Raw genomic sequence first — 72,089 nt, forward strand, 5'->3', positions numbered from 1 at the left:
GGAATCATGTTAAACAAGTCATATTAATATATGAGTATATAAATATATAAGAACAATTGTTGGCAGATCGACAAATGCACAAGACCGAAAAGAGATGCATCATAGATAAAGGTGTATAACGGAACCAAACCCAAAAAACTATAACTGTGAATACTAAGAAGTAAAACTAAAGGCAAGAGTACCAGCATTCAGGGGGGTTTAAAGTTGTCAGAGGAAAGGGGGGTGTAGCTTCTTTTGGCAGATTGATCTAAAAACAAGGTAAGGGGTAACCAATAAAGTTCAACATTGCGAGAAGGCTTACAGGAGGACGCAAAGGCCACATCAAGTCTATGGAAGTTACACAGTAAGTTCCACCAACATTGGCTGGAAAGTTTAGTAAGGCCCCTCCAATTAGAGGCAATGTGCTGAAACGCAAGGGCCAACATAAGGTCAAAGAGACCAAGTGAGTGTGGGGGGAGATTCAAAGAGTCCGACAGACTCCCCAAAAACACAAGGGAGTTGGAGTAAGGTACAGAGAGTGCAAAAATACGTGAAATGTAAGACCAAGCCTGCTTCCAAAAAGTGGCTACAGAAGGACAGAGAAAAAGAAGATAAAGGAGATCAGCATCAGGTGCGCTACATGTCCAGCAGTTAGAGTTGGAAGAAGAAAGAAAGCGAGAGAGAGAAAGGGGAGAGAGATAAAGTTTATGATAGAGGAAAAATAAGGATTGAGTGAGGGAAGCAGAACGAGAAGTCTTCAGGGATTTAGACCATAATTTGTCCCAGAGAAGAACAGACCAGGAACAACCAAGATCTGACTCCCAAGAGAGATCCAATTTAGTCTTGGACCGTGCCGGATCGGGGGCTGAAAAGAAGCGATAAATGAGAGAAGCTTTAGGAAGAGTGGTAAGGATGGTGAGGAGAGGTGAAGAGGGAAGAGGCGATTCAGAAGATGGGAGAGAGTAATAACGGTCGAGGACAATTTCCATAAGCATATAATACTTCTGCGCAAACGAACGAGGGCAATGAAATTGTGTCTGAAATTGAGGGAAAGAGCAAGGTGACGAACCATCAAAAAGCTGCTGGACCCAGATAATTGCCTTTCGACCGCCATGAAGACCAAGCGATTGGCCTATTCTTTATTAAAATAAGGGAGTTATACCAAATGGGCAAGAGTAGGAAGGATTCCCGGGAGACAGTAGATGGGGAAAGCAAGGGTTTCAAAAGAGAGGAAGTATGCTTAAATAGTGGAGGAACAGTATAAGGGGATTTAGAAGTAAAGCGGAGTACATCTTGAAATGAAAAAGGTAATAATAAAGAACGTTCAATATGGAGCCAAAGGGGGGAAAAGGGCGACAACTCTGGCGATAACCAGCGAGAGGCTTGACGCAAAGAAAAGGATTTATGATAGAGACGAAAGTCAGGAAAATTGACCCCTCCATTTGATTTGGCCCTGCGCAGGGCTGAGAAGGATATCCGAGCTTTTTTCTGTTTCCAAAGAAATTTGGATAAAACAGAGTCAATACGATTAAAATAAAGAGCTGGAATATGAACGGGGAGCATGGAGAGTAAATAAATCAAAATAGGAGCAATCATCATCTTGACAGAATCAAGACGACCCCACCAAGAAAGGAATAGAGGATTCCAGGAAGAACACAAATGTTCAATTCTAGAAATAACTGCATTCATGTTAAGTCTGATAGAAGACGAAATAGAGTTAGAGAATAGAACACCAAGATATTTTATTTTAGTGTTATTCCAAGTAAAACCAGTGGACGTGAAAAAGTGCGGGAGACAAAACTTAGTTAACGGGAGAATCTCTGTTTTATCAGAATTAATCTTATAACCTGAGACTAGAGAAAACTTCTTGAATTCTGCTTACAATACGGGAACAGAGGAGACTGGATCTGAGATAAATAAAAGAATATCGTCAGCATAAGCAGATAGTTTGAGTTGCTGTTCTCCGTATGGAAAACCAGAAATAGAGGAGTTATTGCAAATAGAGGAAAGGAAAGGTTCAAGAGCTAATACGAAAAGAAGAGGGGAGAGGGGACACCCCTGACGAACTCCACGCTGGAGCGTGAAAGAGGAGGTGAGTTGACCATTGACAAGATCTGAAGCTTTGGGCATGGTATATATCAAAGAAATAAAGGAAATAAACTTAGGGCCAAAACCATGCCATTTCAGGGAGGCAAGCAAAAAAGACCAATCCACCCGATCAAAAGCTTTTTCAGCGTCTACTGAAATAGCCGCTAGGGGAATAGAAAGAGAAGCAGCTTTGTTTAGAACATTGAGGAACAGTCTAGAATTGTCTGAGGTAAGGCGACCCTTAACAAAACCACATTGCTCTTTCCCAATAAGATGTGACATGAAAGGATCGAGACGTAGTGCGAGCAATTTAGCAAAGAGTTTATAGTCGACATTAACTAAGGATATTGGTCGGTAATTTTTACAATACTTGGGGTCGCGACCTTCTTTGGGAATTAGGCACATGGTAGCGTCTTGAAAAGAACCCTGAGCAAGACAAGAAGAACAAAATGATTGGAAAAGACAAAGAAGTTTAGGTAAAAGGAGGTCAGAGAAATTCAAATAAAATTCTACCGGAAATCCATCAGGACCTGGTGTTTTGCCTTTTGTAAGGGAGGACAAAGCAGTAAAAAGTTCATGAAGGGAAAAATCCGTTTCGATGTCTGAGAGATGAAGTTGAGATGTATCAGGCTTTGGTAAACTATCAAGGTAGGACTGGAGAAGAGCAGGAGTAGGGGGTGCTTCTGAAGTGTATAAAGATTGATAAAAGGCTTGAAATCGATCTAGAATATCTTTATCTGTATGTAGGAGAGTATTCGTGGGGGAATAGATAGATTCGATAAAGGTACGTTCTTTACGAGATTTAAGGTAATTAGCAAGTAGTTTGCCCGATCTGTTACGACCACCGTAGTAGCGCGCACTACTTCGAAGGAGAAAGGAGGAGGCCGAGTCAGTGGAAAGTTTGTTGAAGGCAAGTTTGGCTCGAAGAAGCTCCGGGGACATGTGATTGGAGGAAGAGGTATAGAAGCGATGTTCCAAGATTTTGATATGGGATAAGGCAACCTTCAGCTTTTGAAGAAACTGTTTCTTCTTCTTAGAAACGAAATCTATAATGAAACCTCGAGCTGTGGCCTTGAAAGAATCCCAAAGGATATGGGGGGAAATGTGAGGATCAGAGTTGAGATGGAAGAACTCATTAGTGAAAGAACGGAAGGAAGAGGAAAAATTGGGATCAGTAAGCAGGGAGGAATTGAATCGCCAACGAGAGGATTTAGGGAGAGGAGGAAGCAAGTCAAAATTTGTAATATTAGGAGCATGGTCTGAAATTACAATAGGTTCAATAGAGGAGGAGAAAAGATTTTGAGATAAGGAAGAGGATAGAAAGATGTAATATAGACGAGAAAAAGAAGCATGGGGAGGAGAGAAGAAAGAAAAGTCTAAAGTGTCTGGGTGAGTGAGTCTCCAAGAATCTACAAGGTGTGTTTGGGAGATAGTGTCCAAAAACTGCTTATGGGGTTTATGGGGAACAAAGCGGGCAGAGGACTTGCGATCTAAAAAAAGGGTCAACTATCTGATTGCAGTCTCCGCCTAGAAGAAAATAGTCATCTTTATATTGAATGCATTTGGAAGTGATTGACGGCCAAAAGGAAGGATCAAAATTGGTGGGACCATAAACATTAAACACAGTAATTGGGATTGCATTAATAAATAATTTAGCTAAAACCCAACGACCTTCGGTATCTTTTTCTTCTAATACAATCTTACATTTAAGTCTTTTATGAATTAAAACAGCAACCCCATTCTTTTTATGAGGCGCCAGAGGAAAAAAAACAGTACCAACCCAATTCCTTTTCAACTTCAGGGATTCAAGTTCAGAGAGGTGGGTTTCTTGGAGAAGGGCAACATCGGGATTATAAGAAGACAGATGGGAAAGTACTCTCTGCCGCTTAATGGGGTTATTAAAACCTTTCACATTCCATGAAACAACTCTAAATATTAAAACTGGGTATACATGTTAAATTCAGAAAGTGCAAACAATACTTCAATAATAACGAACACAGCATTAAAAGGCTAGAAAAGAAGAAAGATGGAAGATGAATGAAAAAGGGGAAAGGGGAGAGACGGGATAAAGGAAAGGAAATCGAACTAGCGAGGGAAATGAGAGGAAAAAGCCAAAGAAGACAGTACAAATCCATCAGGACGACTGCAAGGAACATACCTGAAAGGGGAGTACACAAGGAAGATGGGGAAGTGGTGACGCGTAACAAGACGAGTCAGGCCAGGAGCAGAGACACAACCGCACCGGGCTCCCACAGAACCACAGACAGGAATGGTACAGGATGATGGGAACAAGGAATACATACCTACAAGAGGGAATAAAGAGGACGGTTAGGTACAATAAAACGATACATTATACAGCGTACGAACTAAAAACACACAATAACAAAATATTAAAGAAAGGTGAGTAGAAATGCAACAACAGGAGCTATTGAAAAAAATAATGCAACAGGAACTAATGAAAGATAATGGGAGCATATAAAGATAAAACAAACACAAGGATTAAAAGAGCATCCAAAACTGAAATCAAGATTTCTTCAAGTTCGGTCAGCCACTAGTAGAAAGGGAAGTTTCCATTCCTCTGTTATTTTGCAAGAGGATGAAGTTTCGTAGTTCATCAAGATTGTGAAATGTCCAAGTCTTGTTCTGGTGGGTGACTCTAAAAGTACAGGGGATGAACAAGCCATAACGTGCTCCAAGGGAGTGCAAGGAGGGACGAAGAGCTAGGAATTCCTTTCGTCTAGAGGCAGTAGCATTAGAGACATCCTGGGTCAGGAATACACGTTGACCAAGCCAGGAAAGTTGACGCTTGGCTCTAGCTGCCGTAAGTATGGAGAGAAGGTCCGTGAATTTCAAAAAGAGGATGATGACACCACGAGGTTTCGTCGAGGTAGTTGTGCGTGGACCCAATCTGTGGGCTCTTTGGATGCTGATGGACGTAGATGGCGGCATGTCCAAAAGTTTGGGGAGAAATGATGTGAAGAAGGTGACTGGATCGTCGCCCTCAAGTGATTCAGGAAGGCCATAAATACGGAGGTTGTTCCTCCTGTTGCGATTTTCCAAGTCCTCCGTATATTGTTGAAGAGATAGAACAGTTTTTTCCAAAGAAGCAATACGTTGTGAATTGGCTTGTACGTCAGGAATTTGCTGTTAGAGTGAGGAGATTCGGACGTCCATGGTCGACCATTTATCCTTTAGGAGTTGCATGTCTTTACTCGTTTCCTCAATAAACGGCCGCAATGCGCGGATTTCTTCCAAAATCAAGTCAATGGAGGTTGGAGAAGGAGACTTATCTGGTGAAAGAGGATCCTGCTTTAGTCGCTTGGAAGAGGACGCAGGAGGTGAAGATTTGCTTGAAGTGGACTGCACAGTAGAGGAAAGATGCTGAGCAGAGGTCGCCATTGTGACAACTTGTGAGGGTGCGTCCAGCCTAGTAGAAGGACTTTGAAGAACACTCGTAGAGGGAGTAAAAACAAATTTTGGTTTGCGGAGTCTGACCATGAGTGAGAAACCAATTCAGTGATGGAACAAGAATTAGAAGTGTGGAAGTGACACTTCGTCCAGGAAAAACCAGTCCAAATTAGCCGCTATAAGCTCAAACTACCACAGAAGAGACAGCTGTCCGAGGATAATGATGGGGCCCTTAAGAAAGTCCAGCCAGAAACAGAGCACAACATATGACGTTGAGGTGTAGAAGAGAGCAGCAGTGCGAAGCGTAAAGAAGAGTCATAAAATGGGGGAGGCACGGACCACCATGAGAGGAACAAAACGCCAACACTGTAGATCTCCGTCACTTTGAGAGGCTGGGGGCCACCACACAAAGAAACAGCCCTCACAAATGGAAAAATGCTGCCATTCCACCAAGGCGCTGTGACAATATTGAGGATGCGTCATGAACTCATTGAAAAATATAATTGAGGGTTATAGAAGGGCCCAACAAACCATCACAAGTTAAGTACATGAAAGTCTCTGGAATTACTGTTGAAGAAACCTAGTGTAGGATGGCAGAAGAGGTATTTGTTAAAATACTGCACAGTTTGTGAAGAAAGAAAGGCTCACCATAATAGGGTGCAATGGGGATAGGCGTTGCAGGTCATATTCACCTCATAGGTCGAGGTATTACCTTGGGAGAGCCACAGGGAGCGCCGTTGGTGCGGAGGATCAACCTTTGAGGAGGCGCCGATATGCCTGTGAGGAAGCCGCGGCTCTGTAATCAGCCGCGGCACATCATGAAATGGCGGCCGTCCGATGCGCGACGTTCGCGTCACGAATTTCTGCACAGGGAGACTTGAGAAGGGCTGCAAAGATCACCCCTCGGCTCTCCGTGATGTCCGACGCCTAAAAACGGCAAACCGCATGAGAATCGGTTCCCGTTACATGCGGGAATCTGTGAGGAGGTCCGATGGTGCGGCGGAGCTCCGCAGCTAGCCGGCCATCTTGCTCGGCGTCCACACCACGCCCCCCACATGTCTGTTTGTTGAAAAATAGAATATTTACAACTAAGTTATAATGAGCAACAAGAAGTCTGGTGATGGATCACAACAACAATGCTTTGCACAAGCAACGGGGACAATACTGTAAATCAGAAATTCTTTTCACACCATTCCTCAACCCAATACCTGAGATTTAACAACACATGTGGGACTGATGCAATATATACTGTTTCATCAAGTCATGCCCCTTAGACTGCTGCCAACATTTGAACATGCTGCGCACCCAAGGGTATTCGGTTGTACTGTTGAGCAGCGTTTCCCAAACTGTGGGTTGCGAGCCAATTTTTCGTGGGTCAGAATGTCCAAGCGATATATAAAGATGCCCTAAGCTTTGGGTTTATCTTGTCACATTTGCCAACTCCAGGTTAGTGTTCAAATGTCAGGCTATGCCTTCTGAGAAATTGCTGCTTATTCTTTTCACTAGGGGATTGGTGTTTACTTTTCGTTCTCTGACTGCAAAGTGAGAGGAGTTTTTAAAGGGAATTATGACAGGGAGTGTGACAGGAAAGGCTGTAGGATGTTCAATAAACAACAAAATGTAAATACATGCAAATGAATGTATGCATTCACCAATTAGGAAAGCAATAATAAAGCAAATTGTTTTGTAATTTTTAAGTGTGCTGGAAATAGAGACTTTAATAGGATCATAAACAAATCGAAACACTTGGTGATGCATAAACAATAAAAATACATAGAAACCTCATTTCCACACATTATCATGTAGGTTTATCAATAAAACGAGAAAGTTTGTAGTGCTAAAAATTGTGTCATGGTTCTAAAATGTTTGGGAAGCACTGTTACGGAGTATACATTCTTTGAAGCCTTCCCTTGCGTCACCTCATACTCTACACAATTATGGGTGCCTCTTTAGTTTGGGCTTATTCAGCCCCTTCCCCCAGCTGACAATACCTAAGCAGATCGTGGCCTCTCTGCACAAGTTACTTTGTGTCTGAAAAGTGTATGCTAGTGTCAACCCTAGCACTGGTATTTCAATAGAACCAGTGGTGCCCTGAAGTTAAGTGACATGTCCATAAAAATATTTATTAGGGAATTCTGTTGTGGAAGTTTGTCATATGAGAGAATTCCTCATCTGTACAAACTATAAACCAGAGGATAGCAGATATTAAGAAATTCATGTCACGTTTGGCGAGTGTTGGACCCGGTCCTTTGGGCAGGTTCATCCCATGACTTTTTGCTTTTTCCTAGCCTGTTTTTGGAACCTGGATTGGTGATATTAGGCCTCTGCGCACTTTTTCACTGTGGTACAGTGTAAAGTGCGTGTGCTCTCTGTGTATGGATGGTGAGCGCCCTGCCCTCCCATAGGAATGAATGGGGAATATGTATGCCCATGGTAGATTCCTGATGCGTGGGGAGTGCAGGGGCGAGTTTGATATGTGTGAACTCGTGAGACTGAATGCTGTATAATGGTATATGCGGCATGGCTGTATCTAGTCCAGAAGCGCCACTTTTAGAAGTTGGCATAATTGTGTAGTGAGTCTGCTAGCACGTGATTGGCTGATGGGCCTGGCCCAGGCATGCCTGGGCCTGCTGGTGGATGGACTGTCTGGTGAGTAGGACGGGGTCTTCAGGGCCCCGGAGGAGGGGGTCTGAGTCAGCCGTAGATGAAAGGCCCCCATCTGCTGTTAGGGAGGGGAGGAAAGAGCGTCTGGTGGAACCAGGCTGTGCCTGGCGGCCCACCCCTGATGGCTCTCCCTCCTGATAATCCACTGTCACCTCTGACCTGAGGCTGACAGGAGAGGGAAACCAGATACACCCAGGGCTTAGGGCTCGCTTACACAAAGACTTCAAAAGACTTCAAAGCCTTTTCTGTGTATAAGAAGGGGCTGTGTTCCCTTCCAATTTGTTCTTGTTTTCTGACTTGAATCTGCCAGGGGCGTGCTGCTGCTTGGGCTCAGGGAATCCCGGAGTCCTGCCCAGCCCCTGGACTCCTGATGGACTTGCCTGGATTCCTGGGGGACCCCTCTGCCCTGCCTGGGCTGAGGGGGGGACTTGGCTTTGCCCCCCTGGGAGGCTCTGGGGCTTTGGCAGCGTGGAGGAGCTGCATTGCCCTGTGGATAGCGCTGGAACTGTATTTCTAGCGCCTGGAGGCGCTGAGCTTCCTCCCGAGCGCCTGGGAGCGCTTTGCCGGTTGTCTAGCGCTTTGGAGCGCGTCATTTTCCCCAAGCGCTTGAGGGCGCTTTATCTGAACTTTACCTAGCGCTTAGGAGCGCTTTATGTCCGCTTATAGCGCTGGGCGCGCTAAGGCATCTGGCCCGTAGGAGGAATCAGCCCCCGCCTGCCTGCCTAAGGATCGGGCCGCCGCACTGCCCGCGGTGACCCGGAAGTGACTGACCGGCCGGCCAATCCTGTCGCGGCCGGCCGGAAGTCCCACCCCACAGTCGGCGGGGAGAAGAAAGGAGAAGGCGCGGAAGATGGCGGCCGTTCGCGGGGCTTCTCTCGGCTGAGGGAGCCCCGAGGAGAAGCGGCGGCCGGTTGGCAGGGCTCCCGTGTGCCGAGGGAGCCCTGCAGAGAGGGAGAAGTCCGGCGCGGGAGTAGCGAGGCTCCCATGTGGTCGGGAGAGCCCCGCCTTCACCCCCGTGAGAAGGGACTGCTGCCGGGAGCCTTGCTGGCTCCACCCTGAGTCCCGGTCCCGAGACGGGGGACCGGGCAAAGCGAGGAGAGTCTGCGTGGAGCAGGAGCTCCGCAGATGCCGCCGAAGCCCGCCCCCGCCGCACAGAAGCCCCGGTGAGTGAAGGGCTGCGGGGGGAGATAGCTCCGTGTGGTGCCGGCCGAGGCACTGAGGAGAAGGGCGGCCCCGAATGGCAGTGGGTCGCCCCACCGTGATTACAGGGCCCGCGAGGGGTTCTTGAGGGCCCGCACTGCTGCATGTTGGTGCCGCTTCGAGGCACTGAGAAAGGGCGGCCCGAATGGCAGTGGGTCGCCCCACCGTGGGTGCAGAGCCTGTGTGGCTACATGTGGGGCATGTGATGCCCAGAGTCTGTGTGGCTCCAACGTTGGGCACGAGTAATGCCAGAGCCTGTGTGGCTCCAACGTCTGTGTAGTGTTGCCCAGAGCCTGTGTGGCCCCTACAGTTTGGCGCAGTTTTGTCTCCTAAGGGCTAGCGAGAGCCCTGTCGCAGTTTTCCTCCAGCTACCCAGCAATTAGTGGGCAGCTGCACCGTTTAGGCGCAATTTCAGGAGAGAGTCCCTGTGTGGGACAGCGAGGGCACAGTGGTGCCCGGCCTTCACAGCTGCGCAGCACTTAGTGCCAGCTGCAACGTTTAGGCCCTTGTGAGTGTTCCCGGGGGCCCAGCAAGTAGTGGGCCCCTGCATCGTTTAGGCCCCTGACATTGAGACTCAGGGCGTTCTAGCCCCAACAAGGCCAGTTGGCCTAGGGACTGCCACGGGTGGTGGCTTATGTAGGTTTTGCGCAATTGTATGGTTATTGCACCTCGGAATGTATTTCCTTGCATCATGTTTTATTCCTGCACCTCTGAATGTTTTTAGACATCATGTGACCCTTGCGCTACTGTATTATTATGGTACCTCTGAATGTATTTTCATTGCATCATGTGCTTTATTCTTAACACCGCTGAATGTGTAGGTTTATACATTATGTGTTTCTCTTTACTACTCCTCTGAATGTATATCTATGCATCATGGGTAATGTGTTCTCTCTTAGACCCCTAAATGCTGTGTGATACTTAGGTGGTTTTCCTTTACTACTCCTCTGAATGTGTTTCATACATCATGGGTAATGTGTTCTTTCTTAGACCCCTAAATGCTGTGTGATACTTAGGTGGTTGTTCTTTTTAGTACAGGTGGTCCTAGTGAGGTCCTGGTCCCCTGCGTGACAGTCTCCTAAGGGTTTAGGGTTGCGTAGGTGGTACTTACCTGTTCCCAGTAGTTACTGGATGTGATCTATAACTGTTACTTTGTGTTACAGTGATTTTATACACTTTTATTCTAAATTCTATAAGTACTATTTCTATTTCTAAAAGTGCTGATTATGACAGTGGCCCATGTCGCCCTGTCCTGTGTAAATAATCCCTTGTGAATATTGCCGTGCCCGTTGGCACAATGTACATGTGTAATTTCTATCTGATATGTTTTGACAATACAAACGTTATTTTAATATAACCTTGTGTGGAGTCTCTTTTGTGGTGTGCCTAGTATGTTGTTGCTGTTGTGCGCTGACGCAAATGCTTTACACATCGCCTCCGAGTTTAGCCTAGACTGCTCGCGCCATGCTACCTAGAGGGTGAGCAGGGGTTATCTTGGCGTGTGACTTCCTTGCCCTGACTGGAATGGTGGTTTCGGCCTGGCTTTGGCGTCAGCCTTAGCCTACCCGAAATAGCCGGTTTCCAACAGCAAGGATGTCATTACGTTTTGCTGGGCTATATATGCAAAGTACAGTATTTACTACTGGTTAACAGCAAACTTTCTATTTATAGCTAATTTGTCCAAAAATAGTTTTCCCACAGACAATTAGCAGGATTATACTGTAGCTGCAATCTTCTATGAATCACCAAAAGCTATTACTAAAGATCAATGAAAGGAGGGATATGAATGTGATTCTCTGTTGTGTAAAGGGCGTAATTATGTGACTAGCAGTTGGCCTCCTTAAAGAAAAATAAATGCATGAACGTTTTCTGGGAAATTTAGAGCGGAATTACTTTGGGAAGATGAATGATACTAATTGAGAAATTGAGGGGAAGGTTCTTGGAAATCAACAACAGGGGTCACTTAGGGATATTCAAGAATAAGAGGAGGATAACATCATAGTACTGTTGGCCCGGAATAGATTCTGATTCAGAAAGAATTGTAAGAAATGGTGCTGAATGTTCTAATGCTGACAAGACTCAAGTCACCTTAAAGCCGCCTTTAGTACTTATAGATTGTCCTGATGGACTATGGGTAGACATGACCATGGACATCATATGTCCTGTGCTAGATAAAAGAGGAATATCATTGTATTTTATAGTATTACTGTATTTATTTTGCAGTGACCAAAAGTATGTGTGGTTGAAAAGGCAAATTACAATGTTATTGTAAGGTTTTTGTAAGAAACCGTCCAACGTGAAGGAATTCCAAAATCACTTATCTGTGACAATGGTCCACATTTGTGTCTGAGACTCTGCAATCTTTCTTGAATATTAGGATTAAATATACTTCATCCAGCTGGAAATGGTGCAGTTCAGCACTTTAATAGAGTGTTGATGGGTAACATCTAATAAAGCCATCAACAACTTTAAAGATTGGGATAAAGAAATTAAAACATGGCTGTGGGCTTAGCGCATGCACCTACTGTAATGGATTTTAGCCCTTTTAAGGTATTAAAAAGGAAGAGATCCTCAGTTACGGTGGTTGAAACTCTCATTGTTTGGCGCTGGTTGGGATGCTCTGGTTGCTCTTTGAATTGGCTTGGAGGGGACCAATCAAGTGCGTGACGGGTGCAGTCTATAAGAGCTCCTACCCTTTAAATCCATGCCAGCAGGGCGGATGCACAGGTAGCTGAAGGCAGCTTCATGCCGGCGCATTGCTGAAATTGCTTTTGTACACTTCTTTAATAATCTGTTTCTTTGACTGTCCTTGGTACTCACAAATTTTGCGAATTTGTATTTAAAAATAACATTTCCTCCTCAGTTACAGTGGTGGTAGCTGTCGTTGTTTGGGGCAGGTTGGGACATGCTCGTTGCACTTTGGATTGGCTGGGAGGGGAACAATCGAATGCACGGCAGGTGGAGTCTGTAAGAGCTCTTACCCTTGAAATCGATACTGGCAGTGCAGAAGCGCTCAGCGAGCGTGCCAAAGGCAAGCCAGAGTGTGTCCGTCTGCAGTAGTCCAGGACCAGGGGCCAGCCACTATGGCCAAAAACTGAATTACCTCATTGGGAACCTCAACTCTGCAGTTATCAACTCTATCCAACCATTCTTGTTAAACTGTCTAAGTTAGGCATTCTTACTCAGAACTTGCCCAGCGCTGGCTCGCACAATCCCCCTGGTGATACCATATCCATCTTGGACTCTATCATTAAAACCCTGCTGCTCCCTTGCATCTTGAATAACAGTCATCTCACTGTTGTCTACCTCATTATGCAGTCCTTAGTAAAGCATCAACTAGAGATACTCCACTTGCTCAATTCTTAATTAGAAGACATTCTATTTTTGACTGAAACATGCTTAACAGATGACTCAGTGCCAGATTTTCTGGCAGCTCTTCCAGAAAATTTCTGTATATTCAACACTATCTGACCGCAGGGGAAGAAAGGCAGAGGGGTGGCGGTAATTGCCAAAAAACAGGGGTGGATAATATTGTGATTACAATTGACTCCCCTGCTTACTCTGTGCTATTTGTCCTAATTTACAGACCGCCAGTACACATCCAGAGCTTACTCCAACTTTCGGCTGCGTCACTATCTGAGTTAGCATTTGATCATGCAAAAATTCTTCTCCTGGGTGATTTTAACTACTGGTCAAACTAAGTAAGGGGTGTTCGACTGGAACTAGACCTGACGGATGGGTTAGCTAGCATTATTCTTGACCAACATGGTTTTGTACCAACTCACATTAAAGGTCACACCATAGATCAGGTCTGGCTCTCTAATCTAGCCATAACTAACCTTAGCTTCTCTCCTTGCATTTGGCCTGACCATCACTTCATTCACTTCACTATAAAAGAGATAACTCTCCCAAAACCTGCCCTGGTACTATTACTTGAAATCGGAAATGCACTGATCTAAATTCATTCTGTGCCACTTTGCACCTTTCTTTTCCTGATCCCTGTGCTAACCTGGAGGGATATGAGGAACCGGTTTCTGACTGGCTTACAGAAGCCAGCAACTTTCATGCGGCTCTTCAGAAAACAAAGCTTGCCAGCCGCCACGAAGCTTCTAAGTGGTTTTGGGCAGATTTGAAAGCAGATCAGTGTGAGCATAAATGGTGTAATGCCTATTTGCCTGAAGATAGAGAAGTATTTTTCTAATGTTTAAAACGTACAAAAAAATCAGCTTACAGTCAAAATCAACATTCTTTTCTAACAAAATCTTGAACTCAGAAAGTACGTCTAAGGTCATCTTTGAGACGGTCAGAGAACTATCAGATTTTGACAAACATTTTGGGTTTGTGGCCCCTGCCCAAAATCTGTGTGATGAATTGAACCTTTTTTGTGGAGAAAACAAAAGGTATAAAAGAATATCCCTCCTAGCACCGGAGACTTCAAACAATCACTTGAAGATTGAAATTCTACGTCTCCTTCTGCTTTTTCGAGCTGATGGCCATAGTCAAAAAAGGGTCACCGAACAATGTTTATCCTCCTAACGTCCAAAAGACAATTTTACCTTGTTTTTCATACATAGCAAGTCTCTCCTCAATTTATCTCTTACCCAGGGCAAGGTCCCCAACTCCTTTAAGGCGGCAGTAGTGGTACCTCTTTTTAAAAAAGCCGGGGATGATCCCACTATGTTTAAGAACTATAGACCTATATCCTTGCTGCTATACATAGCTAAATTACTAGACTCTCAAGGAGCCCAACACTTTTGCTCTTTCTTAGCAGACCAGTAGACAAAAAGTATTCCCTTGAATAGAGTGTACAATAAAACAATTTAAAACTCAAAGCAAATAGCACAATACATAAAATCAAAAACAATTTTTCAAAAAATGTTTTACAATTTATTAAATTTACACAATGTATTTAAAATAACAAGTGGACAATAGCACCACTTTACACAAATAAAACCAGTTAAAAAAGTGAGAAAAATAATCAAAGTACATGGGGTTCAAGATTGACCAGCAAAATTGAAACAAGTAGAGGGGACAGACAACAGTGAGACATCCAATTGTGCAATACTGGGTGTATATTCAAACTCTATCTAACCCCCATGTGTTATGCACAGCCTGTTAATGTGTCAACACAGGTGTCCGAGTTGAAGAATTATACTTTGAAATGCGTCGACGCGTTTCGGTGGTACATGTGATTTTGGGCCACCTTTGTCAAGACACTACGTTCTGTCTGTCGAGTTTCTGGGGTCAGTAAGATCACCCTTAAAACTATCCGTTGGATATGATCAAATGAGGGTCTATTGAGACGTTGTATTTTTCTCAGATATATAAGGTTAGCTTCGTTTTTCGTTTTTCTCTCCGAATTATGAGCAGTCCGTTTCAATAGTTTGTTGGGTGTCCTGAAAGATAGGCGTGCTGTGTCTCAAACACTATTCCTTGTCTAATGACGTCTTTTCTCTTTAAAAGCTTTTTATGGAATCAGGGGCGCTTTCGTCATGTCCTCCCGGTGGAAACAATCGTTTCACTATTTTGCCGTGGTGAACTGCCTGCTTCTCTGGTTCTGTTCAAAGTATAATACTTCAACTCGGACACCTGTGTTGACACATTAACAGACTGTGCATAACACATGGGGGTTAGATAGAGTTTGAATATACACCCAGTATTGCACAATTGGATGTCTCACTGTTGTCTGTCCCCTCTACTTGTTTCAATTTTGCTGGTCAATCTTGAACCCCATGTACTTTGATTATTTTTCTCACTTTTTTAACTGGTTTTATTTGTGTAAAGTGGTGCTATTGTCCACTTGTTATTTTAAATACATTGTGTAAATTTAATAAATTGTAAAACATTTTTTGAAAAATTGTTTTTGATTTTATGTATTGTGCTATTTGCTTTGAGTTTTAAATTGTTTTATTGTACACTCTATTCAAGGGAATACTTTTTGTCTACTGGTTGGTTAACCCTACTTCCCTTGATTCTAGTTTAAGGGGTACCTCTCATATATTTCTACCTATCTTTCTTAGCAGAGCCAGGCTACCCAAACTCCCACCATGCTGGCTTCCCAGGCACTGGTGTTGATGGGCCTTTTAGCAGTATTTATACAGTTGATCATACTTTATTGTTCGACCATGTCAGCAACGTAGGACTATGTGGCACTGCCCTAGGGTGTTGGCCTCCTTACTTAATGATCTGACTTAAAGGGGTGAGCCTTTCTGTGCTTACTTGGATCCACTCCCCCACCCCCTGGATATTAGATCAGCTTCAAACTATGGGAAATTCAAGAGACTTCTAAAATCTTGGTTGTTCTAACACTCATTTGCGTAAATCGGTGATCGATGCTTCCTTCTGCTACCAACGTCAAGAGACCTTATGGTGAATGTGCGCTCTACAAGTGACTTATAACATAACATAACATAACATAACAGATCCTTTCACTTAAAATAATCTAGAGTGAATGAACCGCATACAACAAAAGGCAGCTTCTATGGATACTGTTAAGAATATTTTTAATGCTCAGAATCAATATAAAGATCATTATGATCGCAGACATTAGAGGAAGGAAGTGGATTTGAATGTGGGTGATTGGGTCCGGATATAGTAACAAAAAAGGAGTAGGTACAGGTAAGAGTTCATTTCAGGTGGTGAAAACATTTAATAATGCTGCAAAACAAAGTGATGGTAGACTTAGGTATTTTTGCACAATGATGTAAACAAGTCTGACAAAGTAGTCCAGGGAAACCTAAAAGCTGGTGAATTGACTTAGAATTGGAATGTACTATTGAATTAAGATGAGGATGCGTGTCAAACAGAGCTCTGTCAAGGTTCCCAGCGCTGAATTAGAGCTGGCTGCTTCTTCAAAATTGTAGAACCGGGTGGTCAAATAAGGCTACTAGTGAAAAAATGTTAACCAAAGAAGGAAGACTTGTTCGTTTTCCCAAGCAGTTGGAAGACTTCACTACCAATTGATAGAGATTTAAAAGATGTAATTGTTTATTTTGTAAATATTTTTGACTTCATTTAACATGTTCCAGGAAAATGCTGTTTCATAGTTGTATGGTGTATGCCATTATGCGGTTTCTTTTTTTTTTTTTTTCATTCTTATACATTTATGTTGTTTGTTTCATTTAGGGGGAGACGTGTTGTTTTGTGTGATTGTGGTCCAATAGAACATTACTGGTGGAATGGAATGTCAAGGGCAGAACGAGAGATGCAGAGTTGGAGGCCTTAACAGCGGCTGGGGTGTGTTACGCTGTAACTAGAATACATATTTATCTGAACCTACGATGTCTCCTCGTCATTACAACATCTCCATAGAGCGCTTTATCAGGGAGCTGTGTTTATCTTTTGAGAGAAGTATGCATCTTTTGAGGGTTTGGACTTTTTGTGTTTAACAGCTTTAATTGCAACAAATTGTTCTTGCACTGCCCCCACAGGTTGCAAAATCCTTGTGCCTGTATGGTGATACTGCCAAACAACTCAACTTTGATAGCACAGCCAGTCCTTTCTTGACCTAACCGCAATTCTTCTGTAGAAAGTTGCGGGTCACTGCCCAGCTGAATTGACACCTACTCAAAACAGGAACTACCCAGAGACACAGATCAAACGGAAGATGTGAGAATGTTGGTATTAAGCCACAGTATAAATAGTGAGCATCAGTCATCAAGTATTGGATGTGACCGACGTCAATCACTGCATATCAGAAAGACTGATCTCTTTTCTTTGTATTTATTTCCTGTTTGTAGGGAGTTGGCTTCTACCAGTTTCAGGGCTTCATCTGGATCTGGCAATCTCAGGAGATTTTTTGGGCTCTTTTTGTTCATTAGATGGTTCACACTTTGGTTCTCGGATGCACCCTGGAAAGAACGGTTCTTTCTGGGAACCACAGGTACAGAATGTCTACAGGTGAACCTAGTTCTCCAGGCTAAGTTTTAGTCCCTAAAACAGGAGTCCACTTTCACAGACTAAAATCTCAGGCATATCGCTTTAACAGTCACAACAGCACTTTAGACTCTTGCATTGCTCTTTCATTCTTGAGGGCTGCCTTTCTTTGGGGGCTCTAGCCAGATCACCGTCTGCAAGTGATTCTGAAAGGGCACAGGAGCACTCCTCATATAGTCCGTGGCCCATCCGCAGATCTGTGGTCTGTGTTTTTTTTTTGTTTCTTTTCTGTCTGGCTGTAGCACTTCTTCTGGTGTTTTGCGGCCTAGGAGAGGTGCTGATCAGACACAACACTTGATATTTTGATACTGTATGGGTGCTATGCAGCACCAACCACTTCACATAAGGTGAGATGGCTGACCTATTATCTTTTATAAAAAGTTCAAGTGACGTTGTTTACCGTTTCACAGCCATGGGAAGTGGTTGTAAGCCTGCACCATTGTGTCTCTGCCGCAGGGCCTCCTGATACCCGAGTCGAAGGTCAATGTTGACAAGCTCTTTATAAGAGTATGAGAGATGGGTAAGAGGACACTTGATTAATGTCACTGCAGCCACCCATCTCACAACTTGTTTTCAAGATGTATTCCCATGACATGTTCACAAGGCACTGCTGCTTCACACATCCTACAGGTCTGCCTTAATGTCTGCACCTTTTTCCACATTTTACTCTGATACACAAGGAAGGGCTGTTCTAAAAACACCACACTAAAATCTAATATGTTTTATTTTTAAATATAAGGCCAGAATTGGACACCCCACAAAGAAAAGTAAATGAGCAAGTGGCCCAATAATAGAGTATGCAGTAGTTCTATGCGGTCGATGGGCAAGTCGTGGGTCATAAACCTTCGTGCCCTTACAATGTCACGTGGTGAATCCAGTGTATTGCTTTGTTTTTCAATGATTCTTCTCTCTCCTATCCCTTCTGGGCTCCTAGTTTGGGGACATTTATCATATACATTTTCCGCGGAAATAGTGGCATGGGTAGCTCTTGAAATAGTGCCTGATTCCTTCCTACTTTTGCCAAATTGTCACCCGCTGCATATTGAGGCTAATCTCACTGGGTGGCCCTACCTAACCTAAAATTCAGGAAAAAAAATTCTTTGGACAAGATCTTAACGTGCGCTAAACGGTCGTGGCCCTGAGTTGTAAAGGAGGAGTCGGTTCTGGTTTGGGCAGTGGGAGTCCTTCTGCTCTTGAGCAGCAACAAAATAATCGGTGGCTCATGGATAGGTGGACTGATCGTACTTAATAAAGCCTCATTGTGAAAGCAAAGTCTATGGCTGCTCTCCAATAGTTGTTTCATTAGGCCTTTGAGGTCACCTATCATGGACCTCAAGGCCCCAACTTCAGCTCTGAGGTCGCTAATGAGATGATGGGCACTCTGGTTGTGATGATGGGGGTCAGATGCTGACACACTTGGTGCCTCTAATGTTGGTGGCTTGAATGCATCCTGGGAGGCATTGCTCAAATCAAGAAGGGGGGCGAATGTATTGCTGCGAGAGATTGCTAGATCAAGCTGACTCTGTGGGCATTGGTCAGATAGTGGTGAAAGAGCTCCCTCACTTAGGCTTTCGCCTTCATGGAAAAGAAATCTTACCCCTGACTTTTTTTAAACATTTTTGTAATGACTGGCGGGCTACTGGGGCTTGCACTTTTAGTAGATGTGGGGTTACCTAAGGCACATGGGGGCGAGGTCGCAACTTGCGTGTCTAAAATGCCTCCCCATTCAACTAACAAACTGTCGATGCGGTCAAGCACACAGTTTCTTCCAGCTTGTTTTGCCATTTTCCTAGCTATTTTCCCTTTCCTTTCTGCTCCACCACCCGCATCATCTACCGCCTTTCTTTTCCCCATCCCGTGCTAAGTGACAAATAAGTATTTACGCAAGCTCTAGTAGAAGCAATAGGGCAGTACAGCTGGAGAGACTAACCCCGTCTATTGAGTCTCAAATATATCAGCTCTACAATAAAGTCCAACAGGACCTTGATGTCCAAGATAGAAGATCTTAGGAGAGTGGCTCAGCCCAGCTTCTTCCGGGCGGGGTGCGGGAATGTGCAGACACCTATACGGAGATTCAGGAGGGCAACCTCGCCCCCTTCTCTCCGAGGCGTGCTGGGGGACCGTGTTCCACCCCAGCCGGGCAACAGCAGATAGGTAAGGCAGCGAAAGGAGGCCTTCAGCGGCCAGGAAGAGTGACCCACAATGTGGGAATATGCAGGCGCCTTTACAGCGATTCAGGAGGGCAGCTCCGCCCCCTTCTCTCTGCAGCGTGCAGGGCTTGCTGGGGGACTGTGTTCCAAACCAGCCAGGTAACAACAGGTAGGTAAGGCGGTGAAAGGAGGCCTCCAGCAGCCAGGAAGAGTGTCCCTTAATCCTCCTCATACCAGCGGCCTCATTTATGAGAAATGACGCATCGCTGCGTGAAAGCAGCAATGCGTCACTTCTCAGTGCGCACTCCTTGCGACATTCCTGATGCGTCATATTTAATGTATGACGCATCATGTCGCAAGGAGTTACAGATACGTCAGTATTTCTGACGTATCTGTAAGCGCAAAAGTGTCGCATTGCTGGAGTGTGTTACAAAAGTGACGCAACTCCAGCAATGCGCCCTTTCACATGGGGCAAGCCCCATGTGAAAGGCCCTGCGTCAGTCTTACGCCTGCTGTGAGGCAGGCGCCAGATTTTGACGCAACGGCGTCCTAAAAGTGACGCAGTGAAATCTCATAGATTTCACTGCGTCACTTCTATGACCCTTCCTTGCGTCAATACGCCCCCCTTGCATACATTATACCTGGCGCAGGTATAATGTGGCGCAGGGGTTTACAAAGTGACGCATCTACCTAGATGCGTCACTTTGTAAATATGGCGCAACAAGGCGCATTTTTTACGCCACTGGTGCGTCACAAAAAGTGACGCACCGGCGGCGTAAAAGTGACGCACAGCCTCATAAATGAGGCCCCAGGTCCGACCGACCTCGATCATCGTCCGCTGGCTCTGCCTCCCAGGGACACCCAGCAGTCTCTGAGGGTCTCTCCGAGCACAGGGTGGCCCCCCTGGGTCTTGGGAGGGCAGCGTGGTCCGCAGCTTCCAGCTGGGAGCAAAACTCTGTGCAGGAGTAGGGAAGGTGGTGAATGGTAGGCGGGGGCCTGGTTTGTGTGTGCATGAGAGTCCGTAGCCCCGCACTGCAGGAAGGAGCTCACCATGGCGCTTGAGCAGCCTCCTCCACTGAGCCCAAAGCAATGCAACCCAGGGATCCGCAGGCCTTGAGTCGCTGAGGGTATGTTACTATGATACTGCATTCACTCTACAATGAAGGCAATAGGAATGGAGGGGAAACAGTTGGATCAATGCGGGCTCATTGCGTGGTCTAGCTGCTGCTGGGCAGAAGTAGGAAGGATCCGGGGAGCCAGAGGATGCTGTGAGGTAAGTGGGGCTGGGTTTTGGGAGTATGATGGTGGTTTTTTGTTTGGGTTGGGTGTAGTTTTCAGGGCTGGCTTGTCAGGTAAGTTTTGAAGGCTGGGGGATTTGGGTTACTTCTCAGGGCTGAAGGGTGAGGTAAGTTTTGAAGGCTGGGGGATCGGGTTAGTTGTCAGGGCAGGCGAGAGTCGGGGTAGTTTTCAGGGCTGTGTGGTCGAGAAGGTTACAGGGTTGGGGGTCAGGGACGTTTTTAAGGCTCGTTGGGTCGAGGTAGTTTTTGAGGCTTAGAGTAGGGCAGGGTTGTTTTTAGGGCTGGGGGTATGGAAGTTTTTAGGGCTGGAGGGGTAGTTTTAGGTGTGAGAGCAAGATCTGGGAGGGCCTTTTAGGGCTCAGGGCGGGGGAGGCAAGGAACAGGGTCTTGTTTAGGGTTTAGGGGAGGGCGGGGTAGTTTTTAAGGCTCGGAAGGGAAGGTTTTCAGGAGGAAGGGGGTCGTTTTAGGACTCAGGGCGGGGCAGGGGTCCCGGGGTAAGGCTTACCTGTCAAGTCTTAACCACAGATTTGCCAAACCTGCCTTAACAACGTACATTTCGTTGTGAAGGCAGCCATGGTAAAGGCATATGCGTGGTAAAGACTTACGTGGTTGCGACAGCGTAAAACCGGCATGCATGGTAATTGCATGTGTGGTTCCATCACACATGTAGAGGAAATATATATGAAGAGTTCACCAGCTGTTCTCTGATTATGTTCTGCTGTTGAGATATAGCCAAAGATGCCCAGTAATAAAGAAAGAGCAGTGTCATCGGCTGTAGTTATTACAACCACTAAGAGGTGACTCAATATAGACTGCTTTTACATGCATGGATTCTTCCCCTTCGGTATTCACCAAGTGCCAAACCCGGAGTACAGCACTTTACAAGAACATGATGGCCTAATATTACCGCCTGCATGGCAATTACCCTATATCCCACCGGCGCATAAATGACTCTGCCCCAGACCCATTGCCTCTCCCATTCCGGGGCAGCTCATGTAATGCATTATCCCAATCCCCCATATGCCAACCCCCCTTGTAAAATTGACTGGTTTGGGTGACAATAGTACTTTAAAGTGAAACCACCTCAAATATTAGCTGATTTAGGACTAATAGGCTAGTGTGGCACATTCTGCTTGTGCCCTGATTCTTTGGTGTAAACCCACCATGAAGATCTAGAAGGCTAGTGATGAATTATTATTCTCTTTTTTATCACCATGTGCCTCTAGTGCAAGAGAGAAGCCCAGCTTTTGTGATAGGTGGCTTATCTGTGCCTTTGTTAGAGTATAAAGAAATAGTTTTCAATCTTTGGGGAGATTTTCACACTTTGACACATAATAACACATATATTACCATGGATAAAAACCACTGCAAATATGGGATCTCTCAATGTAATTTTTGCTAAATTGGATAACGTTTGCTATGTTATTGCAAATAAAAATGAGCCCCTCGCTTGAAAATATGTGTAAGTGGTTCGATTCAACACAATCAGCTCTAAATCATGTCCTAGTTTGGCCTGTTCAGTCAATGCCAAAGTAATGCTCCCAGCAAACAATATCTAGTCCAAATCACACAAGCTACTCAGTTCTTAGCGTTCCATTGCCCTGTACAATTAGTAGACTAAAGAAAAATGTTGAATCGTTTTGTGCACTTCAACACATTTCACAAATATAAAGTTAAGATGTTATACTAACTAAAGACCTAATTTTAGCTTTGGCTCAATTCATTGTAAAAACATCCACAACATTTCATATTTTGTTGCCTAACTCTCGACTCTTTCAAAAAGATTTCGTCTTTTTATGTCTCATGGTCATTGAGGTAAACTGGTGCACAGAAAATAAATCCTTCACTGACCCAGATGATGTAGTTCTCCCCGGTTGTAATCAGTCAATCAATAAACAATCTATTTCAACAAATAATCACAAAACATGTGCACAAAATAAGAAGCAGTCATTGCGGACAAATGTGTTAAAAAAAATCTGAATCAATATAATTGTGGAAATCAAGCATGAAGACTTATGTCTGCAGCACAGTGACAACCAAAAGTATAAAAGATTAAATTCAACAGTCTCTTTTTGAGAGATCACCACTTTCAGGGATTATTTCAAAGCAAAACAAGTTAGAATTGTGTTCCACATCAAAATATTTAGGAAGGCTGGTCTACACCAGTTTCCCTGGCATAATAGTGATGCATTTATTGGAAATTAAATATCAATAACAAAAATATCGACTTCCTATACTTAACTAGTAAAACCACAAACTTCGAGGACATAAATATCATTGTTAAAGATATTGATTTTTACTCATATCACAAACAGAAATATCAGAAATAAAAATATTGTTATCATTAAATAAACATATGAACAAACATTCAGCTTCGCTATCCAAAAGCAATTCTGTTCACGCATTTAATTATATTAGCCCTGGAAACGTGGCGGTCCCGGGGCTGCATGGCGGAGCCAGAGCTCCCGCTTGACAGATCACCCCCGAAAGTTTCAAGACCAGAGCTGAAGTGAATGTCAAATTAATTTTGAAACTTTTGTGAAGATTCGTCAAACGACACCAAAATTATTGGCAAATCAAAAATATATTTTAATAGAAATCAGGTCCTAACTCTACCTACCTACTGGCGGTTGCCCCAAAAGTTTCTAAACTAATTTGACGCTCATTGTAGCTCCTGTCTTGAAAATTGTGGGGTGATCCATCAAGCGGGGCCTGAGAAAAAGGGTTCCAAAACAATTTTTTCTCCATGTTAATTTCCATAGGAAACATTAAACCCAGCTACATCCCGAACTGCTGAACGGAAGTACACCAAAGTTTGCAAAAAGGTAGCTCTTGGTGCAGAAAGCACTCTTTTTGTTAAATGGTGTAAATCCATTCAGTAGTTCCTGAGAAATGTAAAGATTTCTTAGATATACAACTGTGGCCACGGTGGATCTACGAACCCTCCCGATGATATATATTACCTACTTGCAGTCTAGTAGTGCATGGAAAGTTTTGGGGTGATTTGTAAAGCTGGGGGGGCACGTAAAAGAAGGGGGGGGGGGAAATATGTTTGACATGTTAATTCCTATAGAGATTTTAGACACAACTGTAGCCCAAACTGCAGGATGGATTTACACCACATTTGGCAGAAAAGCTAGCTCTTGGTCCTGAAAGAACCCTTTTTAGGTTTTACCTGCTTGTGAAATCTATTGCATTTAATATAAATCTTAAAAAGGGCTTACATCCCACCCGTGCTTTTCATTGGTTTGTGTGCTTGCCACTTTTCCTCTGTTTCTATTGGCTGTAGCATACTATTTCCTGTTGTTCCTTGTGTGTTTCTCTTATCAGTATCTCATGGCCCAAGTACTGTTTTCATGCGCTCTTGTGGAACTGCTTTTAAGTGTGTCAGCACCCCTGCTGTCACTACAAGATCTACATCACGGGTACTCCTAGTACGGCCCGCGGGCCGCCAGCGTCCCGGCAAGCCTTCCTGTGCGGCCCGCGGACCTTGCAGACATCGTACCTGTATTATTATTATTTTTTTTAAGTGTCTGCAAACACCGTCGGTTGCTGCTCTATGGGGGCGTGCGATTCCAGGCATAGTCAGAGTGGAGATGCAGGGCGCTAAGAAGAGGTCAAATACAACAAGGCCTCATTAATAATTAAATGGTCTTTTAAAGACCTGTGAAGTACTCGGGTGACTGGCGCCAAAGGGGGCCTCAATCTGACTGCTCGGGGTGAGAGTCAGAATTAAAGCCTGTGACAGATGTGACCCCAGGCCCAGTGGTGGGACACAAACCCCACAAAGCAGCAAATTCTGAGAGAAACCAAGCTGGCTTTTACATTACACAGGGAGAGGGAGGAGTGGGGGGGGCTGTCTCTGGGGTGGTGACGGGGACGTGTAGACACAGTACATGTGCACTTCCCCAGACACAGAGACAGATAGAGACAGTAACAGACAGATAGACAGAGACAGACAGGGACAGACTGACAGATAGAGCCAGATAGAGGCAGAGACAGATGGATGCAGAGACAGATAGAGACATATAGAGACAGGGACAGATAGGGACTGAGACAGGTAGAGGCAGGGGCAGATAGAGGCAGAGACAGGGACAGACTGACAGAGAGAAATGCAAGTTGCAAGGTCTTCCTCCGAAATATAACCTCCCACAATACTTCAGAGAACTCTTGCACCGCATATTTAATGCTTCAAATGTTCCATGAGTTGTAATTTTCTTTAAAGTGATAAGGTCTGGGTTTGTTAGCACTTTCCAGATTGTCTTCAAAGTAATTCCACCTTTCATACACTCCCTGGTTTCCAGTGTCTATGGAGGGATACCACTTTCCCTATTTCTGATTTTTAGGATCCTGTTCTATTTTTGGTGCTCCGCAATGGATGTTCCACCATGCTGCCAAATGGTAATGACACTACTACATGTGCTAATATGTTGTGAACCCATGATGTAGTATTTTGACATGCCCTTACTTCAGGAACTTGCTGAAGATTAGTCTTTGTCCTTTCAACCTGTATGATTACATGGCATACAGACTGCATTCCACTGTTTGCTGTGCACTTTCGAGTGTGCCTTGGATATTTGCCTTGGCATACAATTGGTCCAATCTACAGAGGTGGAATTACTGATGCGTCAGTCAATCATCCATTTGCAAAGATGTCCTGTGCAATTCCCGTTGCTGCAACATGCATATTTTGAGCCTTCTCTGGATGCCACAGATCATGGATTTTTTAATCCTGGCTCGTCCACTGCGTATGCACTACTGGCTGACACACCTTCAACGGCTGCTGATTGGGTTGGATATAACCATGTTTGTTCTTTGGGACTTTTGATTGGGGTGCTAACGGGCACATGATCTGCGGAAGCTGAAAACAACATTATTTCTACTGACTCTCAGAATGTTTAAAGATTCATAGAGTTTCGAGAACTTTTTAATTCAGCAACTTTTTTTATTCAAACATTGATTTTGTTATGCAGATGTTAATTGCATATTTTTTTAATTGGCTTTTAATTAACTCTGGCTTTCTTTATGCTCTGTTATTAAATTGAACATTTATATATTTTTTATTTTTAGGTTTAATATGAAGCTTTTTAGTCATGGGGTTAATAGGCTCGGTGCACAAACACGTCCATTTTACATGTTCACGTTTAAAGCTGACATCTTTTTAAACTGTGACTTTTGGTACACCTTTGCTTGCGTCCCTGTATTAGACAGTGGACTCAGAAAAGGCTTGCCTACAAATACATTTTTTCATAGGCACATTATCATACCGGAGAACATTTTGTCCAAAGACTGGGGGCTCTGTGCAAATTGGCCTTGTTTGTTGTTTTCTGTTCGATGACAGCTCTTGGTGAGTAGAATCAACAATGACAGCCAACCCGACCTCAGGCACAGAATGAACGGGTTCAGTTTTAATATATAAACTTCACCAAGCCTCTGTTCGGCAGAGGAGCATTTTGATGGATTGTTGCAGTTACCCATGCCTGAACTTTAGCCCAGCTGAATTTCATCACTATTCCAAGAGGGATAGCAGCCTGCTCTACACCAAGACTGGCTACCAGATGACCCATGCATGCAGGTAATGGAGTGTTAGAACACTCTAAGGTATCTGGCAGAATAGCATCCTCGCTATGCTCTCTAGGATAGACAGTGCTAGGTACGAGTGCAGTTGTATGTATCCCTATAATCAATGTAAAAATTATAATGGTTGAAATATTCATGTTCTTCATCATTCTTGTAATGCTGGTTACCATGCTTTGTTCTTTTCTAGTAATAATTGCAGCACATGTATTTTACACAAAAATTCAATTGCATCAATAAAGCTCGAAATGCCAAATTGGTGTATTTCTTGTGTCTCCCTTTGCGCATGCCTGATGTAACTACGAAAGGGTAGATCTGTTTCCACAATTTCCTTGGGGGAATTAGGGATGTCATGTTCTGAGGTTGCAGACATCATTGGGTACCCTGTAAGGTTTATGGGTCCAGATGATGCACTATGAGCTAGCCAGGAACTAGTCAACATATTCTGCTGATAGTACGAGAATACTCAGTCCTCATAGTTTCGTTACTTATGTTGCCCAAACGCACAGTCTTATTGAATTAGTTGGAACCGTATGACAGGACTGATTGAAAAGCCAGGCTGGATGCCATAAAGGAGGGAAAATGTTTGAGATTTATATGGGAAACACCCCGCAGTCTATGCTCTCCCTGTGAGAAATGAAGAAAAAAGCTTAAGGGTGTTATCTTTAATGACCATTTGTGAGAGTCGAACCGCTAGCACGGTATATGTCACAGTGCCAAATGCTGTAGAGAGATCTAATCGTATGAGGGCAGCAGAACCTCCAAGATCTAGGATACTTCTTATATCATCCACAACAGATACAGCACCTACGCCGTCCTATAGCCTTGTCTGAAACCAGCTTGGGACTGACCTAATAAGGTGTGGCTTTCGATAATTAACTATAGTTCCATGTTGAAAGCTTTCTCTAAAATCTCGGCTGGCAGGATCATGAGAGACACCGGTCAGTAGTGTTTCCACACCGAAGGATTGACGTTAGATTCTTTTTAAAAATAGGAATTATTGTAGCTTCCTTTAATACTTGTGGAAATCTGAATGACTCAATAGCTAAATTGCATTTAGTCAGGAGAGTTTGGGATAAGAGATCCGATATTAGATGTAGAACATGAGGAGGACAAGGATCAGTAGAAGAAACTGATTTGGCAGACCGCAGTAGTTCTTTAAATTGTGACTCTGATAGGGGAGAAAATCTATGATGGATCATGTGTTGTGTGTTTCAAGACACCTTCAACTAGTGTTTGTTTGAGAAACTGTAATGTAACAAATATGAAATCCTGCTAAATATCTTTAATTTTATTTTGAAAAAAGCTGGCACGTTAGAGTAAAATAGAATGCGTGGATGTGGGGGCAAAGAGATTGTTTACCAGTGCTAACAGGTCTTTTACAGGATTCTTAGAACTTTTAAATCTTGTTGCATGGTTAGGATAGGTCTGGTTAGAAACACTGCCATTTTACACTTTCACGTTTCTTATGTTGCCTTTTCTTTTACATACAATGACTTTGAACATACATTTGAGTGCGTGACCATGCAGGATAACATTCTCGGAATCGCAATGCTTAAATTTCCACTTCGTAGACACTCTACCACAATACCTAGAACATTTAGTACAAGGGATAAAGTTCACTGTGCAAATGTTATTTATGTTATTGTCCGAAAGGCGACGACGCTAACCAACAAGAATAAGCAATTACAGCCTGATAGGGGTTGCAACATAACCACATGGGTTCTATTGTTATAAATGAAGGGCCACCTCCTTGTTTGGACCGAGTAGCACTCAGCTGACATTGTAGATTTACCATCTGTTGGCATTCCAGCTCAGTTGATTCCTGCGTACCAACGTGAGGGATGTCCTGCTCCCTACTAATACGGACAACCTGATGACACCTACCCACAGGTAACGGGGAGTTAATCAACCCTGGCAGGAATTTGGCAGATCACCTACCCTAAGCAATACTAGGTTAGGGAGCACTAGGTAGGAGTACAACTATACTCAGTAGCTTTATGCCTGCATATATTCACTGTCTAAGTACAATGGTGGAAATGTTCATCCTTTTCACTGTTCTTCAAATGCCAATTACGCTAATCTGATAATTGCAGTGCAGGTATTTTATGTAAGAATCACAATGCTTCAATAAATATTGAAAAGACTTACTGAGTATTTCTTGTGTACTTCTTTGGGTATGCATGAGAGTCCAAACAAAAATGGTCTAGATCTGTTACCACAATTTCCTTGAGCGATGTGGGTGGTTATGTTCTAAGGTTGCACACACATTTGTTACCCTGTAAGATTAGGGGTACAGATGGTGCACTGTGGCTAATAGGGACAAAGGCCAACATATCCTGAGCGTGTGCATGTAATCAGTCTGGCACAATCCTGATGTTTGTATTGTCCAACAAATGCATAGTTTTACTGACAGAGGTACAAGCATACAACAATCTTACCTATAAAATACACTGGTTTTGCTTTGAAATGAGGGTTTTATATTCAAGTATAGCTCATACCTCAGTGATGTATCCATAAACCTGTTTAAACTATTTTGAAGTTGAATTCATTGATAGTTAGACTACGTTACGCCCCTAGACAAGTGTCCGACAATAACTGGGCATTGACAAATGATACAAGTGTAAATGATGACTGTGGTTTGGCAGGGTACCCTACCCGATTAAGGTTGAGAAAGAGATATTTAAAATCACTATTCTGGCATAATAGATCTGAAGTTACTAATTTCTGCTCAGCTTGGGTACATAATAGAGCATGTGCATTAGTAGTTAAGTTTTTGACATTAGTCTAAATCTTTCAAAACATTGTAAGTGTTCATACATTTTTCTGAGACTGTTATTTCTTTGCATTGGCAATGAATTACTAGGGGTAAGGATATTGGGAATCTGGAAATAAAGTCCTGTGTTACTAAACCAAAGTATATATTGTTGGGTTATTCAACATTTTATATTTTTATGTCTTGGAAGTGATTGTATTCTGTCATATTTTGTACTAAAAATTTAATTATCACACTACCTTTTGATTAGTAAAAAGACAAGGTCTCTGTGATGAATTGAATTGAATGTTATAAAATATTAAGATCATGTTACTCAGTCTGTTGGAAAAGTTCTGACATAAAAATGTTATCTTGAAAAGTCAATAACTTTTCACTGTTCAAAGTTGAAAAACAGTATGCGACTTGTATAAAGCTACAACTGGTTGCAATAGTAACAATTAAGTTTCAGGCCTGACAGTAGCACAGAAACAGCCAACATTCATGTGGTGGACCTTGAAATCCATTGACTGAACAACATTGACCCCTGCAGCTGTCAATATTATTGATTGCGCTTCTATGATCGCCATTCCCAAATCTCCATTGAGTGCACAGAATAAAATTCTAGGTTGGTTTGATTTGTTCTTCATCAGTTTTCAACAGTTTATCCTGGTACCGTCCAGAGCTCACCAGAATTCCATCCCCTACTTCATGACTTTCAGTCTCCACATGATATTCAAACAAGCAACCTTACAAAGAAAAGAAAACATATTATTAATCTACTACTTATTTGCCTCTAATCTTGTATTCCAGAGTAGCATACTACTCAGTGAACAGCACTTCAATGCCTCACCATGAGTAAGCACTATTTAAATACTATTTACAATTAATAGTACAATTACATTTCTAGCAATTAACTTGGTATTTTCTTGTTCTTTTTCTGTTTCAAATAGCAAACTTATTTTATATTGGACCTTTAGATAAGTACTACATTTGACCTATAGTGCCCAGTTTAGAGTTTTGTCAAACTGTTTAGACCATATTGGGCCTCAATAGGCTCTATTTACGGCAGACAAGGCATCAATCGCTTCTGGGAAGAAATCTTGCATCTTTTGAACTCTAAATAAAGCACATTGTATATACAACACTCCAGTGACAACTATGAAGCTACAAACACAAAGAGAAATAAGCACTGGCAAGGCAAATCTGTCTGGTCATTGCAAGCTAGTGCAGTGCATATTTTGTATTATTTCCAATTGTAAGCATATGGCACAAAAATAGAAAGAATAAGGAAGAAAAAAAGCACCTGCCACTTAAACGTGGTGGTCATACGCTTGAGGTAAGAAAATGGGGGTTTTGGTTGACTGGGGTGTGAGGCCTGGTCAACCAGTAACACAATCCTTGTCAGGGTAAGACATAAGGAAACCTAAGTTGAACCTGTGCTCAGTCCCCTGGTAGCTTGGCACAGAGCAGTAAATCTTAACTTAGGTGCAATGTTAAAAATATTTGTGCAACAATTCAAGCATGAATAAGGTGAAAAACACCACACAATAAGTATCCCACACCGAGTTAGAAAAGAAGAGTGATTTTATTCAATAAACTGAGACAAAACGACAAAAATCCAATCAGTAAAATCGGAGTTATGAATTTTAAAATATTTTAGTAAAAATAACGACAAAAAGCACAAAGCGCCACTTATGGATAACTGACCAGGACAAAGTCACAAGGTGAGGCTGACCGCGATGGAGCACAGGTCAGCTACAGTCACCAGATTAGTCGAGTTAAAAGTTTTACCCTCTCAAATCAGCGGCAAGAGTTAATGTTAATGTTACTGTGATTTATAAAGCGCACGAATACCCGGAGGTGTCTTGTCTTGGTGCTGAGGACAATAGTGGACCTGCTCGGGCGTCTAGTTCTGGAACAGCCAGTTTTTCAATCCTTTTCTGATGGAGGAGAGGGAACTCGCACTTCTGAGCTCACTCGGAAGAGAGTGCCAAAGTTTGGAGGTGCCAAAGCAGAAGCTGTGGCCACCTCAAAAAGACGTTTGGATTCTGGGCACTATCAAGAGTTTGGCTCCTGAAGAGCGAAGATATCTGTTCGGTTCTTACCAGACAAGAGGGTTTTGCAGAAAGACAGGACCTGTGTGGTTTAGTGCTTTGTAGGCCAGGCACAGAGTTCAGTTCGAAGTGGAGGGGGCCGCGAGGAGAATGGAGTGTGTCGAAGGAAGCGGCCAGAGGTGTGCAAATAGCAGGCCAGGCATCACGGCATTGCTGGAGTTTCATATTGATGGTCCCTGCAAGTGGTCGATGCTGCTACCAGACATTCTCATTGAATGGTGGCGTGGGGAGCGAAGTCTTGGCGTAAATGGGCCCGTACACGGTTGCAAAGAGCTGAAAAACTTCAATACAGTGCCGTGAGGCCACACCAAGTCTCCAGGTCCTGAGGGGCGTCCAGATGCTGGTGCAGGATGTTGGGGAGCCTTTTATGTCCCCAAGGCTCAGATCAAGAGGCCAGCAAACTAGCCCTTGGAGTACCTCTGGTAGCTCTCGGTTAAAGATGGGGAGAGGATGTGGTCTAACGGGATAGGGCGGTTGATCTCAAATCTGGGGAACGGGGTTTGAGTCTTGGCAATGACGCTCAACATCCTGTGATTCCAGGTAAAACACTTACTGGCAGATGCATCAAGCAAAATACCTCCCGGTAAAATAGCGAATCGGTAAAACAGACCGATACCGAACGCAAAACCAGAAAATGCAATGCATCAACCCCAAATCGGTAAAAAATAAAGAATCGCTAAAAAAATCCCCTCGGTAAATTACCGAATCGCAAATCAGACAATCGGAAATAACGAACACCAAAGCTGACCTCGGAAATACTGAATCGCTAATAAAGAATCGCAATGGAATGCATGAAAAATCGCTAATACCGAAAATTGCCAAAATCGCTATTTTGCATGAGCAAAATAAGGGGAATCTCAAACTGGAGATAAAGTTATTTGAAGGAATGAAACAAATAAATAAATAAATTTTACCAGGTGCTGACAATCAGTAACCCTTCAAAAATGCCCCTGGAAACCCCACAAGTCTTCCAAAATGGCTGCCCCCTACGTGCTTGCTAGGAAGAGGAGGATCAACGCCCAGGCTCAGCGCAGGAGGATGATCCAGGACAGGGTCTTCAGGGTGCGCATCACATTGCTGGGGCAGACAGAGGAACAGGTGTACGATAAGTACAGACTCAACCGTGCCATGATCATGCGCCTAATAGCAGATCTGGAGCCATTACTGCAGCACCAGACCCGTAGGACCAACGCCATACCAGCCCATGTCCAGGTCCTATGCAGCCTGCACCTGCTGGCGTCTGGAAGCTTCCAGGGGGTAATAGCAGAGACCAGAGGCATGTCGCAAAGCGCATTATCACGCTTCTTCCACCGGTTCCCAGAGGCCGTGCTGACATTCATACATCGCCACATCACCTTCCCCACATCCCCCCAGCGGCTGACCCGCACCAAACGGGAGTTCTACCAGGTGGCACAATTCCCTCATGTGATAGGGTGTGTTGACTGCACGCATGTCCCCATCTGTCCTCCCTCAGCCATCGATTACATCTTCCGCAACCGGAAGTCATATCATTCCATAAATGTGCAGGTCGTGTGCAATGCTAAGCACATCATTACGGACCTTTTAGCCCAATTCCCAGGGAGCATACACGACGCTTACATCTTCCGTCACAGTGGCATCCACAGGCGCCTGATCAACGGTGAATTTGGAGAGGGACACCTACTAGGTACATATTGATGCATCATCGTTTACTCCATCCCCACATGTATCATTGCATTCACGCTGATGACCATTCTCTCCCCATCCTGCAGGTGACAGCTCTTACGCATTGTGTGAGTATCTACTCACTCCCTACCTCAACCCAGCAACACCTCAAGAGCAGCGCTACAACAGAGCACAGATCAGCACAAGGAATGTGGTGGAGCGTACATTCGGCATCCTCAAGAGTTGCTTCCGAATACTGCACAAGACAGGAGGTGCCTTGCAGTACGGCCCAGTGACCTGCTGCCAGATCATAGCTGTCTGTGCCATCCTGCACAACATCGCCACCCGTAGGGGGATACACATAGAGGTGGACGGAGAGGATGAACTACGTGCACAGCAACCCCCCCCCAACACCAACAGGCACATGTGCCCAACACAGCAGAAGGGCAACGAAGGCGGACATATATCACACGGCATCATTTCTGAGACAGGTAAGAGAGAGTCTTGACAACATGATCTGGTTTGCAAGGGTTTAATGGTCATGTACACCTGACTGGTGCAGATAAATGTAACACAAACATGATGCAGCTGCAGTAAAAGCTAAACTTAAATTGTCCGTTGTCAACACGGGTGCTGCATGTGGCACTATAGTTGGCCCATGGTTACGTCACCATGGATAGGGAGACATTGCCACATGTCTACTTGCGTTTGCCACAATCCCCCAGTCTCCTGTCCTGTGACTCCTCCGCATCTCCACGATGAGTGTCAGTGGCTGTTGCGCCGTGCACACTGCGCCTCCTCCCGCTGGTCTCCGGCAAGGAGACGCTGCTCACACTTGAGGCTGCCTCACTCCCCTCATCCACTCCCACACAGTTGACACTGGCAGTTCCAGACTGCAGATGCTCCACTGCAGTGGTCACTCTCTCGAGGGCCCTTGCCACATCCCCACAATAATGCCCTAAGTCCACCTGCAGGGACACGGACCTGCGGGAGAGCACAGCTGTGCTGTTGCACAGCTTAGTGATGGCCCTATTGGTGGAATTTGTAGTGAGCATGTTCTGCCTGTGCCTCCGGCGCTCACTTTGTTGGCCTGTGACTACAGCACGTGTCAGTTCCTGCAGGCATAGCTTAATGTCATTGTTGCCCACAGCTACGGCTGTGGTGAGCTCACGCACAGCGTCAGTCATGTCGCCAATTCTGTTAGACAGTTTTGTCATGGTGAGATTAATTGCACCCATGTGTCTCCCCTGCAGGCGCTGGACACGCAGCATCCGGGCCTCAACGACTCTGTACCCATCGGCCGGATCCACTGGTCTCGCTGCAGCCCTACCCAGGGGCACGGCCCTCTGTCTGACACGCTGACGTGCTGCTGTTTGGGTGGTTGGAGTGACGACAGCCTGGTGTGGGACATTTGGGGCTGCTGTACTCTGCTCCGTCTCCATCTCGTGCAGGGAGGGGACATCTGCCCTGCGGCTCTGCGGAGTTGTCCGCACTGGTGGTGGTGGTGGAGGTGGTGTCTTTGTCCGCATTGATGGCGGTGGTGGAGGTGGTGTCTTTGTCCGCATGGATGGCGGTGGTGGTGGTGGTGTCTTTGTCCGCATGGATGGCGGTGGTGGAGGTGGTGTCCGCGGTGGTGGTGAAGGGGAGGACATGGCTTCATGTCCCTGTGAGCACTCCGCATCGGTCACCACTGGTGTCTCAGAGATGACGAGGCGGCCACTGTCATCTGATTCCATGGGGATGCATCTGTGTGTGAAACAGTGCATTGTTAATATTTTGTTATTATATGTAGATATTGCATTCTTTTGTCTATATACAGTACATATTTGGACTGACATTTGGCCCTTTGCTGCAGTTTTCATTTCATTCACCTCTGGGGTCAGACATGCACTCATTCATGTATTGACTACAACTCCCATGGTGCAACACTATGGTGAGGGTATGTGTTTTAGGCACGGCTACATGTGCACTGTGTCTGGCATGGGGGAGTGGGCAGGGATTGACAACACGCTGCATATCTACGCTGCCATTCATCTTACCTTGTCCTCCTTCCGCAGCACCAGAGTTGGGTGACCCCCACAACAGCTTCAGGTTCTATTGTTGACTCCACTAGGTCCTCCAGGGCTGTGTTCGGTGTCACATTGGATGAGCCCCCACCTGTGCCTGCTGCATCATTGACCCTCTGAGCAATCCTCTCCTTTGCCCTTTTACGCAGGTCATACCAGCGTTTCTTTCAGTCGTCAATGCTGCGGTGGGTGACTCCGCAAGCATTGACCCTGCATCAAGGCGCAGCAACATCTTTCTTTTTTCTGCCTCAGGCACCTTCAGGGACAGCTTCCCAAACAGCTTCTCATTATTGCTGCTGACACCCTCAATCAGTATTTCAAGTTCCTTATCAGAGAACTTCAACTGCTTGCCTGGTCCTGGTTGCTGCTGGTTCTGTGTAGCTCCTCAGCTCTTGTGCTCTGCCTCCTCCTCTGAGCTCCTCGGGCACTGAATGGAGCATGGGCTGTCCTACTTCCTGGTTGTGATGTCATCAGCCTGCTTCCGATGCGTCGCGTCTTTCTACCGATTTCGCAGTTACCGAATTCGCAAATACCGATTCGGTATTGGCTAATTCGGTAATTGCTAATGGTGTATCGCTATCGTGCTTTCGCTGTGGAATACCGATTTTTACTGATTCGGTAATTAATACCGAATCTCTTGATGCATCGCGGTTTGCATATCCTTATTAACGATTCCTTATTTTTCGCCAATAAGGACATGGAATACCGAATTTTGATGCATATGCCCCTTAATCTTCCTATGCATAAAACAATGAATGTGTCCATGTCTAACATAACTGGTGCTCAATGTAAAGCACTCTAATACCTGATACCTTTGGGTCAAGTTTGTACTATATAAAACTCTGGGGGGAAAAATAACATTGTAGGTCCAATACGCCTCTCTTAGGCAAGAGGGCAGCAAGCAGCCCGTCAGCACAACAGGGCAGCAGTCCTTCAGAGCAGCAGTCCAGCAGAGTGGCAGTCCTTTGTGCAGCACAGCAGTCCTTCCTGACAGAGTATTCACAAGTCTGGAAGTCTACTGAAGAGATGGGGTCTGAGGTCCCCTTTTTATCCGTTGTTGGCCCTCCTTCAGGAAGGTGCGAGAAGCTTCTAAACAGTGGCTTTGAAGTGCATGGAATTTCCTGACTCCCCTGTCCTGCTCCAAACTTGCTGTAGTGACAATGTGTAGGTGATAGGTCCTTTGAGTGAGGGCAGAGCACTCCCTATTCAGTTGCAAGTGGGGCTGTGCTCAGCTCAGCTCCCTCATCCTAGCAACAGATGGCCTGTTAAGGCACACCTTATCCCTCTATTCTGTGAGTGTTTGTATTGGAGGAATATACAAAGTTTAACTGCCAGTTACACCTATTAATGGTACCCAAGACAGGCTACAAACACAAAAAGGTTAAGGGCAGAAAAATCAAAATTTTTAAAAGTGGCATTTTCAAAATTTTAATAAAAAACCCAACTTTACCATTAAATAGGGTTTTTCATTACAATTACAAAGACACCAAACATGACATAGCTACCTGCACCCAATGTAAATTACAGCATATTAAATGTAATAAGAATGCTCCAATGTTATCCTATGGGCGAGAGAGGCCTCACAGTAGTGAAAAACAAAGTTAGGAGTTTTTCACTACCAGGAAATGTAAAACATAAAAGTACAAAAACAAAATTTTAGGTACAATGCACCCTGCCCTGTGGGCTGCTGAGGGCCTACCCTAGGGGTGACTTACATGTATTAAAAGGGATGTTTAAGACTTGACAAGGGTTTTCCTTGTCGAGTCGACATGGCAATTTGAAACTGCATTCAGACTGCAATGGTACAACTTTTAAGGGGTTACTGAAGTAGGTGGTACAATAAGTGCTGCAGGCCCACCAGTAGCTTTTACTTTTTACTTTGTGAGCCCTGTATACACAGTATACCACTGTACAAGAGATTGATAAGTAAATTAAATATGCCAATTGAGTATAAGCCAATTTTACCATGTTTTAGAGGAGTGAGCAAGAGCACTTGAGCACTGATTAGCACTGGTAAAGTGCACAGAGTAATAAAGCCAACAACAATAATTTCAGCAAAATGGAGGAGGAGAGGCAAAACGTTTTGGGGAAGACCACTGTAAGGCTCTCAAGTCCAACACTTGAAATAAAAAGTTACAATTTAAAAAAATTAACAATTGTGTACTATTTTTATAGAACATTCTGGGTGCTTCCAAGCTGATAAGTGTGCATCACTGGAAAATATAATCCTTATTGGTGCAAAGAAAATGCATTGTTGACTTTGAATTACTGTAACCTGAAGACTCAGTTTATCTGAACAAGGATAACCAAGGAAAGGGTAAAGAATGGAAAGAAAAAAAAATTGTCAAAATAAGGTACTGTTTTTTTTTTTGCCAGATGTGCATATATGATCAGGCAAAACACTGTCTTCTAACCATGGAAGAAATCAATGACTGTAGCAGGCTGACTCACTGGCCCATATTCTGCTTTGGAGAGCAGAGGAATGACAGTTGAACCAGATCAATGGATAAAGAGGGTGGGTACAAAACTCCTCTATGAATGTGTATTTCTTTTTTGATTATTTTTTGACCTCCCGCTGTCTTTAGGCCAATCTAAAAAAATCTTCTTGTTCTGTAGCCTTAACAAACGCTCTTTAGTTTTGTATTTCACCAAAGAAAACACTATTTTGATAACAAGCTTAACTACATCGGAATGGTTCATGTCAACATTTGCTATGTTTTTGATACTAAGGCCTCTGGTAGAGGTATTGCAGTAAATTGCAGAGCAGTAATTTCACAGCTGGGATTACTGATACTGTGAGTAATTCTGGAATGCAAAATTATCTGAGTATTAAGAGGTACCCTGCTATCGAACTGATTTGTGCATATCATTATCACATTTTAGTTCTTTTTGGCATAAAAATATTCCACCAGGCTTGACCTGGAGCCTTCATTCCCCGAATCACCAACAGTAATTTTGCTTGATGCTACACAATGTGAAGAACTAACGCCTCTTCATACCGATTTGGGCACAAACTGCTGTTTCCACCTAAATCGTTAGAAGAGGCAACTTGGATTTTGGGCCATATTTGTTTTAATGAGCTTTTTTTGTAAAAACCAAATACAACACCACTGGCAATCGATTCTTGGGAAAAAACGTTCACAATTTACCACTTTCCCCTAACTCCATTGATCATTAATCCGAAATTCCCTCCAGGGATGATGGACCAAGGGTTTCTGGCGTGGAACCAAGGGAATTCCCCCCTCCTTTAAGATTTCCTCGAAAAGGTTGACCACCTATAGAGAGATTTCCTGATTTGAAAATTCAAGCTGAGCCGTAGCAACAATTTTAGATTAACACAATCATTACATAGGGTGAGGGGAGACACCTCCGAGGTAAACCATGTAGAGAGGAGTTACACATAAACTCTCTCTTTAGCAATAACGTGAGACACAAGGACATCACCAACCCTATAGATATATATTTGAACTATGCCCTCACAAAACACACCCTTACTCTGTTAAATGGGAGAGGAGTCTGGACACCGAAATTCATAAAGACACTTAGAAATTAAGAGGGAAGCACAGTACTCCATTTGTATACATCACAAACAGAATGTCTACAAATTACAGCCAAGACACATGCTGGAAAGTTTGGGGTGAACAAGCACCATGTTATGTGATGTTCATGTCATCGTGTCAACAACTTCTGGCGAGATGTCCTAGCACTTATACGTGCAATAAAGAACACAATACTTCAACTCGAACCAATGGTGGTGCTGTTTGGTCACCCAGGCACCCAAAGCTCTTACCCCATCACCACACCAGTAGGTAAACTAATTACTCACCTCCTACTAGCCAGCCGTCTAAGCATAGCTCAGATGTGCAGTGGCAGCCGACACAATGAAGAGATGGTGAGGCGGGTGGAGGCGATTCAGGGGAGCGCCAGCGGAGGAGAGAGGGGGTTAATAATTTAAAAAAACTTTACCTGAACGTGCCGGCTGCATCGCTCATCACGTCTGGGTGTTCTGCTGCTTCCTAGACCCTCAAGAAACGACCAAGGGCTTTGACTCACCATCAGCAAAGCAGAGTCTAATTTTGATAATAAACAACAAAGATGCCAATACTGAGTTTTACTCCAAAATATATCATATTCATAAAGCTAACAACAAATGAATTGTTAGCCCAGTGTTGGATTTAATCCATCAATATTTATTTGTTTTTTGAAAATTCCAAAAGAACACACGAAATGCACAATAAATCTATATATGTGCCAAAACCTCAAGGTTATTTAGGGAAAGACGTACACCACAGAAAGGTGAAAAAGAACACTTATTGTTTACACATTCGCACAAAAACTCACACACCTGATTCGACTTGTCTTCAACTCACATACCTTCACACTTACAAAACCAGACAAGACAAACAACAGATAGTGTCAGGGAAATGTCTACGTGTAAATCAAAAGATTTTTAAGTACACTACAAGAGATTCTTTAAAAACTTGCAGAGTTAATATGCATCACTTCTCAAATACAAAAGTACGTGAATAAATTAACAACATAAGCCCAACAAACAAGGTCGAGGCGTTTCGAATCGGACCCTTTGTCCGATTCTCATCAGGACCAAACAGGGTATCTGAAAGGGGAAAAAAATGATATATTCCCTTAGAATCGTCATACTTCATAGTACAATGAAGGCAACAAAACAGCGAGTACCAGTTTCACAAACTCCCTACCTGAATGAGCACGTGGTATGAGAGCAGCTCGGAGATTGGCCTGAGTGGGCTGGTTTGATGCTCCGCTCAGGACAGGGAGTCTGTTCTGTTTCTCCAACACAGCTATTCATTACAGCCCGGTTGGAGAGACATAGGTGTGCATGTGTGTTTGGCCGGCCTGAGACGGCCGGCCAAACACAGATGAGCACTTATAAGTTCACAAACCAGTCCTCCATGCCTCTCCGGTGGCCCCGGCCCCGCCCCTCCCTGCACGCACTGGTTCAGAGCCGGCAAATGAAAAATAAATCGATTTTAGCATATCATTTTATTTTTTAGCTGCTGGGTCTGAGCCAGTGGGGCGATGCTTCTCCGCCATGGCGGAGGAGCCGAACCTGCAGATGTGGAAATCGCAGAGTGCCCCCACACTTCACATGAGATGGGGTAAAGTATGGTCCACTTACATGATGGAGGAAATGACAGCGGGGGGGGGGGCACCACTATGATCATGTCACAAACTCTACACAGCTCGGGCATCTGTGAAGTGACCCGCATGGATAATGACCTACAAGGAGACGATGAAAGCTGTTGAACATAAATTGAACAACTCCATTTTCATCTACATGAGTCAACCACTATGTAACAAATTCACTGTAAGAATATGCTTTTGGCAATGCCAATTTCCCAATGATTTCGAATTAATTGATTTATATGTAGAACTTTTCAATCTCGTGTGTACCTTGTGAATCACTGTTAACTCCAAAAGTAAAGTTGTTAAAAAAAAACAATTGCAACAAAATAATGAGAACCCAATGTGAAAAGAAAAGTCGAACATTGACACTCATAGGCTACTTATTTGCAAATATGTACAACGTTTTGGAGATTACAAACATTCCCTAGAATACCTGAAAAAAATGCACCAGTGTATGGCTAATTCTGTTTGACAGCATTCTAAAGTAGGTGCAAGAACAGTGGCATTGGACTGTAGTAAGGGGAGCTGCAGGGGCTGCAGCAACCACAAATGTCCTGGAGACCGTGGGCAATAGAATGGCCAATAATGAGACCCTGTTAAGTTTATTATTATGACATTTAGTCTGTATACAAAGAGAGCAAAATGTCAGATGCGATTAGCCAGAGTTCAGTGAGCAAATACTTTTACAAGCCACTGTTGTTTTTTGTCTTAGTAGAACTCTCTTTGCAAATTAAAGGCACTATGGGGCATATTACCAACGATTAGGGATATTTATCGCTAACGAGGCTTAGCAACGAATATTTTAACGCTAAGCATCGCCGGAAATTATCACAGAGATAACTTGCTATTAGCAAGGTTTATCTCAGAAGTGATAAAAATCCTTGCGCTAACTGCCAAATGAGAGATTATCGCTGGAAAACCAACGATAATCTCTCGAAGTTTGGCGTTAGCTTGATGATAGGGGCTCACAAACTTAGCCATGATATCCACCTTCCATAGGATATCATGGCTAAGTCAGGAAAATACCAGGTGTAAAAATAGCAGCGCTAACCGCGGTTAGCGCTGCTTTTTTTTATCACTAACAGAGTTAGCGAAATCCTTGATAATAGGAGAAATGTTGCTTAACAACATTTCCCCTATTATTTTTCTCTAGAACGCCCCCTTTGCATCTCATTAGAGGTGCAAGGGGAAGCGTAGAGAAAAAGGGTGCTAACATGCGAATTTGCGTGTTAGCACCCTGTTGCTGATAGGGAGATAATTTTATCTCCGCTTTCTTGGCTTTTAAAGCCAAAAAGGTGGAGATAAATCCCTTGATAATATGCTGTAGTTAAACCTTGGTGTCGCTCTTTTTGAGGTCAGAGGAAGGTGACAGGAGGCTATGCCAAACCTCTGTTGACAAAAACAGACGTGAAAAATATTCAGTAGGTTACAAATATTTCAAAACGTTGTACTAGCATTGTGGATGCACATGAAGGCAAATACTCGAGTACTTTTTGGATCCGAACACAGACCGCTTTAGCGTCTAAAAATACCTCTTGTTATGAATTCTTTAAACAAGTACAAAAAGAAGTCATATAAAGATGGAGGAGGCTTAAGGGCAGGACCGATCAGCTATTTGCTTTCATGTATTTTTGAAGGTTTGCTGTTGGTTGGGTGAGTTATCTTTCAAGTCCATGGCATTAATTCGAAGGTTACACTGTTCTGTTATTGTTCCCATTAGGATTTGGTTGATGGGGACTCAAGGATTCCTTGCTATACTGCAAATAGAGCATAAACACCCAAGCAGTTGGCCTGCTGCCATGTTTCTTCTCACACATTTAGCACACCAGACGATTCCTGCTGTTCCTGAAGCTCATACTATGAGCAACCTTTAAAGAGCTTGCCCCACATTCAAGCTTTGTAGTAGTCATATTGTGATTCACCTCACACACCTTTTTAGTCAAGCACAAATTCATGGCTGCAATGCTGTGAGTGGTACTACCCATGCTGCTTGCCATCAGAATATGGCATGATGAAGTGCTTAAGCATACAGAAAAGGACACTCAAGACTAGCAGTGCAGAAGGTAAAAAGAAGAAAGAAAATAGACAGAATATGTCATCAATTCACTGATCTCCCTGTATTTCATCACCCCCCTTTATTTGCTCAAACCTCTAAATCGTCTTATAACTATCTATGACCTTCTCTCGTCCAGCTGCACTTCAGTTTAACAGAGAGAGAGAGAAAGAGTGGTGCTTTGAATTATTTTTCTACATCCTCCAGCCAACAAAAGATGGCCTCTCGTCCAATGAAGAAAAAAGTCCATGGGAAAGAAGGATCAGTGTTTTCAGGTGACACGTTGCATCTGTACTTCTTAAGGTTCCTCCAAGAGGAAACCCTCTCACCAGCAGCAAATAGCTGGTAATTCAGCCATACATCGTGCTCATCTGCAACCACAGACAACAGGCTGTATCCAGAACCACTTGACATCATGCTGGCATCTTCTTGGCTTACTCAATAGAGTGCTACTGCAGCAAAACCATCTGCTAATCAGCTGCAGCCCCATCTGTCCACACCATCAGGTTAGGACCACTGGCAGCTTCCAGCAGTGGAATTTGTCACTTGCATTTTGACTCAGCAATTCAGCCGACTGAGTCAAGGCCACCAGGAGTGGGTCCTTCCCTGTGGCAGCGTGCCACCGGTGACAGGCCACAAATAAGGACCCCAGGGTACCGCTACAGCATCACTCACAGACCGCAGCCTACATATGCAGGGGTTTGATCCATATCTGCAGGTCACCTTTACACATACATGGGGGTGTCCTACATGCACCTGTCTCTGAGGGGGGACGCTCATTCGGAATATGCAGGTTGGAGATGGTAACAATGGATAAGACACTGAAAGCTACTTCGACAAACCGTTACTTGGCATTGCTTCGAGGCACCAAGTGTCTCCCTCTCAATTGCAGAAGTCAGAATCTAATAGTATTTTTTATTTCCGTAATTTTTTATTGTATATATAAAAAAATATATATTTACATGGAGCACGGAGTAGCGGAAGGGCGTAGCAACCGGAAGAACAACCAGGCAGAGAGATAAACATAGAATCTAATAGTATTTTAACTTGTATTTAGCATAAACACAGCGTGCAGAAAAAATGAATTTTCTTCTACAGCCATAGAGCAGAGATCAGATGTTTGCTCTTTCAAGAAGCATGCACTGGTATTGGCAACTATAAACATAAGCCACTTGCCTATGTTTTACAAGAAACGATAATAGCACAATTCAGAGAGAGACTGTTGTTTAACCCTGCAAACTCTTTCCAAGTTTTTGATTTGACACCACTCCACAAAACCAACGACCCACCAGTCGCCAGTAAGTAGTTATAGTAAAGACCAACAGCCTGATTCATCAAAGACCCGTTTTGCGAGTCTTTAATAGCGATTCATAAGGAATCGCTATTAAGGACTTGCAAAACGGGATTCGTGTAGGAATTGCAAAATATATTGCGATTCCTACATGTTCCTTATTTGCGAGTAGCAAATTGCTAATCGCAAATAGGGAATAACTCCCCATGCATTCCTATGGGCCTACAGGCCCATAGGAATGCATGGAGAGTTATTCCTTATTTGCGATTAGCAATTTGCTACTCGCAAATAAGGATGCGATTTCAAGGGTGTAGGGGTGTCCAAAGGACACCCTGTAGCACCCCTGAAATGTAATCTACATTGGTGTTGCGCACACACATGTCCAAAGGACATGTGTGTGTGTAACATGCAACTTAGAAAAATGCATTTAAATGCATTTTTCTAAGTTTTTGCTATTTACCACGAGGTCTGACCTCGCGGTAAATAGCGGCCCAAAATAACGATTTCGCAATTTTAAAATGATTCATGAATTGCATTTAAGGAATCTCAAATAGAGATTCCTTAAATGCAATTCTTCGCAAATGTGCGAATTCTTTAATAGCGAATTTTGCATTTGGGATGATGAATCCCAAATGCAAAAATTGCACTCGCAAAAGGCAAGATTCTGAGAATCTTGCCCTTTGGGAGTGCAATTTAGCTTCATGAATCAGGCTGTAAGTTTCCATAGGAAAAGCATTTTTGACTTATTTATAAAATTGGCACCGTTTGACGAATCTTCACAAAGGTTTCCCAAAAAAAGTGCCCTACTTTGTATAGTTGTGCATGCAAAGTTTCGTGGTGATCCTTCAAGCGGGGGTCTTAAAAGAGGAGGAGTCAAAAAAAGGGAGTTTCCCATGTTAATTCCCATAGACATTTAAGAAATGACTACAGCCCCAAGTGCTAGATGGAATTACAACAAGATTGAAAAGCTAGTTCCTGGCCCAGAAAGAGTCAATTTTGTAATTTGGTTTAATTCCATTCAATAGTTTTTGAAATATTAAAGGAAAAACACATTTTTATATCTAGACGCGCAGACCCTCCTCAAATCCAAGTATTGGTAGCCATTTTCTGACTTAGACTCAGTCAAGTCCCAAACAAAAACGTAAAATAAAAGAGAAGGGGGCAGGGTAGGAATACCCTGACACCCTAGGCCTAGTGCTGGGATATCACAGGAACCACTCCTAGGCCCCAAATCTCTCTTTTTTTTTTTTTGCTGTGAAAATCATACCAATTTTGCGTATTTGTGTGATTTAAAAAAAAAAAAAACAAGTGTAAGTGCCAGGTTCTCAGGGCATATTTTAATATTAATTTTAAGAAAGCAGGAGCACACGACCCTCCTCCCCAGGCCGTTTAAGGCTGCAGGGACCGCCATGAAATGAAATGACCAATAGCATTTAAATCAATGGAGGGAGGCCGCATGGGGGCTCAAAACTCTCCCGGGCCGTTTCAGCCCCCCGAAACAATACGTCCCCAGAGTAGGCCCTGTAATAACAAAGGAGGGGGGGCATGCAGCCCTCCTTCTAGAGTCATTAATGGCCCTGGGCCGGCTCCCTATGTCTCAAGGGTGCCCACCCCTGGGACATAGCTGTTTGCTCTTGCTTGGCAGGAGCTTTTCCAGCTCCCGCCAAGCAAGTGCAAACAGTAAGGGGTCCATTAGGATGGCGGGCGGATTGCCCCCGCCAGGCAGGCGGTAGCCACCGCCGGCCTGGTGGGGGCAATCCGCCCGCCATCCTGACACAAAACACCCCCTGCCATATTACGATGGCATTGTTGGCCGCGGCGGACGGAAAGACCGTCCGCCGCTTTTCCGCCCCGGTCGCCTTGTGGCCGGGCGGAAAAGGGTTTATATGGTGGCGGTGTCTATTAGACACCGCCAGCCATATTAGGATAGGCATTTGTGAATGCCTTTCCGTGGCGGCAATGCCGCCGCGGAAAGGCATGCGGAGTCCCCCTGCTGGGGCCCGTTGCGGGCCCTCAGGGACTCCATGGGGGTGGGGGGTGCACATGGGGTGTACCTATGGTACCCCCCTGCATTTCAATGCACAACATGACAGGCACCTCGCGGTGCCTGTCATATTGTGCATTGAAATGCACTGCGTGTATTTTTAGCATTACGGCGGGCGGTGCTTTCAGCAGAGCCCGCCGCAATGCTACAAATGCGGGAAGCGCCCGCCACTGTGGCGGGCGCATCGTAATATGTGGCACTGGACCCCCGCCCTTATGGCGGGTGGTCCCATACACCGGGAGGATGACGGGCGGACAAAGTCCGCCCGTCATCCTAATGGACCCCTTAGTCAGCACCCAGCAGGCAAGAGCAGACAAAATGCTCCTGGACACTGTGAGTGAACTTTTCATCTATTTCCCTACCCACTATCAATCGGGCTGGAAAACAGATGAAAAATGTGCTCCCGCATGCAGCAAGCAGCATTTTGTTGCTGCTTTTTTCAGTGTGGGAGCAATGCTGGCTCCCACTCTCTCCCACTGGAGGCGGGGAGCTAGCAGGGACCGTCGTGGGGTCATTAAGACTTCCAGCACTGTCCCCAACACTACATACTTGGTGCCGTGGGTGGGGTCCAGGACTCCCAACATCAAGTGGCCGGGCCCTAGAGGATGGATTCCCTGGGGCCAAAATTGGCCTGAGGAGGGGTGCAGCACATCCCCTCCTTCAAAGGGCTTCCTCGGTGGAAGTCGATGCATCGTTGATTTGTCGTAGCACAATCTGTGGTGACTGTAACAATGGGTTCTTTCTTGGCCTCTCCTAGTGAGAGCAGAGTCTATGGTTCTCCCATTACATTCATAAGAACATGCAAATTCACCTGGAAGCTTTGCTCATTTGTTCTGGCCCGTCCACCTTAGTAGTAAGAATGCAAAGGTCTTCCCGCAACGGAAGTCATATATTCCTTTTCCCTGCTAAGTACTTAGCAGATATTAGGCCTGATGAAGTCTGGTAAATCAGGATATCTGTCCACCAAAGATCATTCATTTGGCCTCTGAGATCATAACTGTCCATCTCCTCAGAAGGTTTAAATGAAATAGTTCATTCTGGCTATTTTCCCAAAGATTGGAAAAGAGCTTCACTTCTCCCATTTCTGAAAAAATCAAGTCTGGATCCTCAAGATTCAAGTAATTATAGACATATTCCTGTCTCCCTTTTCCAGCCAAAGGTTTGGAAAAGGCTATTAATTCTGAATTGGCCTTCTTTATTTATTTATTTAAAATGTGTTTTTATTGGTGCAAAACATACATTATTACAATCTGAAACCAGTAGAGCCGGTACTTATCCTACATTCATCTTATGATACTTCGATACTCAATAACCATGCAGTAATGAATCTTTCGGAACAGAATCATTGCCCCGCTATGTGATGCTTAATTCTCTTCCTGTGAGGATTCCATAGCAGGTGTGGTACAAATACCCCCTCTAAATGCATTCCATTTTCCCCATAACCGCTCCCATTCTTTGGGTCATCGTCTATTTACTTACACCGCTCTTTCAGCCAGCATGGCCAGATCATGTCTGTACTCCAGTCTCGAAACGTGGGAGTGTTTTGTGCGCCCACAGTCTGGCTATGTTTCACTTTGCTACTATCATACGTAGTGGTGCCCAGGTTTGCACTGTGGTGCTAAGATCTATTGCTTCCCATATGTGCATTAGACATCGTTTTGGTTCTGGCAGTACGGGGACCTCACTGATTCGCGCTATTGTGGACATAACCTTCTCCCAATATGCCGCTATTGCTGGGCATTCCCACATCATGTGTTAAAATATACCTACTTCCCCACATAGTCGGAGGCAAAGTGGACTGTCAGTCTTACTTATTTTGCATGATATTAGCCTTGTATAATAGATCCTATGGAGCACTTTAAATTGCACTAGGCGGAGTTTTGAGGAGATCGCTACTTCCTTTGGAGATGCTAATGCCTCTTGCCAATCCGTCTCATCTAGCTCTCCCACCTCTTTCTGCCATTTCTCCCGGAGAGACTGTGTAGGGTCAGGGTGATTGTTTATGATTTTACAGTACGTTAAGCATGTGGCTTTTTTGTCCATATGGTCAGTGAGGAGCCTGTCCTCCAAAGGGGAAGCTTCAGGGAGGGCAGTGTCAGGTGAGATGACAGCTTCTAGGGCGTGCTTGATCTGAAGATAGTGAACTCTTTCCACAGGTGCCATCTCGTATTGGTCTTGGAGGTGGGTGAATGGTATTACTTTCCCCTTGTCCCACAGATGCCCTACCCCTGATATTCCTATAATGTCCCATTGTCTGAATCTGTTGGTATTGCGCAATTTGCCTAATTTTCCCGTGCCCCAAATGGGTGTTGCCTGCGTGATTGTGTAATTCCAACCCATCATTTTTGTACTATATGCTAAAGCTGAATCATATGTTTTGTCGGTCCTTGTAGAGCCATCTTGTGATTAGCGTTGTACAGTGCCCGTTTGAGCCCCTCCGGCCCCAGGACCAGTCTATCCAGCTGAAAGGCCGGGTCAGTATATGGGACTTTAACCCATTGATTTATTACTGCTAGTTGGGACTCCCAGTAGTACATTTGTATATTGGGAAGCGCCATGCCTCCATCGTACCAGGTCCTAACTAGTTTGGTCATCGCTATCTGGGCTAGTTTCCCATTCCAAAGGATTTTGGTCACTTCTGTTTCAATTGAGCGTAAATAGGATGTGGGGCCTAGGAATGGAGTGTTATGTAGAGCATAAAGGAACCGAGGGAGCGCCATCAATTTGAAGAGTGCTGCTCTCCCCAGCAGTGTCAGTGGTAAGGTTTGCCGATGTTTGGTATCTTTTCGTAATCTTTTTAGGGGTTCTAAGAGATTTAGAGTCATAAAGACCTCTGGGTCTGCGGTGACATGAATTCCTAAGTACTTAAAATTGTCCTCCACTATTTTCACTGCACATCCTCTAGGCAGCTTCGGTGGTGGGCCTGCCAGAACATAGAGTCTTGACTTGTTCCAGTTGTTCGTATAACCGGAGTGATTCCCATAGGAGTCACAGATATTCAGAATCCTGTTCATGGAACGATTGGGTGATGCCATATACAAGAGAATGTTGTCTGCATATAAGGAGATGGGGTCTTCCCAACCCTCGGTCCAGCGGAGTCCACGGATGACCAGATCTTGTCTTATACATGCGGCTTATAGTTCCAGCACGAGTGCGAAAAAGATTGGTGACAACGGACAGCCCTGTCTGGTGCCATGATCCAGAGGGAACTCCTTAGATATACGGTCGTTCACCACTACGTGTGCAAGAGGGTTTGTGTATAATAACTTTACTCAGGAGGAAAACTTGGGTCCGAATCCCAGTTGTTAGAGAACCGCAAACAGAAAAGGCCATGGCCTCCTTTATTGAAACCCAAGGGTTACTAAACCCCACACAATACGGATTCAGAGGTGGAGACAGCACTGAGTCAGCATTGATTGTCATCTCATAATTTCTAAGGTCTACACCAGATAAGGGTGGCAAGGCTGCTCTTACATTATTGGATTCTCAGTGGCATTTGATATGCCACTGGCTAGACTCACCAAATCTGCTGGATTTTCAGTAATTTCCTATGCTGACACTACACAAAATGTGCTCTCAGTATCCAGTAATCTGGAAGATACTGCAATCAGATTTAAAAACTATGAGACAAATTGATTATTGGATGAAAACTAACTGCCTTAAGTTAAACTCTGGAAAAACAACGGTTCTTCTCCTAGGCAAGGATGTTACTTTCTGGATGCCTACTTGGTGGCCACAAGAGCTAGACTCGCTTCCCATCCCAGTGACGAAGGTTAGGAATCATGGGATCCTATTTGACAACAATTGCTATTTGGAAATCAGGTTAATGCACTAACCTCCTCAGTGTTCTTCACTTTGAAGATCATTGGGAAAATCTGTCCTTTTGTTCCATTGAATCTCCAGAAAATGATAGTGACCATTCTTACTCTATCCAATTACTGTAATGCTCTTCTTTTTAACATACAGCATAAATTTCTAAAAAAATTACGGATCCAGCAGAACGCTGCAGCATGTCTTTTACTAGGGATCCCCAAGTGTCAATCTGTCTCCCAGGCACTGGTTAACCTTCACTGGCTGCCCATATGAAGGCGGATAGAATTTAAGGTCCTCTGTATAGTCTTTAAGGCTCTTCTTCATTCAGGTCCTGAATATTTCAGGAAACAGTTTGTTTGGTACACTCCCTATAGAATGCTTCATTCGTCTTCAACCACATACATCTCTGATCCAAAGTTCAGAAGAGTTTTTTGGGCGGAAGAAGTTTCATAGCTGACACAACCAAAGGTCGAATTTTCTTCCCCTTGAGCTGAAGCTAAGCCCCAACCTTCCTTTTTTCAGGAAATTGTTAAAAACCTGGCTTACTTACCTTTCTGTCACTAGCAGCACCAAGATGCTTCCAGACATTCGTACTCTTGAAAAGTTCATTTTTCATTTCATGGACAGCTTATGGAAAGGACCCCAGCATATTGCCAGCAGCTTTGCGCGACGTGTTCTTGATGCCGAAGAAAATGAGCAAATCTCCATCAAACAAAGAAGCACTTGCTTTATTTACTTAATCGGAAGTACCCTTGTTTGGTAGAGATTTCCCTATTTGAAGTCTCGTCGTCTTCTCCATATGAGGATTCATGTTATCACAGATTTCTGGTTGAAGATGCATGAGGAACAATCACGTTGCCAAAACGCACACAAGGTCACAATGTCACTAGAGACATTTTTCTGTGGTCCATTATGCAGCTGTAGTGTAGAATATGCTAGATATTTACCCAATGAGGTAGCAGTTACTAATTAACCAGTAGAAAGTAACCCAGTTCGGTAGACATTTTGTGCAAGACTATGGACTCTTGTTGGATAAAGGGTCAGGTGAGGTTACGTTCTGGCCCAGTCACTCACACAGCTACTGACATACCCACACACATACCCATTCTGCCACTCTCACATCCACTCACTGACCCACACAGGTACTCACACATTCACTCAGACACCCATACAGTCACTCACACACCCACTTACAAATCCACAAAACCACTCAGACACCCACTCACAGACCCATTAGTCACTCACATATCCACCCGCACAGCCACTCAGAAACCCTCACCTACCTATACAGCTACTCACACATCCATTCACAGACCCATACAACCACTCACACATCCACTCACTGACTCACAAGTCCACTCACTCATACACCCACTCACTCACAAACCCTCAAAACTACTCGTACAACCACTCATACACCCATAGACACTCACACATTCACTCACAGACCCATGCAGCCACTCACTCACCCAGTAACGGGCCCATACAGCCACTCACACATCCACTTACACACCAACAAAATCACTCACACACCCAGTAACAGACCCATGCAGCTAGTCATACACCCACTCACTGACCCATACAGCTACTCACACACCCACACTCAAAGGTTACAGGTGACAGTTAGGAAATAAAATTAAAAAAAACCTTCACAAAAAACAATGAGTACAGGGACACTATAGTTAGAAAATAGAATTTTAAAAACCTTAGAAAATCAAAAGTTATAGGGACTTTATAGTTAGGCTCAGATTTAACACGCACAAAACCATAGAATTTCAGCAGTTATAGTTACCTGAGCTAACTATAATTTATGCCCCCACAGTGTACTGCTTATAACCTCACATATTACATCACTCATGACAAGGTCAGTGACATCACTGATGACATTTCAAATGGCATCACTGACTCACATACCCACTCACACACTAATAAACCTACTCACCCCTCCATACAGCCTCTCACACACCCACACAACCAATCACACACACACTCAGATCAATACAACCACTCACACACCCACTTACACACCCATATGACCACTCACACACCCACACAACTACTCACACACACATAGAACCACACACACACAGATACTCACACATCTGCTTACATACCATACAACCTCTTACACACCATGGCAACCCCTCACACACCCACTCACATAGCCAAGCCAGAAAACCATTCACAAACCCATTCACAGATCCATAGAGCCATTCAAACACTCACTCACTCACCAATACAGCCACTCACACAGCCACTCACTCACCCATACAGCCACTCACACATCCACTCAAACACTGATACAGTCACACAGTCACTCAGATAACAAACGTTAGAAATAGTATAACTCATTAGTAGTACAGAAAGAATAGTAATTTAACTTGTGCAGCAGCTTAGCATATATATCTTAAGTCTCTGAAACTTTTATGAAGCGCACTCGCTGGATGATGTCATGAGTGAATTAATCAGTGATGTAATTTGAGATGTCATCAGTGATGTCATAAGTGATGTCACTAACCATGTCATGAATGATGTAATATGTGAGGTCATAAGCAGTGCATTGCAGAGGCGGAAGTTATAGTTAGCTTAAGTTACTACAACTGCTGAATTTCTATGGCTTTGTGCCTGTAAAATCTGAGCCTAACTATAACTTCTTTGTAACCTTTGTTTTCTTCAGTGAATGTCTATGTTTTTCAATCTTATTTCCTAACTGTAACACATGTTGTTAGGAAATTATGAAGGATTTTTTTACATTTTATGTTTTCTAACTGTAACCGGTAACCTTTGAGAGTGGGTGTGTGAATAGCTGTATAGGTCAGTGAGTGATATTCTCATATTCCTCTCCATCAGGAACATGCCATCAAAATCGTCAGGAAATACGCTCTTGTCGCTTTGGTTAGTTGACCTGTCGATCAGCCTGAAAAAGGGTGTGAACACCACTGAATACTACTAACTTGGATGGGTCAGAGCCAAACATGTTGACCGTGCCATCAAAATTGGTGGGAAATTCGCTTGGTTCACTTTGGTAAGTTGAGCTGTCCATCAGCTTCAAAAATGTGGAAAAATGCCAGGCATACTACTAACATGGAAGGGTCAGGGTGAAACAGGTGGAGCTTGTAGGTAATTTCGCACATTTGCATACACAGTAGTAATTAAAAGGGAGAACCATGACCTCTGCTCTCAGACCAGGATACGACAAGAAAGAACCCACTCATCTTGTACAGTCCCTAGAGAATAGATTGCGCTTCAATAAATCATTGATGCATTCACCTGCATCAAGGATTTCAAATTGGTTTTTAATGTGAAATTATAGAGAAAACACACTTGCTGGCCTTTTTAAAAATGGGCGATGGGCACACGGCACCACTCCCTGAGCCAATAATGGCCCCAGGACCCCTTTGCTGGGCCCTGCATCAGTTACAGGTGAGGGTCTGGATAACCCAGCAAGCAAAACATTGAGGGCCATAAGAGGAGTCCCAGGGCCCAGCAGCCCTTGCTGGTTCCCCACATGGTGTAGGAGCCGGTATTGCTCCCCCACGAAGGGACCCGCTATTTATGCTGCTCCATCCGGGTGGAAGCAATCTGTAGCTCTGTTACCCTGCCCACATCAGTGAGGGCAGGAAAATAGAACATAAGGCTGATCCCAGCTGGCAAAAATATTTTTAAGTCTCCCGTCTGTTATGAGCAGACTTTGTGTTTGCTCCCGTTTGGCGGGAGGTTTGAAAATGCTCCTGTCAAATGGGAGCAAACACAAATTCCTTGCCCACACTGGTTCTGGCAGGGAAACTACACTGTCCTGCTGGTGGACTCCCTGGGACACAAGTGAGCTGGCCCTGGGGGATGGGGTCCCTGGGGCCGTTAAAGTCGCAAGCAAGTATTTTTAAAGTCTCAGCCCTGGAGAATGAGGTTACCGGGGCCTTTTAAAGTCTCTGTGAGGGGGCCGCACAGCCTCCTCCCCTTAAACAATATTTTGGGCCCAGGGGAATGGGGTACCTGAGGCCAAAACGGCTCGGGGAGGGCGCCGCATGCCCCACTCCCGATAATAATTAAATTGGGCCCTGGGGCATGAAGTCCCGATGTCGGAAACCGCCCCCTCCCTTATTTAAAGAATGCAGCCCTAGGCCGTTATTTTGGTTATTTTTCCATGATCCCACAGTAGTCCTGTGGGTTTGCGGCAAAATGTGCTGATTGTTTTGTCAATTGTGCCCTTGGGAGGGTCTCCTTATCGCCCCCACAGGGCCTAGGTGGCAGGGTATGCCTATCCTGCCCCCTTATATTATTTTCATTCCAATTCAGGACAGGGGACTAAGTCCCTGAGCCCAGTAATTGCTGCCAACAACATTTTTCTCAAATTTCAGGCTGCCAGTCAGGGTGCTTGCTCCCGTGGGAGTCTGACTCCCATGGGATCGAGATGGCCCAAGGGGAAAAAGGTCCCTGGGCCTATCAGAATGCTTTATTTTTAAGTTGGTGTTCCAGTGAGAGTCTCAAGAGCCTCTAGCTGCCCAACCATCCAGATATACAATTCATTTTAAACCTTAATTTCTCAAAACCTATGAACAAATCTACACCAAATCGTCCTTTTAATCTGTGAACCAAGATCTAGTTTCCTGTCAAATTGAGTACAATTGCATTCAGCAGTTTTTGCTGTAGCGCTTCTTTAAAAATTATATGGAAATACATGGGGATTTTGTGTTTTGGGACCCCCCTTTTTTCTCCACCCACTCTTGAAGGAACACCCAAACACTTTCCATGCACAGATTAGGCAATAAAATGCACTTTTTTGGAAAGTTTTGTGGAGATGTGTCAAACAGTGCCAAAGTTGTTAGCACACACCAAACTTATTTCCTATGTAAACGCTCACCTAATTATAACTACTCAGTGGTGACCTCCACTGGGTAATAAATCAATATTTATTTATTTATTTAGATTTATAGAGCGCCTTATCACCCAGGGGTCTCTAAGCGCTTGAGATATAGATAGATTAGATAGATATTTTCCTTAAGTATCTTACACCAAACTAAAAAATAGACTCTCTTAAAAAATATTCTAAAATAATTTAACAATTGAATAATAATGATTTATAACACCCCAATACACATAATATTACATAAACTAATATAAAAGATATTTTTAACAAAGTAAATAAAATCACTAGATATTGTTATCTGCAATAGTATGCCCTATGATTTCTTGACTCTTTTTGAGATCATAATATTTTTGTAACAATGTAAAAGAACAATCCCTTTTTTTAAACATGATTATGGTAAAACACCCCAAAACATAAGAACAAGTAATACTAGAAGTATCATTGACACTTTTAGTAAAAAACCACAGAAATAACTACAATGGTATGGTGGACTTGTATAGTTTACAATTTGTCCGGTATCTAGGCATCAAGACAAATGATAATTAATACCAATTCAATGGGACTCAAAACATTTGACCTCAGAAGAAAGGCACCAGTATTTCTGCCTGTGACATTCTGGTTATTGGTAACAATGAATAGTTACTCTACTGAACTAACTTACTAGCCACCGGGTATCTAATAGATTTGGAGAAATCATGAGCCCCATAGCATTAGAAAGATATGACCTCTGGAAGATTAGGAGACTTACTGGCATGTGAATACTTAGAATTGTTAGTTTTGTTTGATGCTAATTAGAGCTAGGAAAATATTCTGTTCATTGTTTTGCCTTTGTATGCAATGTATTTTATTGTAGTTAGATGAGACTCCTCTAGAGTTGTTAGGCACATTTAAAATATACTGCTTTGATCTACCATATCATAGGCTGTGGGCAAGCCTTGGTGAGGGATAATTCAGAGTACTATTGGACGTAAAACTCTTAGTGAGTGTGTGTAACATCAGCATCAGAGCTCCAACTGAGCTCCTACAGACTCTGGATATCAAGAACAAGGCTATTTAGAAGACGAATTTGGGAGAAACTGGATATGACCAAATACAGGCTCTAAATGAGTCCAGGAATTATCAAGATCACATCTCTAAATGACCCTGGGTATTATAAAATATGGATTACCAAAAAAGATAATCCTAAGAGACTTGTTAGACCTGGCATCATAGGTATGGTTCTCCCCTAACTTTTTACTATCAATTCTCCTGTTTTGCTGACTTCATTTTTGCTGGTTTTAGGACTCCACATACTTTACCACTGGTAACCAGTGCTAAAGAGCTTGTGCACTCTCCTTAAAACATGGTAGAATTAGCTTACACCCAATCTGCACATTTAATTTACCTGTAAGTCCCTAGTAACGAGGTGTTGCCTGTACCCAGGGCGTGTTAATTAAATGCTATTAGTGGGCCTGCAGGAGTTATTGTGCCACCCACTTAAGTAGCCCTGTAAACATGTCTCAGGCCTGCCATTGCAGTCCGGGTGTGAAGTTTAAACTTCCATTTCAACCTGGCAAATTAAACGTATTACTAGCCTAAATCTTCTTTTATAGTACATATACATATAAATCACCCCTAGCATAGACCCAGAACAGCCCAGAGGGCAGAGTGCAGTCTAATTAAAATTTAGGAAATGTACTTTTAAGTTTTACATGTCCTAGTAATGAAAGACTCCTAAAGTTGTTTTTTTACTACTGCAAGACCTATCTCTCCTATAGGACAACATTATGTTATATTAATATATACAATAAGCTGTATCTCCCAATTGAGAACAGGTAGACAGGTCTAAGAATTGTAATTAAAAGCCATTTTTAACAGTAAAGTTGGATTTTTAATCACAATTCTGAAAATTACACATTTAGAAAGTTGGCATTTTCTTGTCCTAACCATTTGGTGCCTGAAGCCTGTGTCCTGGGGCACATGACTATTTATTTATTTTTATTTTGAAAGTTTTATATAGCGCGAACAAGATCTTTGCAGTTATCAGAGCGCTTTACAAAGCCGGGAATGCCAGTAAGAGAGTGGGGTTACACATAATAAGTGGGAAGGGTAGGTACGTGAGGGAGCAAAGTAGTACAGCACATCAATAATACAAATATAACAGTTAAATGTGTGCATAGATAGTCAGTAGCGTCAATAATACAGGTGAAATAAATAGTATAGAGTTCGAACAGAGTAATACAGGTCGGTGTAGAGTCTTTCCAGATCCACGCTAATAGGTCAGGTGTATTTGGCCATAAAAATAGCTTTTACTTCTTTCTTAAAAAGTGTGAAGGAAGAGATGAGCCTGGTTTCAGGAGGGAGTGAGTTCCAGATCCTGGGTGCCATTCCTGAGAAAGAGCGTTTATATGTTTTTACCTTCCGGAATCTTCGAGGTTTTAGCAGAAGATTGTTTGTGCCTCTAGTGTTTCTAGAGCCGCCGGAGATTGACAGCTTCTGAGTGAGGTATCCGGGAGAGCTCAGATGTAGAGCCTTGTGTGTCATGCAGGCGATTTTCAAATGTATTCTGGCTTCAAAAGGCAGCCAGTCCAGTGTTTTCAAGTCAGGGGTGATGTGCGAGTGTTTTTTGATCCAGTGATGAGTCTGGCTGCAGCGTTTAGAGAGGCTCTTAGGGGTGCAGTGCTGGTTAACGGGAGACCGCAGAGGGCGGTGCTGCCGTATTCAATTCGCGGGATTACTAGTGCTTGTACTGCAGTTTGGAAGTCTTTGGCTGGTAGGAAGGGTTTGAGTTTCCTCAGGGTATTGATTTGGAAGTTCGCTCCCTTAGTAGCCTTGCTGATATGATGCTGCATGTTGAGGTTGGAGTCGAGGGTTATGCCTAGGGATTTCGCTGAGTCCACTATGATGGGTTGGACATTGAGTGCAGTTAACTGTTTAAGCCAAGTTTGCGTGGTGGGGATCTTCGCGGGAGGTGTGATCAGCAGGAATTCTGTTTTCAGAGCATAGAGTTTGAGATGATTATCAGCAAGCTAGGATTGGGTGCTTCTGATCGTTGAGTTCAGTAGTAAGATGTCATTGGGGGATTGTAATTTGAGATATAGTTGGGTGTCATCTGCGTACATGTGAAAAAGTACATTGGATGCTTGAAGCAAGGTGGTGAGAGGTTCCATAACTAGGTTGAACAAAGTTGGTGATAGGGAAGATCCTTGGGGGACGCCTAATGAAACAGGTATTGGAGAGGACATCAGATTGTTACTCTTGAATTTCTGCGACCTGTTGTGTAAAAAGGAGGTGAACCACTTGAGAACAGTCCCAGAAAGACCCATTCTTGTGCTCAAAATATCGAGTAACTTCTCATGTTTGACAGTGTTGAATGCTGAAGAGAGATCAAGCAGGATGAGGAGGCAGGTATCACCTTGATCTAGGATTTGAAGGGTGTCGTCAATTATGTGAGTCATAGCAGTTTCAGTGCTGTGTCCTGCTCGGAGTCGGAAGCCTGATTGATGAGGGTTGAGGAGATCAAACAGATCGATGTGTTTAGTCAGTTGTAGTTGAGCGCATTTTTCCAATAATTTGGCGAGAGTGGGAATATTGGTAATGGGACGGTAGTTGTTAAGGTCGGATGGGTCGGCAGAAGGTTTCTTTAGCAAAGGTGTGACTTGTCCAACTTTGAGGGAGTCAGTGATGGTTCCTTCTTGGAGCGAGCTGTTGATAATTTTAGTCCAGAGAGGAAGGAGCAGTGGTGTGAAATCTTTGACAGCGTTTGCAGGGAGGGGATCCGTGAGGTGATTGGAAGGTTTCAAGGTGCTGAGCAGTTTGCCAATTTCTTCTTCGGAGTAGGTTTCAAAGGTTGACCATGTTGCATTGTTTTTAGGTTCGGTGGGTGTTATGCAGTTGAGTGTGTTGTGGAGTCTTGTGTCAGCGCGGAGATCATTCTTTATGTTGTCAGTTTTTTGGGTAAAGAAAGTGGCGAAGTCTTCACAGGAGGGTGCTTCGTGCAAAGTACTGAGAGGTTGGGGTTGTTCCTTGGCTTGTGTTCTGATTAACTCAAACAGTTTTCTAGGGCGATTTTTTGCTTGGTCGAGCTGGAGGCTGAAGAAGTTTGCTTTTGAGCGCTTTATTTTCCTGAAGTAGGCGTTTCTCTTTTTCTTCAGGGTTTTCAGGTGCAGTGCAGAGGGAGCTGCCCTCCAGGTGCGCTCTGCCATTCTCATGGCTCGTCTATCTTCATTGAGACTCCCGTCGTACCATGGGTTAGAGATTTTAGCGGAGACTCTTTTTAGCTGCATGGGAGCAGCCTCATTAATTATTGGGGTCACGGCGTTAAGATAGTGGTCAGTCAGGGATTGGACATCTGTAGCGCCCGTAGGCGGGAGTAGGAGGTCGCGACTGCTCGGGGGTATGGAGAATGGGTTGAGTTGGTTTAGCTATCAGTTTGGCCTTTTGAGGATTGCTACTAGACAGTGAGACAAAGGAAAGATAGGTGTTGGCAGGATGGGCCACTCTGATTTAAGGAAGGGGAGGAACTGTCACCTGCCACACTAACACGTCAAGTCAAGTCAAAAAGTTTATTGTATGAATAATTAAAATCTTTACAATCTTCCCATTATAAAAATAACTGTACAAAAACAATCAATAATATCAAACAGCCTTAAAATTAAATACGACAGTTAAAATTTGGATTCAGTCCGTGTGTACCGTTGGAGATCCTTAAGAAGCTGGGGTAGGGCAACTTTCTCCTCTGTTTTGCACCTGCTCAGCTTGCCCTAACCGTTTTCTTACCTCTGCCATGAATTTTACTCCCCGGCAGGCCAGAATTATGGAGGAACCCCCCAGCCAGCTTATCACTGCCTGTCTGCAAGTGTGAATTTTCAGTTAATTAAAAATGGGCTTCAAATACAGTCTCCTCAGGACCATGACTGCTGGACGAGCACATAAAAAGTGAGCTAAGGATTCCGTTTTGTATCCACATAGCCGGCATTGCTCTGTTTGATGGTTGTGTTTCCAGGATGGTAATAGATCTTTTGCAACGTGCTGTCCCATTCGGTACTCTATGTAGTTCTTTTTTAAGTGCCCGCTAAAATGGGATAATAAATATGCTTGCGGCTTAAGTGATTTAAAAGAGGTGATGATGATCCACCCGTGCCGACGTTTAGAGGTAGTGTTTTTGTCTGCCAAGAAGGATTTCCTTTTTGCTGCCTCGTTGACTGCTCTACTAATACTTGCTTTATCTGCCCTGGTTTCCCATACTGTTTCTAGATCAAGCTCTATCAAGCAGGTTTTCAAATACCTTCCCCAGGAGCTTGGTGTTTCGTTTTCCACCTGATGTTTGATTTCTTCCCAGCACAGACTGTCCATGGTTTCTGGGTCGGTGGAGCGAAATTTTTGGCAAAGCTTCACGAAGCCGCTCATGCTCCGAAATTTCTGGTTTTGGAGGCCAAATTCGAGACGCACTTGCCACACTAACACATCACAAAGGCTCTGCCTGAGCACTCTCACATAAGCAAGCTGAGGCCAGGGCAGGGAAGAAAGGGATGCCTGATATCTCAGGGGGTGGAAACCTCTGGATGTTTCCACCACACAAAAGTGGGCACCAGGTATACATGCTGGACCCTCACACCCCTCTCTTCAGTACACTTCTGGACCTGTGGACTCTGCAAGGAAGAAGCATTGCTGTGCTGCTGAAAGAGCTTTTATACACCAAAAGGAGTAGGGAGCAATAAAAAAAGGTATGTGTCTTGTGTAACCCTGGGCGTAGTGGGGCGTAGTGGGGCTCCGCGGAGCTACGCGGAGAGGGCGAGAAGCTACGCCCACTCCCGCACTCCGTGTAGACCCACTACTTACCTCCCTCCCGCTCTCCCCTACATACATTATTTAAGGAATTACAGTGATTAAAACAATATTAAAGCACTTACCTTGTCCGGGGCTCGTCCGGGGCTCCCTCTTTGAATAGCGTCCTTTCCTGGATACCAATGCGCATGCGCGGGCTGCCGCGCATACGCATTTGTTTCCAGGAAAAGGACGCTATTCAAAGAGGGAGCCCCGGACGAGCCCCGGACAAGGTAAGTGCTTTAATATTGTTTTAATCACTGTAATAGCTTAAATAATGTATCTAGGGGAGGGCGGGAGGGAGGCGGGTGGCGGCCGACTCGGCTACGCCCACGGAGTGGGCGTAGTGTTGCCGGCTACGCTGTCTACGCAAAATGCGTAGAAGGCAACACTACGCCTACTCCGTGGGCGTAGCCGAATCGGGCGCCCACCCTTAGTCTTGTGTCTTGTGGTGGCATGTGTCATGTGTCTTAATACTACCCACACTCACACAATTGTGTGACATGCTTCATCATAGGGCTGCTACAAAAAACCCGGTGGAGGAATAGGGATGGGGAGGACAATATAACACAAAAGAGAAACAGTATTTTCAAAGGTGCCTGGGACCACTGGAAGTGAAAGGTGCAGTGTGGTGTAGGTTAATACTAACCCAGAGGTGTGGCTATGTGTAAACCCTATTCCCAGACCCTCCGGCCAGGGTTAAAAATGTGAAGGATGGTGGTGATTAGGAGGGATGTATGTCACTACAACGCATGCTTTTACAACGCATGCCATTACGACGCAGGTTTTACAACGCAAGTCGTTACAACGACTTGCGTTGGGGGGCGCTGGATAGTGAATAGTTTAATTTACTATTCCAACTCCAGTCCTCGTGGATAGTAGGGAAGGTGTTGGATAGTAATTAAACTATTCCCTATCCTAGAGCGCCCTCCAGCGCAATTCGTTGTAATAACTTGCGTTGTAAAAGTTGCGTCGTAATGGTAGTGCGTTGTAAAAGTTGTGTTGTAAAGGATGTTTCCCGATTAGGAGATGTAATGTGCTGCTTACACCCCTCCTTACTGCCAGGTGGTCGACATGTTTCAGCTGTGTGTATGTGCCCCTCCACTGGGGTCGCGCAGGCGTTCTTCAGTACTCTGCCGGTCCCAGTGTAATGTGCAACTCTCTCACCTCTGTTCGGGATGAGAGGGTGTCAAAAGTTCTAATCCTGTTGCCGAGGGAGTTCCTCAAAAGTAGTAGTGGAATTTACTAACAGGAACAAGGGGATAGAAGACCGGACAACAGAAAGGAAATTAGAAGAAATGATCTTACTCATGTTTCTAAATCTGTATGTATTAATATACGACTCCACTAAAGCGTGACTTCTTTTATCACTGTTCCCACCACAGACTCGGGTACTTCACCCTAAGGAAACTCCGTTCCACCGGGGTAGAATTCACAACATATGATTAATCATTCATGCATGATGCCTACTAGGTAGGTGTAAAAACCAGTGACACGCACACCATACAAAGTACTCGTACACTCCACCAACTGCCTTAGTAAGGGTGCGGTTTAAATCACTGAGTTTCACCCTAATTCATATTAGAACTGGTGGTAGGCAAGGAGAGAACCCCTATAGTCACACTCTATGGGGGGAGAGAGAAGTCACAAGGAAAATAGGCATATACATGGTTAATATTCGTCAGGTATAATCATGTGATCACACAATGTCAAAACAATATTAAGGACCTGTAAGCTTTACTCATTACATCTAGAGCTCCTGGCAATCATCTGCTTCCATTTAACGGCACCAACGCTATTCAGTCATGTGTCCGTGGCTCCATATTCAATCAAGCCAGAGCCTTGATAATGTGACCGCAGATGTCACATACAGTAGACCGCTATGGCTACATTGAGTTGGGGTTGAATAATGGGCTACTTCTTTACTGTAGAAGGGGTGTGCACGATCTTAAGCAGGCGACTGCCCTGATATTGTTTTTACATTGCGTGCTCACATGATTATACCTGACGATCAGGTAGCAGCCCTATGATGAAGCATATCACACAATTATGGGAGTGAGGGCAGTATTAAGACCCTGAAACATGCCACCACAAGACACAAGACACAGACATTTGTTTTAATTACTCCCTCCTCCTTTTGGTGTATAAAAGTATTGACTGGGGGTTCGGAGTAGGTGAGTCCGTTACCCTCTCCCCTCTCTTTTTTTTGTACTACTGCTGAAAGAGCTGCCAAAGAGCTGGACTTCTATACTGCTGTGCTGACCTGCTGCCCTCTTGCCTGGGTGAAAAGGACTGAAACTGCATCTCTAAATCCAGGACCCCAGAGTTACTCCAAGGGCTAGTTTGCTGGTCCCAGATCAGAAGACTCAAGAACATAAATGGCTTCCAACAACCTTGAACCCAGCACTTGGACTCTACCATCAGTGAGTCCTACTCTGCTAAGTGGAGCCACACACATGCTAGACCTAGAAGGGGGCGCTCTGCTTGCCCATCGGTGGTTTGAGCAGAACTGACGTATCTCCTCTGCTGCGTGGTGCAACCCCAAGCAGAACCTATGCATCGTCTAAACTTCGCGCCGGCCCAGGAACCGCTGCAATGCATTGCGTCCTCGATGCATGCCTTCTTATCGGAAGCCTCTCATCGACAATGATGCAGGACTTTGCAGCACAAGCACCGCAGATTCCTCAGATCCAGCTGGTGCGCGGCGCATCTCGACGCAGGACTTCGCATCACAAGCTCCTCATCGAAGGCAACCTTGACGATGATGCTGAACTTTGAAATGCAGCTTTGCAGCTCCTAGGAATCGCTGCTACACAACGCATCTCTATGCGGGACTCTGCAACACTCCGAAGCAAGGATTTAAGGTACTCTTGTTCAGCTGGTCTAACTGGGTTTCAATAGTTGGCTCGCACTCCATCACAGTTGACCTGAATTTGTGACTTGGTCCCAGTCTAGCATGTACAAATATCCACAGTTGGCGCCTTGTGCTTTTTGGCGTTATTTTCACTTAAATCTGTAAAATTGCATATCTCCGGTTCAACTGATTGGATTTTTGTTGTTTTAGTCTTGTTTTATTTATTAAAATATACACTATTTTCTAAATTGGTGTGTGATTTTCCTTGTGTTGTGTTTCATTTATAACTGTTTGAAGCGCTGCATTACACCTTGTTTCTAAATTAAGTATGCCTGCTCTGTTCCAACACCAAGGGTTGAGCACAGATTAATTTGGGGTTTGCTTGTGATTTCACCCTGACAAAGATTGTTGTCCCTGCTTGAGTAGGGTTTCATATCCCTCAACCAGTAACCCCATTTCTTATAGAACTCTTACTATCGTTAGAGAAAGCGATTAGAGAGAAATTGTATTATCAAGAGCTGAACTTAGATTGACCTGGAATGCTTGCTTGCCTCTCCCTCCTCTCTTGAATTCTGAGCTACTATTTACATTACATTTCTACCCTTTTTGGTTTCCTTGAACTTTACAGGACCTGGTAATTCTGCCACGGTTAATATTTAAGTTTATTGTTTTAATTTGTGTGGTCGCTGCTTTTACAGTTTTTTTAGTTTAGCTACATTTATTTATTTTTTGGGTTAGTTCTCTCATTTTAATGAGCTTTTTTATTTATTAATCAGTAATTGATGATGAGGGTCCAAGTTTACCTCACCTGAAGTGGTTGAGCTCCAGTAAGCATTTCCTGTTTTCCATACCCAACACCAATGCCACTGCAACTACAAAGGACAAGCTGATACCTTGGTTGTCCCATGTAGAGGCTAGTTCATGTGGGTTAGGAATCTTCAATAATTTGATAAGTCTCCCAAAAATGTGAATGCAATATTTCAAAGTTCTGTACCAAACCTTTTTAAAATGCTACGGGTGTCTGAACTCAGAAAGATATCAGGTTTTCCCACCTGAAAACCATAATATTTAACAAATGCAATCATTCTTGAGATAGGAAAACATTAATAGTTTACAAAATCCCAATACAACAGATGTATAATTTTTTTCAAAATCACGAAGAGCCCACTCTCAACCACCAATTGTTTAACACAGGGTTTTTTCCTACTGATTCTTCTTTTATTAGCCCAAATAAATCTGCCAAGATTCTATTTAAATAATAAAAAACATCCTTTGTTAGAATGTAGAGAATTGTTTGAAATAAAATATTGCCTTGCGGGAGAATAGACATTTTGATTAAGTTAATGCATCCCAACAGGGAAAATAATTTCTGATTCCACTCCTATTGTATATTGATTTTCTTAATAATAGGGCAAAATTTTAGTTGTGCAATTTTACAAAATTATTATTCACAAATATCCCCAAGTATCAAATCTTCTTATTAGGGTAGGTGATGTTGATCGGCAAAATGGCGGCTGTGTAAGGCCGATTACTGAGGATTGCCTGGTGAAGCACCTCCTCCCCATGGGAACATAAGCATGCTACGTGCAGCATACATCTGTTGGAGGATGAACCCAAACTGGACGGGGATTGGCCTGAGCAGAGTACTAACAGTTGCAAAGATGCCGCTTTGATTATCCAGCATAAGCAGAGGAGAATCAACTGGAGAAACAAGGAGGTACCCCAGGAGGGCAGCGGTGAGAGCAATGGGGCCAAAGAACAAGGGCCTAAGGGGGTAATGTTAGAGGCGGTGCAGGACGAGGAAAGCCCAGCATGCTGTGGAGTGCCTCAGGAGACCAAAATCCAGATAAAGGAAAAGGGATAAGGAAAAAGCAGCTTGGGGATCTTGGAAGCCCTCGGCACCATAGCAGATTGTATCAAGCGACCCATCTGGGCACCAAATTTATTTGATTTGATCGGCATATTTCTAGAGCGCAATGAATGCCTGAGGGCGCTAGGAGGGGAAGATCTGAGCGGTGCAGGCGGGCTAGACAGGAAGGATCAGTTGTTAAAGAGCCAGTTTCTGAAGGCCAAGAGTGACCAGGACAAACAACTACCGATAAGGAGAAGGGAAGCCTTCCCCGCCGCTCCTTCCCCTCAAGTTTGATTGCAGGCTCTGATAAGGAGGCCCGACTGGAGGACGCAATGGTATAGTCCTTGAAGATCCCCAACATGGAGCTTGAGGAGGGGGTGGCAACAGATGCTGCTATGATTGCAGGTCTCTTGGAGAAGCAATATAATTGTTAGTGAGAAACGAACAATGGATTTAACCCAGATCTCTTGACTGGGGGTGAGTGGTTGAAAGGCTTCAGCATTCCATCCATCATTTTGTTGTGCTTGCTATGTTCACCCTAAGTGGCCTAGGGTATGCCCAGATGTGAGTCCCTTGCTCGCTGGGCCACTGGATTCAAGCTAGCCTGGCTGATGATGGGTGAAACCCCAAAACTGGTCTCAGGATGCTTCTTTCGGGTCAAGGGAGGACCTGACTTGGCAGGGCGGGCTGGACTGTTCCCATGAGGAGCTGGGTTCAGACTGATTTGCCTATGGCTGGGTTTGAACTGGGGTGGCATAGTGAGGAAAAGAATGATGGATTCAACCCAGATCTCTTGACTGGGGGTGAGTTGTTGAAAAGTTTCAGCACTCTGTCCATCCTCTTCTTGTGTTTGCTATGTTCATCCTAAGTGCCCATGGGTATGCCCAGACATACGTCCCTTGCTCGCTGTGCCAATGGATACAAGCTAGCCTGGCTGATGAGAGGTGAAACCCCGAAACCGGTCTCCGGATGCTTTTTTCTGGTCCAATGAGAACCTGGCTTGGCAGTTCGGGCTGGACTGTTCCCATGAGAAGCTATGTCAAGACTGATTTGCAAATGGCTGGGTTTGAACTGGGCTGGCATAGTGAGCAACACAACAATGGATTCAACCCAGATCTCTTGGCTTGGGGTGAGTGGTTGAAAAGTTTCAGCACTGAGTCCATCATCTTGTTGTGTTTGCTAGACCTGTAGCATAGCCAGGGGTGAGGATGGCCTAAAGTGGGACTATTCTGCCATGCCCAGGCTGGGGGAATATCCAATGGAAATTCAGGAGAAATCAAATCAGGGTGGGACAATCGACTCTGTCACACTTATTGCCATTTGCCAGGGGATTATGTCCCACAGAGAAGAGACTCGGATGGATGGCCACATGGCCCAGATAGGCATGGGGAAACTGCAAGGGGCTAGCCAGAAGGTGGCAAAGATGTGCTCAATACTTTCTGACAGATTGCCAGTGTTAGAAAACAGGGTGGCAACTCTGGAGGCTGATGTGGTGACTAACAACAACTGTGCTGCAGCACATGAATCACAGTTAGTTGATCCCCAGTGAAAATTGAAGGAATTTGATAACAGGCTGATGTAATAACCATCAGAGGTCTGGGTGTGCGGAAGGTGAGCACGGAAATGACACAAGGAAGTATATCATTCAGTTGTTTAAGAGTGCTTTTCCTGATTTGGAAGAGTTGAACTGGGAGCAGCAGATACAGAGAGATCATAGATTTCTAAATCAACTCAGCCAGACTCAAACTAGTTAGATATGACAAGACCTATGTCTTCACCTCAGTGATTAAGGCCAAGGAGTTTTGGAAAACATGAGTTAAAGTTGTAATTGTGGTATCTATAAGATTTAAGCAGGATTAAAGCTGTGACTCAGCAGTCTTAACCAGGGCAAACAATGGGAGTTTACTATGAAATTAAATGGATTACATGATGGGAGTATACTATGAAGCGTATTATTTGATGTAAATGTTCTCTCCTGCCAACACTCACCTGTTGTTTTGGGGCTACAAGACCTATATAAAACGGAACGTTGAAATAGGCAGGCAAGCATGTAAAATATAAGTAACGATCAATTAACTCAAGGGTCTGGGTGGGGGTGAAGGGCACACTACCATCAACAGAGGAGGAGGCCTTGGGAGCAAGGAGGTGGTAAGGGGGGATAAGGGAAGAAAATGAACCTTAAAAGTCAGATACAGCATGCGTATGGTTAAAATCACAGTTATAGACTCTGTGGCCAAGGAGGAATTATTGGGGTGGTGTAGAAACAGGGAATCGTCTGAGAAATATCAGGACTAGAACTAGCAAGGAAACAATGAGAAAAAGTTTTAGCAGCAGGATAACTGGATATCAGGGTGCAAAATAATAGACTGCGGGTTTGCTTGATTACATTCTGCAAATTAAATGACAAAGCCAAACATGAAAGGGTAGCGTTAGGCCTCAGAGCAATGAGGCCAGTAGGTATATGCATCCAAGAAACACAAATTGCATGGGAAAGAAGAACTCTGCTGGGAGATCTGGGATATACTCTTCTCTGCTGTACAATCACCAGGGGAGTGACAATGCTGGGCAGAATGAATTGCTACTTGGTCACATGGAGATCTACAGAGAGATTAGGGAGATGGGTAATATTGAATGAGGGCCAGGGGGTTAACCCTATCCGGATCTCATTTAGACAAGGTGGCCAGTATGGATTATTTAAATCTGGAGTTATCATCATGGCCAACATCCCTTGTAATGTGTGGCGATTTAAATCTTCAGATAGAGGTCAGGGACAAGGTGCAGCAGAAAACACAGTATACCAGCAGGAAACCACTGGTATACGATGCGGTCCACCGGTTGACGAAAGTTCATCGGCTGATTGATGTATGGGAGAAAGTGAAATCCCCTGATTCTGGGTACACAATTTTTTCCTTCCCTCATAAAAAGTTAGTGCAATTGGATTATTTCTTAATTTCAGTTTCTCTGGGAGGGAAAGTAGGGATTGAAAGATATCCCGGTGTTTTTCCAGACCATAACCCACTGGTATTAGAGGTTCCAGCTGAGGTGATGTCTAAGCCAATGCAGAATTGGACGGTTCATAGAAAACTGCTCTTTAACCCTGAATAAGTCAAGCATTTGTGAGGATGGAATGGAGATTTTTATGGTAATAAACAAGGGCACTGCCACGGGTGACAGAGTGTGGGATTCATTAAAGGCATAAATTAGAGGTGATACCTTGAGCTATAGCACATGTAAACAGAAACAGAAGTGCAGTGAGGTTCAGGAGCTGTATGAAGAGCTTTCAATCTTAGATCTGCAACATACTAAGCTGATGGTGGCAGGGGAGGACGATGACGAGGTACAACAAAAGATCGCAATCATTAAGGCTGAGATAAACTGCTACTATAGTAGGGAAATAGCCCAGAAATGTCAAAGCCATAGAGATGAAAGCTATGACTTTGGTGAAAATGCTGGAGGACTCCTGCCTTTGTGTATAAGGCAAAAGGAGACAGAAAGGGGTTTAGACACTATATTGGATAGAAGGGGATGTCAGGTTAAAACTCTAGGAGAGATCATCAGAGTCCTCAAGGAGTACTATGAAGACCTTTATAGGGAAGACATATTCCCTCTCCCTGGCAGATATAAGACTCTATTAGAAACAACAGGTGGAGTGGATTTAAGGGGAGAAGATCAGACCTTGTTGGAATTACCTATAACCCCTGAAGAGGTAAAAGGCATTCAAATCCCTAGCCCTGGGTAAAGCAGCCAGGCCAGACAGAATACCCCTAGAGTTTTATCAAACATGTTATCCAGAACTAGGGAAGGATATGGCATTAACCTTCCTGGAAGTCCATATGGATGGGAAAGTACCAGCCTCTTGGGAAGCCTCTAATATAGTTATATTTAGGATAAAGGAGGAAAAAGTAATAATTAGCCTGGTATCACCTAGGCAGCATGGCTTCATTCCCAGTCTTGGAATCATAGACCACATAAAGAGAGCAATTACTTTATTTGATATAGCTGAAGCTACAAATATCCCTATGGCATGATTTTACTTGACGTAGAAAAGGCCTTGACCAGGCTTTGACTAGGGAAGAACATGACTTTAATCTCCCTGGAAGTCCAGGGGGATAGGGAAGTACCAGCCTCTTGGGAAGCCTCTAATATAGTTATCTTTTGGAAAAAGGAGAAAAAGTAATAACTAGCCTGGTATAACCTAGACAGCATGGCTTCATTCCTAGTTGTGGCACCATATACCACATCAGGAGAGCAATTACTTTAATTGACATAGCTTAAGCTACAAATAACCCTAAGGGCATGATTTTACTTGAAACAGACTTGTTAGTACTCATGGAAGATCTTAAGGTGGAAGGGGCTAGAACTCACCATAATCAAGGCTATAACAACGTTATATCGCAATCTGAGATTCAGACTTCAGATAATGGGAAGGAATCAGACCAAATCTCGAAAACAAGGGGAACCAGACATGGAAGTACATGTTTTTCGACCCTTTTTGTGCGTTATATAGATCCTTTTATCACCTGGTTCGAGAAGAACCCACTATTAAGACCAATTTTGGTAAATAGCATGGATACTGAAGTTCTGGCTTAGACTGATTATATCACTGTTAGATCTCATCCCGTAAATGCTCTCATGAAAGGAGAGAAGGAGGCCAGAAGATGTGGGGAAATTGTGGGTTACCATCTGAATAATGAAAAGACACGGATAGTGTGCACAAGTGACAGTAACCTGAGGGACAAGCAAAGAGCGGATAGTGCTATTTATCTGGGGGTAGAGATAATGACTAGAGTGGACCAAGTAGTCGATGCAAATCTCATGCAAATGCTAGTCAAGGTCAGGTAAGACTTGAGAAGGATTAATGATCTACATATGATGTTGGTAGGGAAATGGAACATACTAAAAATGTCAATATTTCCAAAAGATTTATATATGTTTAGTGCAATCCCACTGGAAATCAAGAAACAATAGCTCTCCCAACTAGAGAGTATTTGCTTGAGATGGAGGCAGGTGAAGGCAAGAATTGGAGTATACGTTGTTATGGAGGTCACCTATAATTCTTTTCTCTCAACTTTCATGACAGTGTTTGTAAAAGATGGGAACAGAGGCAAATTGTTGTACTGGGAGATCTACTAGATATGGGGCTGTTGAGTCTTTTAGTGAACTACAAGAAAAAGATGGCCTTACTGAGGACAACTTTTTCAAATATCTACAGATAAGGTACTTTATAGGAAAGCTAGGCCCTAATCAACTCTCTCACTATATAAAATTCCAATTATCAATTACATTACAAGGCAGTCGGGATTGGGCAAAACTATAAGCAACTAGTGGATGCCATGCAGGATGACTGGGAGGTTCAAATGGCTAAGTGGGAGGCAAGACTGTATGTGTCTGAGATTAAAAACACTTATTGAAGGAGTTTAGGCTTTCATTAGTATGGTTTTGAGGGTGCAGGTGGATATTTCACCCCAGCTGATGCTGTTTGGGACAGAGGACATTGTTGGGTGCACAAAACGGTCAATGTATTTTATCTTTTTAGCCATGGTGGTGGCTCATATGTGCGTAGCGACATCATGGCTGACTATTGAACCCCCAACTTTTCATGAATGGAGGGCGAGGCTCCTAGCAATGCATAATTTGGAGAACAACATATGAATGTAAGGGTCGGAAAGCAAGGAAGAGCAGAGCCTCAATATGTTCCAGATTGGCAGAATGGATACGGATTAAAGGGGGAAGGGATAATTTGGCAGCACAGCCTACTGAGGGTGCATTCTCTCTTCTGCCTTTTAGTGGACTACAGGCAGTTGTAGTATTGGAATAAGCTATGTATTCTCAATTCAAGCTACTATTTATCTATTTATTCTGTATCTGTTCTTGCAGAAAATATGGAATACATTTTAGCAATCATCGAGATTATTGTAACAGATGAAATATTGATCTTGCATTTTTGTGTAAAATAGGTGGGCCTCTTTATGTCTGCAAGTGTATATTGTATGAATTGTAAGAAATAATAGCTCCAAAATAAAAAAGTCTAGATGATGGTAAAGGGATGGGGGTTGTAAAAGCTCTGTTTGCAAGTGATTGATGGTATAGTAAGACACCATGGACATATCTTTAATCAATATAAGGCTTTTTTCTACGTTTGTTCAGTCTGGTGCCAAATATAGAGCCATTGTCACATGCATATAGTTTGAAGTTGCACCACGCATTAGACAGCTCCAAATATGGCTCTTAACAACAAAAGGTTCACTGTGTAAAGAGAAAAGAAGGGGGATATACTGGGTTCCCCATCCAACCTCTATAATTTCACTAAAATTCCCACTTTTGTACAACTAGTACAACCCTCATATCCACTTGTAATGAACCAGACAAAATGTAAAGGCTAATTGATTGTTTTGCAACCTCCCACAAAAACGTACAGTTTAACAGGTTTAAAGCTTTTTCAGCATCTAAAAAGTAAGGGGGTCATTACGATGTCGGGCGGATTGCCGGCCTGGCGGAGGCAATCCGCCCGACACTTTCCCAAATTCCCCCTGCCATATTAGTATGGCGGGGGGGACCGCGGCGGACGGAAAGACCGCCCGCCGCTTTTCCGCCCCGGTCGGCTTGCTTTGGGGGGCCCCTGCGGGCCCCCCGGTGAAGGCCGAGGTGGGGGTGCACAGGCGGGGTACCTATGGTACCCCCCTTCATTTGCATGTACAAAGCGGCAGGCACCGTGCGGTGCCTGCCGCTTTTTATATGCAAATGCGTAAATGCATTTTTAGCATTGTGGCGGGCGGTGCAGAGTGCACCGCCCGCCACAATGCTAAAAATGAAGGATGTGCCCGCCACTGTGGCGGTCACATCCTAATTCCCCCAACGGGACCCCCGCCCTTATGGCGGGCGGTCCAGGATACCAATAGGGTGGCGGGCGGACAAAGTCCGCCCGTCATCCTAATGAGGCCCTATATTATCCCTGAGGTAATTTAACTTCTCTCCAGGAAAGCAATAGCTTCTGTTAGAAAGTGAGTTTAATTGTCTAGCTTATGCCGTGATGGAAAACCAATTTGATCTTCCCAGCATTTTTCCCACCACTATAGAAAGGCTATTAGCAAGAATGTTCATAATGTTCTCGCTAACATTGTAATTATAATTGGAATTGAAAAGGGATTATGGGTGGCATGATCTACAATGTTTAGGATTGTTGGTGATTAAACTGTTATGGTGGGTATTTGAATTTCCTGTAAATAATCATTGATGTCAACCATTTCTGGATTTAATTTCTCAGTATATAGTTGATAGAATGTTTGAAAAATGATACCTATCTTTTGTGGTCCCCGAACCAAATTATGATTTGTCTCATCTTCTATATATTTCACTTCCCTGCATGCATTTCTTTTTTTGCTTTACCCTCTTTAACCATTTATTTAGCCACTTTACTTCCTTCTTCATAAATCTTTTGCCTATAATTATTAGTATGGAGTAATTGTTCC

The sequence above is a fragment of the Lissotriton helveticus genome, chromosome 4_1 (assembly GCF_964261635.1).
Source record: "Lissotriton helveticus chromosome 4_1, aLisHel1.1, whole genome shotgun sequence".
Lineage (NCBI taxonomy): Eukaryota > Metazoa > Chordata > Amphibia > Caudata > Salamandridae > Lissotriton > Lissotriton helveticus.